The sequence below is a fragment of the Camellia sinensis genome, chromosome 6 (genome assembly GCF_055761805.1).
Source record: "Camellia sinensis isolate YWXY chromosome 6, ASM5576180v1, whole genome shotgun sequence".
In the NCBI taxonomy this organism is placed as follows: Eukaryota; Viridiplantae; Streptophyta; class Magnoliopsida; order Ericales; family Theaceae; genus Camellia; species Camellia sinensis.
Window position 1 is genome coordinate 43,296,611 of NC_138966.1, and position 72,089 is coordinate 43,368,699.

The 72,089-nt window shown below is 38.4% G+C and overlaps 2 protein-coding genes and 1 long non-coding RNA gene across 8 annotated transcripts; 2 read left to right on the plus strand and 1 right to left on the minus strand.

The window, feature by feature from the left end:
• The first annotated feature begins 9,890 nt into the window (after window positions 1-9,890).
• LOC145792268 (uncharacterized) lies at window positions 9,891-12,233 on the plus strand. Its single transcript, XR_014331654.1, has 2 exons — window positions 9,891-10,029; window positions 11,859-12,233. It is a non-coding gene; the product is annotated as an uncharacterized LOC145792268 (long non-coding RNA).
• A 45,047-nt stretch (window positions 12,234-57,280) lies between these two features.
• Window positions 57,281-59,900, plus strand: LOC114263244 (uncharacterized). Its single transcript, XM_082876069.1, has 2 exons — window positions 57,281-57,642; window positions 59,525-59,900. Exons 1-2 carry the CDS (start codon window positions 57,281-57,283, stop codon window positions 59,898-59,900), a joined length of 738 nt encoding a protein of 245 aa, XP_082732195.1.
• A 2,011-nt stretch (window positions 59,901-61,911) lies between these two features.
• LOC114263229 (uncharacterized) lies at window positions 61,912-70,310 on the minus strand. 6 transcript variants are annotated; one of them, XM_028203734.2, is made up of 7 exons: window positions 70,031-70,297; window positions 65,691-66,424; window positions 64,694-65,585; window positions 64,532-64,610; window positions 63,001-63,425; window positions 62,495-62,593; window positions 61,912-62,352 (listed from the first exon to the last, which is right to left on the minus strand). In XM_028203734.2, exons 2-7 carry the CDS (start codon window positions 66,311-66,313, stop codon window positions 62,206-62,208), a joined length of 2,265 nt encoding a protein of 754 aa, XP_028059535.2. In that variant the 5' UTR covers window positions 66,314-66,424; window positions 70,031-70,297; the 3' UTR covers window positions 61,912-62,205. The 6 variants fall into 6 exon arrangements, 5 of the variants coding, with proteins under 5 accessions (XP_028059535.2, XP_028059532.2, XP_028059534.2 ...); XR_014332312.1 differs by having other exon boundaries at window positions 62,495-62,605; window positions 64,694-66,424; XM_028203731.2 differs by having other exon boundaries at window positions 64,694-66,424; window positions 70,031-70,310.
• Between the last annotated feature and the right edge of the window lie 1,779 nt (window positions 70,311-72,089).

The window sequence follows — 72,089 nt, forward strand, 5'->3', positions numbered from 1 at the left end:
TAAGAAATATGGTTAGGATTGCCTGTTGGTTACAACATTTCCTCCTTTCGCATGAGACGCGTTTAGATCTCAAGTGTGCCCGATTTAACCTTCCCTCTCTCTGTAAGAAATACGGTTAGGACTTCCTATTGGTTACAACATTTCCTCATTTTGCGTAAGACACATTTGGATCTCAAGAGTACGCAATTTAACCTTCCACCTCTCCGTAAAAAATACGGTTAGGACTGTCTGTTGGTTAGGACCTTTCCTCCATTCACATGAGACATGTTTAGATCTCAAGTGTATCAGGTTAAAACCTTTCCCCTCTCCGTAAGAAATACAATTAGAATTGCCTATTGGTTACAACCTTTCCTCCTTTAGTGTGAGACTCGTTTGGATCTTAAGTATACCTACTAAAACCTTCCCCCTCTCCGTAAGAAATATGGTTAGGACTGCCTGCTGGTTACAACCGTTCCTCCTTTTGCATGAGACTTGTTTGGATCTCAAGTGTACTTGGTTTAACCTTCTCCCTCTCGATAAAAAATACGGTTAAGACAACCTGTTTGTTACAACCTTTCCTTTTTTCGTGTGAGACGCGTTTGGATCTCAAGTGTACCTGGTTAAAACCTTTCCTCTATCTATAAGAAATATGATTAGGACTTCATGTTGGTTACAACCTCTCCTCCTTGCACATGAGACGCGTTTGGATCTTGGGTTCTTGATTACAACCTTTTCTCCACTCATACAATGTATGTTTGGATTGTTGTTCCTCCTTGCATGTTCATTCGCAAAACATGTTTGGAATTGTTCACTTCATTGATGTGTGAAAACATGAAAATGTTGCATTCATCATGTATGCATCTGTTAGCACGCTTTATATCATTTGTATGAGGCTTGCCTCGCACATTACCATCTTCACATCTTTGTCATCATTGCATTCCATTACATTGCATAATCATCGACTTTGAAAATCTGGTAGTGTGGTACATGTAAGCCTAAGTTTCAAACAACTAGTTTCATGAAGCATGTAAGTCTAACTTTTTAATTGTATTTCGAGCACGTCATTTGCATCTTGTCCCTGAACTATGCTGGTTTGATTTCTTGAAAAAGGATGTATAGGCAACCTTCTGATTCAACCAACTGCACTTGTGTTTTCTTTGTTTGCCCAAGACTTACAGCCTCATCAAAAGGGTCGTCTTTCTGGCTTTGACATTCACTCACATCATGAAATGACTCATCAACCTCTATCAAAGAGGGACAACTGTAGACACCAAATCTTGACCAGCCTTAAGACTTGAGCGCTTTATTCCAAACACACAATGAAGAAAGTCGCAATATCCAATCTTTTGAATTCATCAGCAGGAAAGCCAAATTCAATACTTAATCCTAACTATCCCAACCTAATACACGTTTTGGCCAAAATACTTTTGACCAATTAAAACCCTCTTTCAAAATATTTTGGTTGCGTAGTTCCAAACATTTCCACAATGTTCCGAGGTTGGTGTTTTTGAACTCCAAATATTGTCTTTTCCAGTAAACCGAACGAAGGACAGACTAGGAGTAGATGGAAGGGATGAAATTATCTGAAAATACATGTTTTTCCTTTCAAGTTATACTAACCTTACAATATTGATCTAATAGTACATTTTCTCTTTGGTCGTATAACAACTTATGGCTGGATGAAAAATGTGGCCCGCCGAATTAATAATGGTACAGCCGGCTAAATTGTTCAGGTACAGAGCGTTTTCGGGAAATTCAGCTTCCTCTGCAAGTTTTACACAAATATCTTAGATATTTTTGTCTACAATTCTATATATACATGTCTCAGACTTCATATTCAAGGGTTACAAAATATTTTCAAGAGCTAAAGACTTGTAAGAATCATAGAGTACTCTCATACCTCCTCATTCATCTTCAACCTTTAACTCTCTTACCTATATCATCTAAACATCATTAAAGTTTAGATTTGGAGATTCTTTGCTGATTATTTAAGCCATATCCAAGGACCTTGAGGGTGTTTGGAAGCAAGTTTGGTAATCAAAAACTCTTCCTTGTTTTGAAATGTAAGAATTTGAACTTTCTCATCTCTTTCTCTTCTTTTTCTATAATTTTCTTTGTTGTTCTAAGCATGTGATCCTCTTTAGGTTGTGGATGGCTCAGCCATCCCCATAGAGTTGTAGTATAATCTCTCTTTATTTCAATGTAATCTTTTTAGCTTTGGGATGTGGATGACTCAGCCGTCACCTAATAGAATTGTTAGATAATGTAATCTCTTTTCTTTCATGCATTCTCTTACTCTTTTTCATCATCCAGGTGTTTTGGTCCATGTGATTCAAGCCATACTCAATCTTCAAGAGTACTTGTAGTTGCTTCATAGGATCCATTAAATGATCCTTTGTTATCTCTCTCTTTCGCCCTTCTTTTCTTTGACTTATAGCTTTCTTATCAGAAGTGTTGAAGACTCTCTTCTCAAATAACTTTGAACATGGGAATGGATTTTGCATCCATATTCCATGACCAAAGAAGATGAGTGTAGACACCCCATTTTTGACCGTCCTCAAGACTTGGACGTCACCGCTTGGAACACTCGGTGATTATCCATATTTGTGTTCGTTTGGAGTTCCCGGAGGTCTCGACTCGCGCGCCTTGCCTCAGGATCTCCGAACTCGACTGTTTAGTGTCTGGTTTTGCACCAAACACTTGTGTTTTGCCTTGGAGGAGCAGGGAATGCCTTGTGAGGCATCCCCCCACACCACCGGCAGTGGCTAAAGGTCACCGGCTGGTTTTTGATGCCATCAGCACTTTTTATTGCCGGTCGGCACTGTTTGTTGCCGGTCGGCACTGTTTATTGTAGGTCGGCACTAAATTTTGTCAAAATGACATTTTTGGGTAGCCGACCACTGTTCATCTACTTTATGGAGATATTTTGTGCCAGCTGTGATAGCTGGCACCAACTCTGCCTCCCTCCATACACGTGTATGGAGGGATCTCCCTCTAAGCAAGCTTGTTGTATAAGCTTTGCAAGAGGGAGTTCTATAAGAGGAAGGCTCTCCTCTTGGCTCTAGGTTAGAGACTTGGAAGCAAAAACCAGAGGTTCTACATATAGATACATCCTATCTCTATATCTCCCTCTCTCTCCTCCTTTGTGTGTGTTACTTAGCCCAAAAGTGTGATTTTACCTTACTTTTGCACCATTACACACACTATTACACCTTGCTCCGAGTTTGAGGGACTTGGGGGGTTGATTCTTGTGTTTTGGGACTGATTTTGATCAAAAGAAGAGGGCTGGACCATTTGTTCTTCAAAGGATCTTCAAGGGTGAGCACTTTACTTTAGATTCCCCAAACTCGCAATAGTTTTTTACCTATCTTGCTTGCTGATTTAGCTTTTGTGTATAACATAAAAAAGGCTTACATTTTCATGCTTTAGAACTTTCATTAAGGTTGTTTTGTGGTTTGAGTGCAAACTCACCTTATTAGGCCTTGTTTGGCCCCTTTTTGTACCATCTTTGTTAAGCTTTGGTCACTCTTGTGTCTTGGCCTTCTCACCACTGAAATCCAGTGGATTTTCAGTGGTAATGAAGGTATTTTGAAGTCTTGCATAGGGGAGGGACACCCCTCTCCCTTGGTCCCTCTTTTGTCCTCATTTTTGGCTTAATATGGTAGCATGTATGCTCAGTTGTTTATTATAGCGACCCCGGTCTTTTCCCATTTAATTATTGTATCCGGACTGTTCCGTAGATTCTGTCAGTGTATAATGGTTGTTGTTGTTATTCCTTATTTTCTCTTTTGGAATTATAGGATGTGTTGGGCAGGTTTGTTTCAGGTTGGTTGGGTTTAGAAACCAAGTGTTGCTGTCCAGGTTTTTGGTTCTTCGCTCGAGCGAGGAGTTGTTCGCTCGAGCGAGAGGTAGTGTTTGATTTGGACCTGTAGCTGTGCATTCTTGGCTCGAGCGAGATTTTCTTCGCTCGAGCGAGTTAGTTCATCCTTCGCTCGAGCTATAGTTCCTTCGCTCGAGCGTGTGTCTGGGTTCAGACCTGAGGGTTTGAGTTCTTCGCTCGACCGAGCTTTCTTTCGCTCGACCGAGCATTTGAGTTGTTGGCTCGAGCAAGGCTTCCTTGGCTCGAGCGTAGTTTCTCTGTGTCTGGTCGCTCGAGCGACCAAGTCTTCGCTCGAGCGAGCCTGTCCAGTTTATATACACAGCAGCGGGATTTTATCAGTCTTTTTCATATTCTTTTGATTCAAAACCCCAGGTTCGACTTCTCTCTCTCCCTACTCACCTTCTTTCTTAGATTTGATCCACTTAGGGTGTGTTTCTACCCTAGATCCTTCATTAAAAAGATAGAGTGAGGCAAGGGCTACCATTTAATCTGAGCATTTGACGATTTGGAGCACTTTGGTTTTTGGGCACTCATCTCTTTCTTCACCTTTTTGGGTTGTTTTCTTTGAGGTAGGGATTTCCTACTCCATTTTATAGGTTATGTTCTAAGTTTTGGTATTTTAATATGTTGGGAATACTTTGGTAAATTTTGGGAAAAACCTTAGTTAAATTATTGAATTGATTTGTATAAGTAATTCATGAAATTGGGAAAAGATGGTTAAATTCATGGAATTGGGGAATTCATTGATTAAATGGCATAATTGGATAATTTGAATCATTTGTCTATTGAATTGTGGACATAGTTATTTTCAGTTTAGAAATAACTGTTTTGGGCTATCGATGGAGGATAGTCATGATTGTTGTAGACATTGCATGTGGATTAGGAATAACTGGAACTAATCACATTGGATAAATCATTAATTTATACGTGTGGCATTGATACAGAAAATACGTGTATTGATTGAGCATTGCATTTGCATACATTGTTTGTGTGTGGGAGGAGATAGGGGATGTACTCCACGGTTTAGGGGAAGATAGGGGATGGACCTCTAAACCGGATTTTGTTTGGGAGGAGATAGGGGATGGACTCCATTAGCATCACTTTTATGTGTGCTTATTTATATAGAAGTGTTTTATTGATACAGCACTAAAATGTGTATCAATCTGGAAGTATGAAGTGTTTGATTTGAGCTTGAGTCTCATTTGTTAGTTGATATTGGAAGGATGTGAATATGATATATGTGATTCACAGTTGTAAGTTTGGCCAGGTTCTGGGCCAAGTTGATAAAATTGGAAAGTAAAATGTATCTTAGACAATAGTGTCATGAAACTGTAAAATAAAGTAATTGATTATCTTGGTTAACCATCTGTTGAATGCTATTGCTTTATTCATTGCTTATATGTGGTTTAGTATATTTCTACTGGGCTGTGGCTCACCCTTTATGGGAACATCATTTTCAGGTTCAGGTGATAAACTACCTCCAAGGAATTAGCTTGGGAGGGTTTGGCTTCTGGATTGAAGAAGACAACTTTTACTTATCTGTCTTAAATTATTAATACATGTAAACATTCAAGCCTAGGGCTTTTCTTGTATTGAGTTAGAACTCATATTTTTGTATCCAAGTGTTGGCTTGGAAAGATGTAAGTCTGTAGGGCATTTTATTCGATGATACATGTAATGCTTTATTTTGTAATACTCTGATGAATGAATTAATAGATTATCTTCTTTAAATAATGAATGTCAATGATATATATAATGGGTTAATTTTGAGGGCGTTACATTTATGACTGCTTTTCAGAGGTTTTTTGGGTATTTTGGATCATATTATACCTCTATCCTATGTTGGGTTTATTGGCCTTTTACATGAATAACATACTTGCTTTGAAATCCCATCATTTGGCTTAAAGAGTGCCATGTTGTAACACATCATTTGAGCATGATTTTGGTTCGGCACTAAGAAGTTTTTAGCATTGTTTTTCCATGGTTAAAGTCTGTTGGTTATCAATTTGGTCATGTTTGACATGTTTGTTATGGTTGCTATGCATTTTGGCTTGCAAGCTTTGAGTATGTTGACCTCTAGCATGCATAGTTTTGACCATCCTCATGATTTGGCATCATTTAGGACCACATTTCAGTCCAAGAATCATGTTTGTATGTGTGCATACATGACCTCTTTCATGCCTTAAAGGTGCGCCTTTTTATGCCTACACATGAGCCTTGTTGCATACACCCCTTTGGAGCCACCTTAGCTGCCATATTAGGAGGATTTGGAGTCTTATTTTGCCTGTAAAAATTCTATTCCTTACTTGTCTAAATCATGCTATGATTGGTCTTGTTTTTGGAAGTGAAGTGGCCCTTTTTGTGCCTTAGCCTTAGGGCCTTTGGTTTGCTTGTTGGCATGAGCATTGGTCCACCTTTTGGACACTTTTTGGCCACTGTTTTGGGGTGGATCAAGGTCTGCCCCTTTATGGTTCAAAGCCTTCTTGCATGCTTGTCTTGTGTCCATTGCTTGATTGCTTCATTAAGCCTTGTAATGTGTTGATCCCATTGCTTGAACGGTCCATGTTTGCATTATGTTTATGTCTTGCATACCTAGCATTGCATACTTGCCATACGAGTTGCATAACATTTGGCATGCCTTGCATTTCCATGTCATTGTTACATTTTGAACCATGTTTGCATAACATGCATTGCATTACTTGGTTTGGGGTGTCAAACCAAGTGTGAGGGTCAAGGAACATTCATACTTCAAGTGATGTAATGTCCCTTGATTCTCGGTCACCGGGGCTTTTGACTTCGACATGATAAGGCCTTGGTCTTCATTTGTGTGATTGCATGCATTTTTACATCAAGTGGCAAACTTGATCCCTTGGGCTATCATGCACCATTGATGGCTCGAGGATCGAGGGCCATGCTTCCCTGAGTTTAAAGCATGATAGGAAGCATGACCATGCTTACATATGCCTGAAATCCCATGCCATACTGTCTGTCCTCTGTTTGCTGTCAAAACTGTCTTCTGCAGGAAGTTTCTGCCGACCGGTAGAATTCAGTGCCGACCGGCAATCTTTGAACAGCCGATTAATCCAAAGGCAGCCGATGGAAATCCTGGACTGCCGGTGGGGATTTCCCCCAGCCGGTGGTACTCTGTGGCATGCAAGGAACCTGTCCTAGGGCTTTGGCAATTTTCAGAGAGACAGGGCAGTATAAACAGAGGCAGCAATGGTAGGGTACGGGTTTTTCAGGCGAGCCGGGTTCCGAGCACGCATCATTCGCGCATCCCGAGGCAGAGGCTGCGGCCACCCCCTTCTTTCTTTTGCATTCTTTCTATTAATTAATTAGAAATTCTGTAATAATTTATTTGCTTATCATTTGGACTCTAATATTTATTTGGCCCCTCCGAGCGAGGGCAATGATGTAATAAGTGTGCGTGAGTGTGTGTATGTCTTCTAACCTCACGTCTTTCTTCCCTTTTATTTACCTGCTTATGATGGTAGACTAGGGCTTTTTTTTTTAAATTAGCATACCTTATGCTATGCATGCGTGCATTCATGCATTTGTATTGCATGCATCAGGCTCGGTACATCACGCTAACTACATTTGTACTTCAAATTCAAAACTGAATATGTGATAGTTGATCGCATTTCACATGCCATGTTTAGGTTAGCCGAGCTTGTCTAGATTGCATTTTTGCATGCGATGCATTATCCATTCTTAACATGAACTAGGACATGCATATTTGCTAACTAGTTTACTGTTTTGGCACGGAGTACAATGTAAGTAGTTATGCTTTAGCATCCCGCATGCGTGTGAGTGTTGCCATGACAGTATGCTTACCATGCGACTAAATGCTTATGTGATAAATTGTTTGAATGCCTATGGGTGAAGGGTAGATTGTTTGAATTGGAAAAACTCATTAAAATCCGTGTTTTAGCCTACTTGCGAGTAGCAAATTCCAAAACGCTTTTCAAAATAAACGGATATGCAATGCTTATTTCCAAATTAGGCAATCTAGTCTATACTTGTTTGTTGTGCACATGACATAGTAATTCTAGGCTAATAACCGGAATAAGAATATATAAAGTTTTCAAAAACGGATATCATGATTAGTAGAGGCCGGTCTTCGGACCGGGCGAGAGGGGGTGCTCATAGCTGACCTTCCCCAATCGTACCCTAGCTCCTGAGCCGAGACAACTCTGGTGATGACGGACATGTGGCCTTCGGCACCGAGTCAGGGTTTCCTAAATTTCCCCATTTTAAAATATTTAGGTGGCGACTCTGTATCTGGAAAAGTAGTCCATGTTTGGCACTTCTTTTCAAAAAATCTGTTTCTCAAAACGATTTTTCAGATTTGGACTCTTTGGTTCAGACTCAGAACCGTGACACAAATCGAGTCCGAACTGTAGCGAAGACCCCTCACGCGGGCGCGTCTACAATGAGTCTACAACTGTTTTTGATGAGTTATATATTTTTTCTTGTACTTCTTCCTTATTTTCATTGAAGCCCCATAGATCTTTCCTTAGCTTCATGAGGCTTTCCCTTAGAAATGGTGGCAATCTGCTCTCTCCAATTAATGGCATGGATTTAGGTATTAATTTACCCTTACTCACAAAGAGATGAATGCAGGTTTCCATTTATTTCTCCGGGTTGATTTTCTTTTAGCTTCAATTTGTGCACATATTAGTTTTTGTTCATTTAATAGTTTTTGTACGTATATTATAGCATCTTTTGTTGTGATATAGTGGATGAAGCCTATCTATACCTTTTCTTGATCATCCTCATGATAGAAAGGATGAGCATCCTTTGGAACTGTTTTGTTTGCTCTATTTTGGCTTTACTGCACAAAAATAGGGTTTTTTTAGAAATTTTATCTGGCCAGCCAGATAAAGGGTCTTTCATCCGACCATACCATTTATTTGTCCAGCTAGATGACTTTTTCAAGCAAAACAGAGTAGAACGAGGCAATTTTCGACGGATGATTTCCTGGGCACTCGTGGCTTCTGTTACACTCCTCTCCTTATCTTTCATGATTTGTTAGATTCACCTTATATTTAATTAAATTCAATTAATTTTTGTAATAATTGCCAACCCTACTTCTTTCTATTCAATTCATTGTTGTAATAATTTTCAACCTCAATTTCTGTAATAACCCCATCGTGTAATACTTTATATTTAATTAATGATGGAGATTTTAATTTTAATTGCTTACTATTTTGATTTAATTTGGGAATTATAAAAATTATGGAGACTGGGTCCTATACAATTCTATTGAAGATTTATTTGGAATTAGAAACTGAAAGCCTAATTGGCTTAAGAAAGAATAATTAGTGAGTTGAATTATTTTAATTTCGAGTATTGGACCATATGGAGGTTTAATTAAATATTCGATTCAGATTTGTAAAATTGAGATTTGATTAATTTGGTCTGAATTGGAGTTAATTATGTTATGAGGAGTGCGAATTAAGATTATTGCAACTTTAATTTATTTATGAGGTATTCAATTTGAGTATGTAATTTGTTAATGGAGACCTTGAGTTTGATGAGGGCCTTACTTATATGAGAAATCACAATTGATGATGAAAATAATTTTAATTTGATCTTTGGAGCCTTTTGAGAGTTTGATTAAAAATTCTGATTCAGACTGATAATTTAAATATAATTAATTGGGTTCTAATGGAAGTCAAATTAGGTTAATTAAATTATGTGGGACTTGTGATTAGTCATGATTAGTGTAATTATGTTGCATGTCCAAGGATGTGAATTATAAGGATTTGAAGTTGTATTTATCCATTATAAGAAAATCTGTTGAAATTGTGACCTTTGGATTGAAAATTGAAAGCTTTAAAGGCGCGATAAACCGAAACCGACCACATATTTATGACCAGCATGATTTTTAGAGCCTAGTATGAGGTTTTGTAAAAATCGGATTTAGAATGATTTAAATTGATTTTATTCAATATTATATCTTATATCTATGTATGCATATATATGTATTTGGGCCTTAGTTGAGATAGACTCAACAACAAAGAAGATATTTTGAGAGAGAGGGAGAGTTCTGGAGAAGCCAAGAACCGAAGGAGAGAAAGAAAGAGAAGAAGAAAAGAAGAGAAAAAGAGAGGAAAAGGAAAATACTCCAAGAACTTCAACAAATCCAAGTTAGAAAGCAATCCAAGGTAAGATTTCATCCCAAATTCCTAAAGTTAACACTCCTAACATCTAAGAATAGGAAGAAGTTAGGATTAATTTGGTGTAAAAATGAAGAAATTAAGAAGGAAGTAAGAAAAGTTAAGCTAGGTTAGAGAATTAGCTAAAGAGTTCAAGAATTCATCCTTTTGATTGAAGTTTTAATATTCTTGATATATTAGAATCCTTATCTCCACATATACTTATGATTTCCAAGAATTTTACTTACTTGAATTCATGTTTTAGATGAAAGAAAATAAGAGGTTTAGAAAAGAAATCAATTCATGAAAACTTTAGCAAAGCCTGAGATTCTTGAAAACAAACCAAGTCTTGATGCTTTTGATTTGGAAAACAACCTTATTCCCATGTTTATCAATGAATTTATAAGGTTTATGTTGAGTTTCACTAAGCCCTAGCTCAACAACATGCAAAGAAACCATTTTAGAACATACTGAAATTTCGAACCTGCTGCTGGAAGCCCAAAATCGTACGTGCGGTTTGGAATTCCGCACATGCGGATTACCCTATTTCAACCAACTTTAAATAGGCATATCTCCCTCATCCGGACTCTGTTTTAAGTGATTCTTGAGCCTAAATTCAAGCCCCGGAAGTCTAGTTTCCAATAGTGGTGGTCTTACATCCAAATTATGAGCACACAAATAGATATGTTCAAATTAGTAAAGGCTATTCACTTTCTTTCTAACCGTTTCATGCTATTTCCTCTCCTAACCCAGTTTCCTTTCGTTTCTTCCTATTTTGGTAGACACAGATTATGACCCATTGAAGACTAATGAGTTTAGAACCAACATAAATAATTGGTTAAGGCAAAGTAAGGGATCAGGTTATTTGATTAAGAAAATATTAAGAGAAATAAATTTGATCAAGAGAGTAATTCCATGTTTCAATATGTTGTGTTATGTAATTGTGTTTGTAGGTCAAGACGAGGACATCACCCAACTGTTACCAGAAGCCCATCACTATGAGTAATAGTATAGTAAAGATATGTTTTTCATTATCTATTTTGATTTATGTATGACATAATTCTCTAAATATCGTATTTTGTCAAAATGCACAAGTTTCCAAGAAATGCGAAATGAGTTATGAACAAGAAATGTGAATTGTTTGTAATATGATATGGTGGGCCCAAGTCCGTTCCATTTATCCGTTCCGTTTATGCTATGACATGATATGAATTGTTTGGTCTTTAAGACCTATTGATTTCTAGTATGTTACAAAGTGTTGTACGAAACTAAGTGCTACAGTGGGAGTCACCTCTAGAGTTCGTACGAGTCACCTCTTAGGTTCATACGTAAATGAATTGGGCCCCGGGAGAGGTGGAGACGTGTCAATGTTCCATCTACTCCATGATAAGATACAGTGATACGATATGATACGTTTGAGCCTAAGGCTGTTTTGATATATGTTTGGGCCCGAGGCTGCTTTGTTATATATGGACCTAAGGTGGTTCAGAAAATATGATATGAATACAAATGTTTTTACATCACTATATGATTCATGGTTACGAAATGTTATTTTATATGAATGAATAAATGTCCTATTTTGAAATGCGATTCTGACCATTTGTATAAGTGGGCGTACCACGTACCACGTAAAATGTTTTGTAATGGTTTCAGATATGTATTCCATTTTCAAAAGCATGGATTTTGATACGATAAATGTTTGTTTTAAAATGAATTAAGATACGTTTCAAAATGTGAAATATGTTTTCCTAATGTTGAGGACATCATTCATTAACCTCTTTACTTTATTATTACTCACTAGGCGTTAGCTCACCCTTTTACTTTATATATATATGTAGGTGAGCCATCGAAGGATCAACATTAGAGTTTGTACCGAAGTCCGCCTCTCTGGCAAGCCTCCCAGGAAGTGCCTCCATATAGAGGCGTAATGTTATTTCACCAAACCTAGTTTTGTTTGAAGTTTTTCATATAGTGTGTGAGATCTGTATAAGCTCTGTTATTGTATATGTAAATATGGAAAGTGTAGTTAAATAGTTTAATTATTTTAGGTCATCATGTATACACAGCTCAATGGACATTTATTATTTTTGTTTTGCTTCCACTTTAGGCCCCGATATAATTTGAATATTTTGAAATTTTATCTCTGAGGCCTGAGTACAGGTCGATCATGACCTAAACTTCTAGGGGGGGTTTGGGTCGTGACAATTTCTTTCTATCCTTTTGCTATGTATATTTGTTATCTCATATTCTCTTTTTTCTCATATTCATGCCTTACATCCATATTTCAAGCATCCGGATTCAGCTTTGCATTTATGGGCTTATCATTTCCTATGTGATTTTGTGCACTACCTTATGCCTTGAGATGACTCACATGTCATATACTTAGTAGCCAAGTCCTTAGTTACATTCTTGTGTATGTATTGCATTAGTATTTTGCATATAGGATCGTGCACATTTTACTAACTTTTTGATTCATTCTTTTGTGGGACGCCAGAGCATGATTTTCTTATTATGTCTAGCATCTTACCATGCGGCTACTCGCTTAATTGATCCATCTCTATGATTCCCAGTGGATAGAGGTTGTGTTTCTTGAGTTGGAATGACGTTGATTCTTATGCTTATGAGCTCATTTTCCCTTAAGTACATATTTCAAAACTCTTTTAAAATGCATGAAATCAAAACATTCCAAAACGAATGACATAGTCTATACTTTATTACTTCACATAGTAAATCTTAGCATTAATAATAATTAGAACATGAGCATAAGTTGTCTATAAAACTCATCTCATGGTTTAGTAGAGATCAATCTTTTGATCGGGTGAGCGAGGGTGCTCAATTCATGACCTTCCCTCCCATACCTCTGAACCGAGGCATCTTTGGTTATGACGAACAATGGCCTTTGGCACGAGTCATGGGTTTCTTAGTCTTTCTAAAGATTAGGTGGCGACTTTGAGATCTGGTGATATAGTCCATTTTTGGCAAATTTTGAAATAAATGGATTTTATATAAAGTTGCCAGATTTGGACTCTCATTTATGTTTCACATTGCACTCGTGAGACTAGAACAAAGATCGAGAGTCCGAACTGTTTGGTGAGCTCAGGTACCCCCCGGACTTCCTATAGGCAATTATGATCATCCCTTCATGAAAAACCATTTTCATGTACATGTGAGATACCACCGTCTTGTTGAAGGCTTGAGATTGACATTTTGGAGCAGGAAGGCTCTTTATTTTGTTGTTGATGTGTATAGCTTTTGAGCTTACTTGTATAGGTAGAAACCTTTTCTTTTTCTTTTTCTTTTTCATATATATATATATATATATATATATTTGTGTAACAAGGTTCAATTCCTTTAAAGATGTAAGCCCTTAGAGCAATTTATTGAAATATGAACTCTTTTGTAATTATATTGCATGCTATAGATTTAGATTTAGGGGTTATGAATATGTAATGTATGTGATAAATATCTTGTATATCTCGCTTTATGAAATAATGAATATGAGGAGGGGGTTTACTTTCATTTTGAATATCAGAGGATTATGAGTATTACGTTGACTTCCGTATTATGAATCGAATACCTCATTAAGAAATGAAAATGGATTTAATTAATGTTAATCAAATTTATAGAAATCGAGGCGTTACTGTGACAACCCCGACTTGCATATTTGCGTATTTATGTGATTAATTGTGCTTAGATCTGTTTTTTTTTTTTTTTTTTTTGGAATATCTGTTTGAATGCCCATTTCGAATCAACAATTGAAAGCCTTAGCGAATTCAGAAACCGAAATTGACTAGTCCAATAGGCTCGTTAGAATATTTAGAACCATATGGAAAGTTTATTTAAAATTTGATTCAAACTAAGTTAATTATAATTAATCAATTAAATTGATTAGAATCAATTAGGACTAAGCTAGATTAATTAGCCCTAAGCTTGATTAATTAGTCTAACTTAATCCAACCTATATATGTATATGTTATAAGCTTAAGCATTGAGTTCATTTAATCATATTTTGGCTGATATTAGAGAGAGAGAGAGAGAGAGAGAGAGAGAGAGAGAGAGGGAAGAACTTCAATTTTGAGAGAAAGAACTTGGAGAATTGTGTAGAAAGGAGAATTGAAGGGAATTGAGTTAGAATGCATCAGATCCAAGCTCTAGGTATGTACATCACCTCTAATTCTTGAATTTAATCCAATTAGGAAGTGTAATCAAGATGAGAATTAAGAATTTGTAAGAGTAATTGGAGAAATTAACTTGATTATGGTGAGAATTGGTTAAATATGGACATACATGCACTAATTCATCATTGTTGAGTTTTGTTTTCAAAATTCTTTCATGCACGAAATTCACACTTGTTGATTTTGAGAATTCTTCATGATTTTACACTCACTATTTCAAATTATGGTAATTTAAAAAAAAATAAGAATTGGAATCTTTATATGCATGGCAAAACTATGAAGTTTTGGGTTTTGTTTTGATAATTGAATAAGGTTTTGGGTCTATGGTTTGAAGATGATCAAGTATTCAACATTTGGAAAGTGTTTTTACATGTTATACCAGCCATGCAAGCTTTTGGGCTTAAAACTTATGTTTTTGAACTTGAATTCTGTTTTGGAAATTCTACAGTTTGACCACTTCGCTCGAGCGATGAAGTCATCGCTTAAGCTCACTTTGCATGCATCTAGTATTTTTGCAGACACATTGCACATAACTCAAGCGACCAAATTACTACTCGACCGAACTCACCTTCCATACCACTTGGCTCGAGCAACCGTCGAGCCTACATTTAGACCATCTAATACTTTTGCAGACCATGGGGTCCACTCGAGTGACCAATAGAGCACTCAAACGAACTGCCCTGTTTTAGCAACTTTTGAAAAATATACTCTCATCTTCATGCACCTTTAGGCATTCTTGAGCATTGCTTTAGCATCATTAATGAGAAACTAAGCTAGAAACACATTTAAGGAAATTGAATTGAGATAGAACATTTGATTAAGACACTGTGTTTCAATGTGTGCCTTTGTTATATGTTTTGTGTAAGTGGTCACCCAAAGCACAACATTTGTACAAGCCCACTGTTAGTAGTATCTTTGTAAAGATATGTTCAAATGTATTTTGGATTATTTCAAGAATGATATTTGTGAAATGTTATTTTATATGAATGAATGAATGAATGTCCATTTTGTAAAGGTATTCATGGCATCCTTAGTGAGGCCCTCACCTAGGGAAAATAATACCATGACCCTTTGATTATTCGATTACAGAGATCTCTGATGAATGACCCTCGTGGTTGCTTTCTAGACCTTTATGGTCCCTTCGTATAGACCCTTGTGGTCCTTTTGCTAAACCTTATGGTCCCTTTGATTAGGCCTTCGAGCCCATTTGTTCCACTAATGGATGTACCAAGTATGACATTTGCTTACCAATGTTCAATTTGATCTCGTTATTTGATATTTGAAAATGCAAGGCATGATTTATAAAGTATGGGACTTCATTCATCTAACCTCTTTATTCTGATATTACTCACTGGGCTTTACCTCATCTCTCTCCCTTATATATATTTAGGTGAACAAGTGGAACGTCAAGTTTAGAGATGCTTCGGGAGTCCACCATTTTGTGAAGTTGTTTATGGAGTGCCTCTGTGATAGGGCATACTTGGACTCAAGTGGAGCCAAGCTCGTCGACCCTTTTGTTTAATTTTGGTCTTTGTTATTAGGGAACTTTGTCTTGTGTATGGATGTTATGTAAAACAAGTTTAAGTGTGTTGGTCATGTGTATAGAACGAAGTTTAACATATCTATGAAATTTGCCATGTATGCTATAACAATTCCGGTTTAGACCTAACCTATTTATTGTTTTGGATTTGGGATATCTTGTCTTGTGTCACTATTCATGTCCTTATTCATCATGTACTTCATTCAGTTTGGATATTGGAGTATCATTGTCGTGTTTAGAACAGGTTGGTAGCTTGTTTTTCAAAAACAATTCTGCCCAGAATTTTGCTTGTTCGCTCGAACGATGCTTCTTGCGCTCGAGCGATCTTTTACAGTCTGCAGACTATTGAGAGGTTGATATCTACGCTCGAGCGAACTTTTGCAAGTCTAAACAACTGGAGGGGTGCATTGTGCGCTTGAGCGACGGTGTCTTCATTGTGTCTAGTCGCTCAAGTGACCATTCTTGCACTCAAGCGATATGTGCGTCTATCAGTCCGAAAGGGGTCACTTTTGAGTCATTTTTCTCATCTCTCTCTCTCTCTCTCTAAAACACACCAAAACCTAGACCTACTTACTCTTTCTATAGAAACCCTCTCTAAAACTCAAATACATCTTGATCCATTGATTTCTACACCATAGTCCCTTTGATAAAAAGGTAGGGCTCACCTAGAGCTTCATTTTGATTGGAGCAAAGTTCGTTTTCGGCTTCATCAAGTTTTAACTCTTGTTCTTTTTGTCTTCTTCTTTGAGGTACGGATTGCTTTGACCCTTTTTATGATTTTTAATTTAGTTATTTGTTTTTCTAAACGAGATAGTGATTTGGGGATTTTTGGATAAAACCTAGGGTTTGGTTTTGAATTCAAAAGAGGGGTTTCAAAATGGGCTTTTGTATATGATTGGGGCTTTGTAAAAAATAGTTGGGTTGTGATATATGGTGAATTTTATCCATGGAAGTTGAGTTTTAAAGAAAAAGGGATTTTGTCCTAAAATGTGAATGTAGGATTTTGCAAAGAGGAAATGGAATTGGTGTTGGTTTTATGAAATTGGAACAATGATGATGATGATGGTGGAGTTAGATATGAATTATCATTCCTACTTGGAAATATTTGAAAGTATATTTATGTTGAAAATTAATTAATTGTTTAGAGATATCTATTTTGAGCTATTGGTGGAGGATAGTTATGATTGTTGTAGAAATTACATTGAGCATTATAGCGTATTTGATACATTGAAAATGTTGTTTTGAGAAAAATTGGTGAATACCTTGGTGAATCTAGGTAAGAGTATAGTTGTGGTATTATGTTAGACTGTGTGTCCTTGGTGAAAATCCAGAAACCCGTGCTGTTAGGTGTCGAGACTTCCAGCTAATACCGGTAAAAATGACAAATTGGTGGTGCAACACGTCCTAGAGATTCCCAGTATTGTATCCACCTGCCTATTTTCTATTGTAAAACAAATGGATTCTTGAATTGTGATATAACCTGGCATTGCATGGTTTTTGGAAAGAGATATAAAGTGTTTTGACACGGGCATTGCATATGCATTCACCTTATAACTCTGTTAAGATTCATACACAGTGTTAAAGTATCTTTACTGGGCTTTGGCTCACCCTATATAGAAAATCATTTTCAGGTGCTGATGATATGCTTTTGCTAAGGCAATAGCTTTGGAGGACTAGGAGCCAAGAGCTTCTGTTTTTTTTTTTTTTTGTTGTTATATTTATTGTGTATAAGCCTAGGGCTTTATTTGTATTGAGTTTAAACTCAGTTTTGTTGTAACCAAGTACCATCTTGGAAAGTTGTAGCCAATAGGGCATTACTATATCTGTTTATCCCTTATTTCGTATCTTTTGCCATGGCACATGCTATGGATTCAAGGTTAGGACATTTGAATGTATCATTGCATGTGTTACACTTTTGTAAAGAGAATGAGACCTTATGAATGGAAGGAGATTATATTCAATCATCTGTTGTTATTTAATATCGGTTGTGGGATGATCTTATTGTAATATTTTCGGGGCATTACATATGCACTGCTCAATGGACTATTTATATTTTGTTATTGCTTTTGCTAGGCCCCGTTTATTATATTATGATTTGATTTTATCTTTGAGACCGAAGCTAATCTGGGATTACTGGCCGGTCATGACCTAAACCTCTAGGGGCAGGTTTGGGTTAGGGTTATGACAATTACAAAAGACAATAAAGAAGCTAAATTGAGGGTAACGACACTTTTGTGACGAGTTCAAAATTATCTCAAATTTGATAGTCTAATCAGAAACGGTGCTTTAAATCAAAATCATTGCCATCTCGACGATGATGAACATTTTAGCAAAATTTCTTTGTTGAGGCTCTCAAATTAGTGATTTGTCATTTTTTGAAAGTTTCATTTTTGTAATAATTTTTTTTTTTTTTTTGAGAAATTCGTTTTTAGCATCGTCTGTTTTGACGCATTTTTATTGTTTCCTAAAATTTAAATTTGGGCTTAACTAAAATTTTCTATTTTTGGTAATTTTTTGTTTATTTTCATGTCTAACAAGAAATTAGCCTAATTTCGTATTTCCTTATTTAGTTAGGGTTTAGTTCATTTAAATAAAGATGTATGCCTTAGGGAAAATCAACTCTTATTCTGTACAATTCTTTTTCTCTTTTCCTTGTGGATTCAAGGTGTTCTTCGTTTATTAGAACTATATCTAGCCTCGTGTGATATATTTCGTTGTGTTTGCGTTAGGTTTCCCTCCAATCCAATTGGAGGGCTGTCGTGGCCGATGGAGCCCATTACAAATCTATTTCGATGATTCGAACCATTCATCTTTTAAGACCCTTTGTGTATATCGTCCAAAAAAAATTAGATCAATCTAATAATCTTAACTTATTCAATTTATCAAATTTTTTATCAAGAAAACAAATGGTCTACTTTCAAGAATACATTTGTCGTCTATTTTTTAAAAAACAATAGCAACAAATTGAACAAGCTACGATTATCAGATTGATCTAACTGTTTTGGTAGATAATATACATGAAGAGTCTTATAAAATGAACAATTCGAATTATCAAAATATAACCCATAATGAACCCTATAGATTTGAAAAACACCCTTCAATCTTAGATAGAAGAAAAGTCTATCCCCCCCCCACCCAAAAAAAAAAAAAGAGAGAGAAATAACAGAACAATGTAGGGTTGAGAAAAAAAAAATAGATGAATGGTAAAATTTATAAAATTTAATTAGGGAAAATTACAAAAATAAAAATAAAATAAAATCCTAGGGTTTGACCCTTATAACAAATTAAATTCTAAATTTTTTATTTTGTCAAGTTAAACCCTAAACTTTTGATTTGTTTTCAATCTAAACCATTTGCTTATTTTCACTAGGTAAAATGCATGAAAAAAATGATATTTTAATGATTGAATTCAATTGAAAACGATATTTTATATATTTTATATATACTTATATTGAGTTTAATGACTGAAATACTATTTTATTTTTATTTTTTTGTTGCTTTTACTTAACAAAAATAGGGGAATGGTTTGTTTTAAAAATAAATCAAAAGATTGGGTTTTAAATCAATAAAATTAAAAATTTAGGATTTATTTTGTTACAAGACTCAAATTGATGCAGATTGGAATTTAGAAATTATATATTTTTATATTAATATTTTATTAGGATTTTTATTTAATACTAGGATCTTTTATTTTCCTATTTATTTGAGTTTTTTATTTCGTTTATTTTCTTATTTATAATAATAGGATTGTTTGCTTTACAAGAATTCTTTTTATTTCTTAAAATTGTATTTCCTTTTTAAATATTCTTGACTAGCAAGAATATATATTTTCCTTTTTAGATTTTCTTGATTAGTAAGAATTATTTTTAGTAAAAAAAAAAAGATGTAAGCCTTAAGGCGATGGAGTTGAAGTTAATATTTGATTAATAAAAATAAAGAGTTTTCTCAATATACTATTCGTTCATAGAGAAAATATCTCTAGTTCAAATTTGTTTGTGGTTCGATTTCATTGTTTGCTTGTCTTTCTAATACGTTTCCTTACATTAGATGATATTAGAGCACTGTTCGATTCAGACCAAAGAGTAATTCCAAGATTCACAATGGTCCATGGAGGAGTTGCTGCTAGAGGTCATGGAGGCTGACATGCAGCTATTGACAAAGTGTTGCGAGATAAAGCAGCACGAGAAGCTTGGATGGAGGATAGGTTGTTTCAACGTTTGGAGAATCGTTTGGACTCATTCTTGGAATGTTTCGATGCCATGATTGTTGGAAACCGCCCTCAGAATCGTCAACCAAACCAACGTCTTATTGAGGAGGATACTTGTTCGAAAGACGATATCACCAACAACCCATTCACAGAATATCCTAGAAGGGTTAGAGGCCAAGTCATGGTACCTGTCGGCTTTTTTGGCTTTCGAAGGTTACTATTGTAATTTTAAGCGTGCCAGCAAGGATCAATCAGTCCTTACAGAAGATTAATTGCCAACCAATTATTAGACGATTGCGTTTTAGTTCTTTCAGCTTCAATGAAGAGGACTTTTACTGGTGGCTTGTTTTAAGAGAATTTAATAAACAATGATTATATGAAGAACAATTGTAGCATTTCATTAAGTGAAAAATGAAAACTTACAATGATCTGACCCAGCCTTGTAGAGGTTTACAACAACAAGCTATTCGAAACTACTCCGATGAATAAAGTGCAATGCAGGAATTGAAGTGCAGAAATGTAAAGAAATGTAAAAACTAGAAGGAGAATAAAGTAGATAAAAACTGGTTTCTGGATCTAAGTCTCTAGGCTTTTTCTGGGGCCTTCTTTGCTATTTATACTTCTCAATGATAACCGTCAAAATGAGCTTCTAACCGTCGAATCATCCCTCCATGATGCTTGATCATGTTTCCTCACAGTTAGCTCCACTACGCCATGTCTGCAGTTAGGCTTCCCTCCTGATTTTGAATTTAAATATATGCGTAACTATTAAAGCCACGTCATCTTGCATCTCTTTGCTGATCCAGTACTATGCAGATCTACAATAACCAACACTAACTGTCACGTGTACGATTATGATTGAAGATTTGATTTGTCTTCCCGTATTGCCCTCATCCTGCCACGTGTTGAACTGTGATTGGCCTATACAAAATATGTAGCCAACATTACCCCCCCTGGCACCAATATACCCAATACTTGGTGATATTAGTGGATCTAGGCATTTTATCCATGTCTTAGAACGTGCATGGGCTTTGCATCTTTTCAGAAATGCAATCGTCCTTCATCAATGAAACGTTTGCATTAAATTCTCTTCTAATCCTTGAACATTTCCATTATCTAAGTATTCGAAAAGACTGATACAGCTTTCATGGCCAAGCAAACCTTTTCTTACATTGATCAAGCATAAGAAGAGTTATTTGATAATGTTGTTCGTCCTCGAAAGAATCTTCATGCCTTATTTTTCCTACGAAGGAAAATATCATAAATGCGAGCGTGCCAGCAAGGATTGAAAAACCCTTACAGATTAAATTCAAGCCAATTATCAAGCGATTGCGTTGACGATTCTTTTGCCTCAACAAAGAGGACTTCAAAATTGTTAAGTGTAGAAAAAAGAAGAATTAAAAGAAAAATGAGAATTCAAATCAAAGACAATTGATTTCAATATTTCTTGTCATTTTCCTTTACACAAGGATGTGTAGGCCTCTATCTTGTTGCCGAGGGAACTTTTTATTGGTACTTTAAACCTTCGAGCTTATAAGTGCATATCTGAGGTATACTGCCCCTCCCAGTTTGCCAGGCAATTTGGGCTTACCCAAGGAATTCCTATTCCACTCTGCAGTCTCTTGAATACCCATCTTACAGCCAAAGACCTGAGAGTACCCAAACCTAAGCTAGAGGAGGCAACATTTAAACTGTTGAAAGATTTGAGTGAGTTTAAATTTACCCCCTTCTTCCCCTTTGGCTCAGTTTTAAAAAGATTTCAAAATTGGTGGAAAGTCAATATAGAAGTGCGTCTAGTAATACATCCTCATGATTTACTAATAGGGCTAGGTGTGCCTTCTAAGGCTCAACCAAAAGAAACTAGGACCATCCATTCTCCTTCTACAGCTATTCCTACAGTCTCACTCCCTCCTTCCAGAGTTACCAGAGTTGCTTCGAAGAAGGGTATGCACTTTTAGGTGTCCTTCCTTTCAGACTTTTCTTTTTGGTTTTCTTCATATTCATACTATTTGGTGTAGGATCTCCCCAAGAAGAATCTCCCAAGAGAGCTGAAGCTCTGGCTATTCTCAAAGACAAACACCAATAGAGAAAGAAAAGAAAACTATTACTCACTCCTAAAGAGTCTGAGTCTCAGATTGCAGAGGAAGAGACAAAGAAAGAGCAAGAAATACCACTGCAGAGGAAAAAGAGAAAGAAGACAACCGTCTCTCCTTCTGACTTGGCCGAAGATCCCACTCATGAGGCAGCTGTCAAAACAGTGGAGAAAGAACACTCTATAGAAATAATTGTCTTCCAGAGGGCTGAAAAAAGGCGGCAGCAGCAACTACTACGGGATGAAGCTACTGTTGCTAATACAACTCAAAGAGAAACTACAAGAAGGCTGTTGCTAAGCATTATTCCCTTCGTAGTTCTTCCATCATTGCCATCACTTCTAAAACCAGTAATTTCCTTTCGTGTCTCTATTTTCCTTTCTCAAATTCTTGATACTGAGACTTAACATTACTTTGTATTTCTTCTTTTGCAGTAACAACTACTCTGCCTTCTCCTTCATTAAAGACTCCTTCAGTTTCATCTAAAGTTGAAAGACCTCAAAATGTGGAACAATTCAAGCAATACTCCCACTCCCTGGTCCTACATTTTTCACACATTTCTTGAGGCAAAGCATTCCTGCCTCCCTATCTTTCGGCTTAGCTCCATACTTTCCCCTTCTATCCTTCGACTCTATCCAATTTACTCTCCCTTTAAGTCTTGCTGCTCCTTCCCCTCCTGAGGAAATTCCAGATATTGCTTTATCTCCAATGATAGCTAATTCCCATAAAAAAGACACTGGTAGCTCACCAGTTCCTTGTCACTAACCTTATCTAGCTCCAGTCCCTCTTCTCTTGACTTACTGGTAACCAAAATTATGGAGACTGCTAGGGATGCTGCACCTTCTTCTCCTATTCCTATGCAGCCATCTCTTTCTTCTACCAGAGTCCTTTCTGCACCCTCCATGTCAACGGAAGAGGTGGACATCTTCGAGGCTAGGCTAGCTAGTCTTTTTGACATGTTTTCCACCATTTCAACAGCTAGCAACGAAACAGAGCCATTAGTCTTAGCTGATTCTCTCTTAGAAATTTTTGAGAGCTCTTCCTCCACTAGTAGGACTTCTTTGCCTTCATTAGATTTCGATAAATGTTTGGAGTTGCTGACACTCTTCTCGAGGATCCCTTTCGAAGCCTTGCAAAGGCCTATTATCAAGAATGGTTTCCTCTAGTGCCGCAATGTTGTTGAGCAATCCAGCATGACTATCTCAAGTCATTTATCTCAAGCAGCAGCTACCATTGACTTTTATATCAACATTTGCCATGCTGCCAAAGCTGCAGAGGAGAAATTGTTGAGAGACCAGAGATTTGTTTCCCATATACATGTTGAAGTGTCAGAATTGAAAGAACAACATTCCGCTGTCTCCCAATTTCGAGTTCAACTATTGGAGAAGAAAGCTCAGCTAGAAGAGGAGTTATCAGCAGTCAACCTAGCTTTGGATCGAACTGTCACCAAGCTGCAAATTACCAACCAAGGACTGGCTGATCGAAAGTAGGAAATGACTACGGCCATTCAGTTGTTCTCATCTCCTAAGAATAAAGAGTCAATTGTAAAGGAACAACTGAAACATTGTACTGATTTTTGGGCCAATCTATGGCTGCATGTATTCAACTCACTATGAAATAAAAATCTTTATTTATTATTTGAGTGTTTTCATGCTCCTTTTGTTTAGCACTTGTTATACTCTTTGTGTTTCCCACACAGTCGGATAATAAGGCTTCAAATATCTGCCATTAATTTTCTTAAGGTGTACATATCCATTCAAATTTCTCAAATGATATGCTCCCCAAGGAAAAACTCTATAAACTTGATATGGTCCTTCCCAATTAGGTGACTATTTTCCAAATTTATGGCATTTAATACCTATTGGGAGTATTGTCTTCCATACCAAATCACCTTCATCAAAGCTAATGTGCTTCACTTTCTTATTATAGTTTTTGGCTACTTTCTTCTTTTGGAAAAGAATGTTATTTAATGCCAAAATTCTAGCTTCATCCACATTTTCTAATTCCAAGCACATATTCTGATGGTACTGCTCAGGAACTAACTGATCCTGGCCTCTCCCCCTCAAGGACTTGATGTTAATTTCTACAAACAACACTACATCATGCCCATATACTAAGGAATAAGGAGTAACTCGTGTACTTGATCTTGGAGAAGTCCTGTAAGCCCATAATACATCCAACAGTAAGTTATGTCAATCCCTGGGATTGTCTTCTATAACTCTTTGTATTTCTTTTTTTAAGGATTTATTGGATGATTCTACCTGACCATTTGCTTGTGCATAATAGGGGGTAGAATTAACAAGACTAATTCCAAATTTTGCCACAAAAGACTTTACCATCTTCCCATCAAATATAGTCCCATTATTAACAATTATAGTCTGAGGGATGCCAAATCTGTGGATCAGATCTTTAATGAATCCAATAACTTCAGTCTGGTCTACAGCCTTATATGGTTTAGCTTCGACCCACTTAGTGAAGTAATCTGTGACTACTAAAATGAAACAATAATGCTTCGAAGAGGGTGGATGTATTTTTCCCATCATATCCATAGCCCATCCTCTAAACGGCCAAGGCTTCACAACTGCATGCAAATCAGTCATTGGTACATGCCTTATTGTGCCATGCTTTTGGCATGCCTGGCAACCTCTAGCATACTCTATACAATCTTTAAGGATGGTTGGCCAATAGTAGGAATGCCTTCAAAGCAGTCATCTCATCTTCACACCAGGCTGATGAGCACCACAGATGCCTTCATAAACTTCAACCATGGCTGTCAATGCATCCTTTAGCCCTAAACATTCCAATAATAACCCATCTGCTCCTCTTTTGTAAAGAGCATTATCATACACTATGTATTGCATAGATTGTAATTTGATTTTTCTACTGGCTTTCAAAGATGGGCCACTTAGGTATTGCATTATTGGATACCTCCAATCTTGTTCTTGTAATCCATTATGATTGACTTCTAGCACCACATTCCTTTTAGTTAATGGTGGTATTACTTTTTGAAATGTTGCTTGACTTATGTTCATTTGAGTGTTATCCTGTAGACAACCCATTTTTGACCGTCCTCAAGACTTGGACGTCACCGTTTGAACACTCGGTGATCATCCATGTTTGTGTTCGTTTGGAGTTCCCGGAGGTCTCGGCCACGCGCCTTGTCTCAGGATCTCCGAACTTGACTGTTTAGTGTCTGGTTTCACACCAAACACTTGTGTTTTGCCTTGGAGAGGCAGGGTAGGGCTTGTAGACCATCCCCACCCACCACCGGCAGTGGCTAGAGGCCACCGGCTGGTTTTTGCCTCCACCGGCACTGTAGTTTGCCGGTCGGCATAGTTTTTTGCTGGTCGGCACTTTTTAGTGCCGGTCGGCACTCTTTTTGGCCAAGATGGCATTTTTGGCCGGCCGATTACTGTGCATCTGCTTTTGCAGATATTTTAAGACAGCTGTCTTGCTTTTGCTCCCCTCCATACACGTGTATGGAGGGATCTCCCTCTTATGAAGCTTGTCTTGTAAGCTTTACAAGACAAGAAGTTCCATATAGAGAGAGGAGGGCTCTCTTGGCAAAAGGAGGAGAGACTTAAGATATTTTGGGAGCTAGACAGCCATTGTTAAGCTCTGGTTTTAGGGTTTGAGTTAGATACACATCCTATATCTCTTTCCCTCTCTTTTGTGCTCTAGGTGTTTTGTGTCTTACTATTGCGCACAAACACCTAGTGTTTCACCTTCCTCTTGGAACTGAGGTTCTAAGGGACTGATTTTGAAGTTTTGGTGTTGGATTCAAGCTAAAGGAGGCCATTGGAGCACCATTTGTGAAGGGGTCTTCAAGGGTGAGAACCTAGTCTCCTTTTTTCCCATTTTTGCATTGATTTTCTACCTATCTTAGAGCTATTTTCGTGCTTATTGTATAACACAAAAAAGTTCTGTTTTTTAGTCCTCTTGATTGTTTGTTAAGAGTGTTTTGTGGTTTGGGTAAGTTTGAACACCCTTAGGCCTTAAAAGGCCTCATTTTGTACCCATTTGTGCTAGCTCCGGGATTTTGGTGTTGGGGTCTCTTCACCACTGAAATCTTGAGAGATTTCAGTGGTGAAGATGATGCCTTGAAGTCCCAAGAAGGAGAGGGTCACCCCCTCTCCTTGTTGTCCTTGAAAAGGGCATGTTTTGGCCTCTTGAGAGAGAATTATGTTTGAGGGTGTATTGACCATGACTTGGCTGCTTTTTATGCTTAATATGTCATGTTATGCCTCTGTTTTTACTTGGTTTTGGTACCCCATGCATGCTTAGCATAGTTGCCATGTAATGCCATGTTATCGCCTCAATGTGCCTTAGGTTGTTAGCCTTTGTTGGAGCATGTTTTAGGCTTAGTCTTGTGAAGATTTTGTGCATGTTTTGCCATGTTCTAGGTCTGTCCTAGGTTGTTTGGGTCGAATTTGGCATGCATCATATAGCCCCTTTGCATTCCGGCTTGTTGGCCTTAAGTATGTGAATGTATAGCATGCTATCCTTGCATTGTTTTGGTGATTTGGGATCATCCACCATGCCATTTCAGACCTTATTGTATGCTTGAGAGCTCGCATTTGATGTCCCTTTAATGCCTTGTAAGGTTGTCATCACATGCTCCATGTTTTGGTGTTTATGCATGCCTTTGTTTTTGAATCATTTAGATGCCATCTAAGTGGTCCTTAGGCCTTGTATTAATGTCCCAAAACTCTGTTTTTGGCCAATGATTTCATGCCATGTTTGGTCTTGCTAAGTGTAGTCCAATGCTCCATTGGTTTGTTTTAAGCACTTAGGCCATTTGATGCATGCTTGGCTTGATTTATTGCTTGGTTTGGCACCATGTCTTAGCATGATTTCAATGCTTATGTTGCATGCTAATTAGTCCATGATTCCCCCTTTCAAATGTGTTTGAGGGTTGTCCAATTTGTGCTTAAGTGTTGGCCTTTCAACATGTGTATGTGTGCATGTGTATTTGGTCCTTCACTATAGCATTTTGGCTACTGTTTTAGGCCTATTTAGAGTTGCCTAATTCATGTTTAAGTCCATCTCTCCATCTATTTGCATTGCCATATGTATGCTTGTATGCTTGCATAAGTTAGTTGCCATGCCATGTTGCATCCTTAGCTTGCATGCTTAGGTTGCATTGCATCTTGCATGCATGCCTTGTTCCTTGACTTGATGATAGGAATTGGGCCTTGTTTGGTTTGATTTGGTTTGCATGCATTCGAAATCAAAGTTGCATACTTGGTTCTTTGGGCCATCATGCATGGAAATGCGTGATTGGTGGTCCGAGAATCGAGGCACATGCCCCTTTGAGTCATTATCATGATAAGGGACATGGTTGGTGCATATATGCCTTGAATTGTGCTGCCATGCTTTGCCTTGCCCTCTGTTGCTGTCATTTGCAGATTCTGCAGGAACACTCTGCCGACCGGCAGTGTAAGGTGCCGACCGGCAACAATTCCTCTGCCGATAGCTTCATTTGTGCCGATGGCCACACACCACTGCCGGTGGTAATTCCACTCAGCCGGTGACACTCCCCAGTGTCCAGGGATGCAGTCCTGAGGTTTTGACAGCCTCCAGAGGAGTGAAGGAAGGAAAACAGAGGCAGCCTATGCATGGTGGCGCGTTTCCCGAGGCGTCTTTCTTGTTTTCTTAAGTTTTAGTTAATTTGCTTAGTTGATTAGGCAATTTGTAATATTAATTAGCTTGCGTAGTTAATTAATTTGTAATATTTATTTGGTCCCTCCGAGTGAGGGTAAATATGTAATAAGTGTGCGTGAGTGTGTGTATGTCTTCCAACCCCACTTCTTTCTTCCCTTTTATTTACCTGCTTATGATGGTAGATTAGGGCACATTTATTTTAGCATACCTTATGCTATGCATGTGTGCATCCATGCATTCGTATTGCATGCATTAGGCTCGGTACATCACGCTAACTGCATTTGTACTTCAATTCAAAAATTGAATATGTGATAGTTGATCGCATTTCATATGCCATGTTTAAGGTTAGCCGAGCCTATCTAATTGCATCCTGTATGTGTTGCATTAGGCAATTTAACATGAACTAGGACACGCATGTTTGCTAACTAGTTTACTGTTTTGGCACGGAGTACGATGTAAGTATTTATGCTTTAGCATCTCGCATGTGTGTGAATGTTAGCATGACAGTATGCTTGCCATGCGGCTAAATGCTTATGTGTTAAACTGTTTGAATGCCTGTGGGTGAAGGTTGGATTGTTTGAGTTGGAAAAACTCATTGAAATCCGTGTTTTAGCCTACTTGCTAGTAGCAAATTCCAAAGCATTTTTAAAACAAACGGATATGCAATGTTTCTTTCCAAATTAGGCAATCTAGTCTATACTTGTTTGCTGGGCGCATAACACAGTAATTCTAAGCTAATAAATGGATTAAGAACACATAACGTTTTCAAAATCGGATATCATGGTTAGTAGAGGCCGGTCTTCGGACCGGGCGAAAGGGGGTGCTCATAGCTGACCTTCCCCGATCGTACCCAAGCTCCCGAGCCGAGACAACTCCGGTGATGACGGACATGTGGCCTTCGGCACCGAATCAGGATTTCCTAAATTTCCCCATTTTAAAAATATTTAGGTGGCGACTCTGTATCTAGCAAAGCAGTCCATGTTTGGCACTACTTTTCAAAAATCTGTTTCTCAAAACGATTTGCCAGATTTGGACTCTTTGGTTCAGATTAAGAACCGCGACAACAAAAATCGCGAGTCCGAACTGTAGCAGCGAAGGTCCCCCCTCCGCGGGCGCGTCTACAGTTTCTGGCGACTCTGCTGGGCACTTTAGAGAGCTTAACTCGAACTCATGATATCCTGTTTTGATTTCGCTTATGTGTTTCTTTGCATTGCATGTGCATTGGTGCGCCTAGGAACACAGTGTTTGCCATCTGCCATTCCTGAACGGTTTGTCGGAGGCTTGTCTTGTCAAGACATGTCCATAAGGCTGACCGGCTATGGGCTCTGACAGCATGGGAACACAAACCCGGTTTACCGGGGCACCCTCTCTGACCATTGGACCTAGTACATGTTCGGATCCATAGTGACCATTCCAAGAATAGGACAGGTTGCTTACCCGATGTTAGGTTGTTTGAAAACCGCTGTGTGCGTAGTGAAACCCTAGTTCCTGACGAAATAGGATAGGGAAACCCTACCCCAACATAGGGGTGTTTTGGCTCTCACTTACTTGCTATGTGCTTTTAGAGTGTATCTCTACAGGAACGCATATACCAGTTTGCGAGTTTGAGTATCGGGCCCGAGGGCACCAGAATCAGTATTGTTGAGAATCAGTTATCAGGAATCAATTATCCGCGGGTATCAGATTCAGTATTTTGGGAACAGAAATCTGGGAACAGTGATCAGCAGTAGGGTACAGTTGTTTGGCTACGCCCGTGTTTGATCAGTTTGGACTGAAATGCTGCCTGTTTTTCCTTTCAGTTCAGAGAGTGGCAGAGTTGATACAGAATAGCCAGTGTCTCCCCTTGCTGAGGCAGGATTTATGGCGGCACAAAATTCAGAAGAAATTGTGGTTATGACGGCAGCATTGGAACAGGGGGCCGCTCCGCAGAGTGAGGCCAGCATCAATATGTCACACCCACCCAGGTCGCCCGTTGTGCACCCAATCTGGGCTCCCCAGTTATACCAGGCTCGTGAGCCCACCACCTTTGAATTGATGGGAATGATAGGTGACCTCCAGAGGTCCGTGGCCGATCTGGCCTATGGAATATCGGCTTCACCGCCAGCGGCGCCATATGCCGGGAATTTCATACCACAGGAGCCCCCGCTACTGGGGCGGATTGTGATAGAGCTCAGCCAACCAGAGACGGCTTCCAGCTACAGCCACGGCATGCCAGCACCGACCCAGACCCTTGATCAGGCTGAGGCCAGAAGAAAAGACAAGGCAAAGGTAGACGCCGACCCTATTGAACAACTGCTGTGGGCAGTCGAGGCTCTGAAAGTTAGAGGGATGAACAAGCAACAAACATCCGCGATCGTGATCAAAGCTGTGGATGATGCTTTCCCCGCTCCAATCAAAGGCAGTTCAAGCCAGGTAGAAAATCGGGATGGGCCCCGTCATGCCCAGACAATTCCTGTAGTTCCCAACCCTGCACCGGGAAAGGGTCAAAAAGCCAAGGCAGCGCCAGCCGACCCTTTCGCTAGCGCATCTGGCAAGAATCCTCAAACTTCAAAGTACCTGCCCCGAGGGCGCAGGGTCTTTCACGACCTCCACATGCCTTTGTCTAGGGCATTGCTAATATTAGTGAAGAATGGGCATCTTAAGCCTTTGGAGCCTCGGCCACTCCCGAAGAATCTCCCTCCCACGCATGATGCTACCTTGTACTGCGCGTACCACCAACAGTCCGGTCACAGTACCGATGAATGTTCCCACCTTCGTCATGAAGTGCAGGATTTGATCGATAACAAGGTTATCCTCCCACCCACCTCAGCCAAGTCCGTTACCACCCAGTTGTTGGATTTCGAGGGCTCAGATACTGCGAGTATGTGAAGTGAACCGCCTGCGGGCGACATTTGGTATATTTTGGATGTAGCGTCTGGCACGCATTTTTGAGCATCGGTGAAACCGAGTTTTGTAAATCCTGGCTTGGATATCGAGTCAGTCTTTTGTTTGAGTCTGTCTCTTTGTCTTGAGTCAGTCTTTTTGCTTAAGGGTCTGTCTTGTTGTGTCGAGTCAGTCCCCTTTGTATATAATACCAGGTGATTCTGGGGTTGTTGTCCCGAACACCGTTTTGTCTTGTAATTATCTGTTTTTGTTTTGAATCTGTTTCTGCCGAGGAGCCAGTTGCACCAACAAATCCGAGTGAAACAGCTGTTGCTATCTCAACTTCATGCTTGCTTTCAGCATAAGTGCCAGAGAATTTGATTGGGCTGACAGTACATCTCGCCTACTCTCCTGCGCGCCAAACTCATTGCATTAACCTAAGTTTTTCAAAAAACAAACCTTTTGAACACTGCGGTGATAAAAACGAAGAGGAAGGGATTCCTCGGGTTTTGTAAATTTTGATCATTTTGAGAGAAAGAGAAGCGTGTTAAGCCTTTTTATGAATGAAATCATGCTTGGCGGCGTGAATACTGAGGAGGATCCTGGCTTGATCCAGATTGGTTCCACACTATCTTCGGCGCGAGCGATTTGTCGCTTTCTTAAAAACTTTCAAAAGCAAATGTTTTACGCGGCCCTGTGAAGACTTGTGTGGAATCCCTCTTGAGGTCGCGCAGCCTAGGATCGCTCTCAGCCTCAAGATTCAACCCGTTTGTTTTCCGACTTTGAACCCGTTCAGAACGTTCAGAAAGTTCAACGGACAAACGCCATGAAAAGCCCGTGTGGCCAGTTTCGAAGTAGCCTTCGATCAAAAAGCATCAAAGCCGAATCAGAAGGAGTAGATCTCGCCGGAAGAAGCTCGTGGAGTAACCGGGATAGATTCTCCTATAAATCATTGCAACAGTCGTTCTCTTAGATACAGAGGGGCTTCAATTCAAAAAACCATTTGGCATGGACTTGCTACACTTTTACCCTTTGAGAGTTTCACTGGGCCGAAAACCCGGAAGGGCGACTCAGGCAAAAGTTAGAGCAAGAGAAAAATACAGAAAAGCAAAAAATACAAAAAAGAAGAAAAGAAAAGAAAAAGAGAAAAGATGCAAAAAGAAATGAAAAAAAAAAAGAAATGAAAAAAAAGAAATAGAAAATGAAAAGAAGCTCGCAAGGTCGAAAACCCGCATTGGGCGCCTTGGCAAAAGTGAGAGCCAAAAAAAGTGAAGGTTAAAATACCCGAGTGTACCTTAACCGGAACTACGTGAGGCTTGATTCCCATGTTTGGGATACGTAGGCAACTTCATCATGAAGTCCAGCCCCCAACGCTTTCATAGCGTCTCAGTCCATGCAATGGTTTCGATTTCATCCCAAAGTCTAGTCGCCAACGCTTCCAAAAGCGATTGTGTCCATATATTTGTTGTGACCGTCTTCGTCATCGCTGTGTCCAAGAGTTCGACCACCGCCAATGAAGACTATCTGCGGATTGCTGCGGCACCACCCAAACAAGGGGCAACTTTCCGTTGCCACGAGCCGCCGTGAGCCGCCATTCAAACCAGGGGCAACTTTCCGTTGCCTCCCATCCCCCTTCAAACCAGGGGCAATTTTCCATTGCCTCCGATCCGAGGTTGCGCATCTCAAAGAGTAAGTTCCATGCTCGTTGAGCATCAGCTGTTTGAAAAATAGTTTTTGAAGATTTTTACTGAGGTTGACTATTTTCTCGAAAACTATTTCATTTTCCAAAACTGGACCATTGTCTTGGACCCAAAAAAGGAAAATTTTCAGTGCTTGCTGCCTGACTTGCATGCTTTTCAAATCAAAAATCGAACAAGTACGTTAATTCGACTCTCATTTTGATCAAAATTGTTTTAGTTAAAATGATGAACTAAGGGCACAGTTGAGCCAGGCGTTCTGTCTTTCCCCCGTCATCGACGTACTTGCCAGAAGAGCACTCTGCCCACCAGAAGAAATGGCCGTGAGCTAACGGTATTGAGCATGAACCCACACCTTTCTATTTATCCATCAATCACCCCGGGGAGGGATGAAAAATGAGAGAATGAAGAATAGAGAGGTGTAAGTTGAGAGAAAAGTGAGGAAAAGGGTTTTTGAGAGAAAATCCGAGCTCGAGAGCCGAGTGATGTGAGAATCACAAATCAGAAAGGGTGGGAGACAATGCCTAGAGAAACTGGCTCCTCGTGATTTGAGGTCCCCCGTCTTCGTCAGCGCGTCTGTATGTCGTGTCTTTGGTTTTGTTTACCTCAACCTTTGTTTTAGGTCTTTTCCGAGCGTGTCTCGTTGTGTTAGGTCGTGTACCTTTTTATTTGAGTCCTCTCCGCTGTGTTCAGTTGTAGGCTTGATATCCCGGTTTGAAAAACCCTCATTCGATTTCAAAAATCATTTACACTCAGAATGCTGTGCCATTCTCTACATTTGAACGTGTTTCGACTCCAACCAGTTCCATCTTTAAGGTCCGTCCTGTTAGATTGGGCCGTTTGTTCAGAAGTTTGTCGTGTGCAGAATGAAACGAATGCTGTGTTATGGGCTGTATGCAGATTAATCCCCAACAGAGTAAGGGCTGTGTATCCGGAATCAGGCAGTGGGTTGCTTGGGTTATTTTGCTGTTGGCTGTTTAATTATCTGATTATTACAATTTCCAGTGTTCAATTTTCAGATAACCAATCAATTTCATTTACATTGAGGTGTAACATGATGGAATGCGATGCAATGCATGAGATATGTAAATGTAACACTTTTTAAGCAAAAATCTGTTCATTTCATAATCTTTTTCAAGTACAAAATTTTGAAGAAAACAAAATCTTCCTGCGGCAGTACAAGGTAATCTAACTACCAACAAAAGAAAAGTACAAAGAAGAAAAGGTGACAAAAATCCGCATCTGTGTCGAGCACTCCAAGGGCCATCAGTCTATCCTGGTCCTCTTCCTGGACGAGGGTCCAGGAGCATCATCAGCATCGTCGTCAGAGCCCGAGCTAGAACCGCCTCCGGTCTCCTCCTCTGATGACTCTGACTCTGCCTCCGCCTCCGCCTCTGACTCCTCGTCATCATCATCGTCCGGGACTGGAGCTCGCGAGCTACTCCCGACATGAGTACGCCCTCCCCTGGTACGAGGAAATATCCGGCCCTCCTCATCTCTCCCCCGGGCAGGGACAGAAGGCCCAGCTGGAGCACCTCCTGCCATGGGAATCTGGAAAGGAGACTGAAAAAGTACACAAAAGGGAAATGCATCAGTATACTGTAGACAGTTTATCAGTGCAGAATACAGTGTATGAGTACAGTGTGAGAATGCCGTGAGCAGTTTATCAGTGCAGAATGCAATGTCGAGTACAGTGTATGAATGCCGTGAGCAGTCTATCAGTGCAGAATGTAGTGTGTGAGTACAGTGTATGAATGCCGTGGGCAGTTTAACAGTGCAGAATGCAGTGTATGCAGTGTTCAGATACTGTGAGATCAGTGTATCAGGTGTTGCGCCGTGCGTCAGATTATGTAAAGCAGTGTATGAATGGTTTGAGGCCAGTGTCAGAAGGACATACCGATATGCTGTAGAGGGCTAGGAGATCAAATGTCCGCTGGAGCATCCCCATCATCGAGGCATTCATCGCCAACGACTGACGGGTGTACCCAGAAGAAGCCTGCAAAAGTATCAGATGCATCAATATTCTGTGGAATATCAAATAAACTGAAAATGAATGACTATACAAAGTGCAGTAATACGTACCGGTGGTAAGTCGGGGACGTCGATGAAATCGTGACCAGCCAGTGGAGGGGTGAAGGGGATCTGATAGGTCGACCCACCCTGCCCCTGGAAAGTCAGTACAGCGGGCAGGGCAGGCCAGCCAGCTCCCCGTCCTCCCTGCACTCCGCCCCTACCACGAACCCGGGCCCTCCTCGCAGCCCCTACTCCTCCCTGCACTCCGGCCCCAACCGCCGATGCTACAGGCCTGGCCCCCTCTACTCGACGGCCGCTCAAAGGTCGCATCAGGTACGTCCGCACGTACTCCTGATAGTCTCCGGTACCTCTGAAGCCGTCCTCCTCCCAGCCAATGGTGTAGTCATCCATCTGCTCGCTGGTGAGCCTCTTGGTCTCCCTCATATCCGCAGGAGGGTGAACCGGGACTATCTGCTCAGGTAACCCCAGGGTCTGGCATAGGAAACGCTCCCCCAGGTACCAAGCCCGACAGACCGGGCCCTCAAGCAAGATCCGGAAACGCGAGGTCTCCTCCGCACCAGCGAACCGATCCCGCATTGCTGCCGGCAAGGGAGCCCACGACCGCCATGTGATCTAAAAGTGACAGACGGTTTGTTATCTACTGTTTTGGAAATATACAGTGGAAAAGCGAAGCTTAAATGAACTGTAAATAAAACATACCTCGGCAGGGGTAATGGTGTCAAAGTACCGGCGGAAGAAGCCGAAAGTCTACCGTGATCGCCGGGTGCATCTCCCGTCGAAGCGACTCGAAAACGGGACGGCCAGAGGAGTCTCCGCAACTGGCACAGGAGCGAGCCTAGGGAAGTAGGCGTAAACCCACAACTGCAAGATAAATACCAGTGCATTTATCAGTTGAAGCAGAATGCAGAATAAAGCAGAAATGGCAGAGCCGTGTGTTGTGCAGTGTATTGTGTGCAGTGTACAGTGTGAGCAGTGTACAGTCAGTGTAAAGCAGAATGTATGTGTGTGCCGTGTGTACAGTATACAGCAAGTGTAAAGCAGACTACAGTGTGTGCAGTGTACAGACTACAGAAAGTACGAGACAGAAATGAAAAAGCGGAGAAGAAGTGTACCTCCCAAGCCCGCCAGTAGCCTCCGAGTAGCGGGCCGCTGCCGCCCGAAGCCGAGCTCATGTACCCTAGAGAGTGGACAGAGCGGCGCCACCCCAATCATAGTGCAGGATGTCCCGGACGTCCACCAGTGCGCTGAGAAGACAGAGAGGCACGGTGTTCGCCCGGTCGGCGAAGATGGTCGTCCCGAACAGGAACATGAGGAAGCCGCGAGCATACCTCTCCACGTCCTCCTGGGTCATCTCCACCTCCTCCTCCAACACGGGCTGGACTCGAAACTGGACCTCGAACCAGGGGTATCGGACGAAACCTGGGCGAGCTAGGGGTGGCGCCTCCCCCAGTAGATAGACCTGAGCGGCGGTCCACTCATCCATGTCGATGTCAAATGGGATCGGATCCCCCCCTACCCCGATGCCAGTGAGCATCGAGAAATCGTAAGGGGTCATCGTCATGTCCCCTGCAGTGGAAAAATGAAAAGAATCCGTGGTGTCCCACCACCTCTCCGCCAGAGCGGCGAGGAGAGGTCTGCATGTGGTGAGCCTGGAGAGTCCTCGGTAGAAGGCGCCGAAACCCGCTCGATCCACGATGCGCCGGACTGCATCAGGGAGCTCACCGTACCACTCCCGAGCGCCAGTATTCCCATACCCGCGGATGGTATGGGAACCCTCTTGTAAACAAAAAATAACAATTGCAAGACAACATTCAAAATGCAGTTTTGAAAAAGCAGATGAAGCATGTGTGCAAGTTTGACAGATTCAGGCAAATACCGGGTGCCGGTGTGCTTACAGTGAAATATGTGTGATGTGTCAGCGTGTTTGGGTGTTTCAGAACAGCTATAGCATTGTGTGCAAATTTAACAGATTCAGACAAATACTGGGTGCCAGTGTGTATGCAGTCGAAATACAGTGAGTGCAGTGTGTTTGAGTGATTTAGGGCTAGTGCAGTGTGTGTGCATGTGTCAGTCTCAAGAAGATATCAGTTGTATGTATGTTTACAGTCAACTACAGTCTACAGCATGTCAGATTCAAGCAATTAAAGAGTACAACTAACTATTACAGTTTTTGTATCCTACATTGCGGAAAGTAAAGCAAAAGAAAAAAAGTTACCTCGGAAGTGCCGAATGAAAGGTGGGAGGTAGGCTCACGCAGTAGTAGCTCAGGCGCCACGTGCCTCTCGATGCTCCGGAACTGACGCAGGCCGTCGGGGGGCAAAACATGGATCGCCGGTCGATAGGTCGCCGGGTCGAACGGCCGCTCGCTCAGTGGTAGGAGCTCGACCCTGGGATCCATCTCGTGGTCCGGGGGAGTCCCGCCACGTGGAATATCGTCCGCCATATCAAAAATGATGAGAAAATGGCCGGAGGAAGGAAAATCGGACCGGAATGCGAAGAGTCAACCGAAAAGTCGACTCCTGAGAGGGTCGGAAATAGCTGGAAAAGCCGAAATGTGAAAAGGCACAGGAATGAAGGGGAAAACAAGGGGAACAAACCCCGAAAAGGCAGGAACGCCAAACGAGGCACCGAAACAAAAATGTGATCGGTTGAAAATGTCCGAAACGCGAAGAAAATCGCGAATCTGACGACAAAACGGGCGTAGAACGCGAAGAAACGGAGAAACGGGGAGACAAAAATGCTCTAGAGAGAGAGGGCAAGAGTTTTCGGTGGTAGGGAAGTGAGGAAATAGGGTTTGAAACCCTATTTTAAAACACCCGAAGTGAAAAGTCGAAACTGCCCCGATTCAGCAACTGTTTGCCGGTCGGCAATGTTTTGTGCCGGCCGGCACTTTTTTGTGCCGATGGAATTATTCCTCAGCCGGTGGCCTCCCCTTCCGGCCGGTGGTGTTCCCACAGCCTTGCTTAGGCCATGTGAGAAGTTTTTGGTCTTCATAGCTCAAGAAAGTGCAAGAAAAAGCATCTCCGTTGCTCAACCGGCCTCCGTTTTGACTTCGGACTGCATCTGCTGTGCGTAGCACTTCAACCTATGCAAGGTGTATCCTTTTCGTATCCTTTTGACTTTTACAAGGTCCAAAAGTTGCCCCATGTATATCGCATATCAGTCGCACTGTTTTGTGCATTTCAAACCGTCGCACTGTTTTGTGCATTTCAAACCGTCGCACTGTTTTGTGCATTTCAAACCGTCGCACTGTTTTGTGCATTTCAAATCGTCGCACTGTTTTGTGCATTTCAAACCGTCGCACAGTTTTGTGCATTTCAAATCGTCGCACTGTTTTGTGCATTTCAAATCGTTGCACTGTTTTGTGCATTTCAAACCGTCGCACTGTTTTGTGCATTTCAAACCGTCGCACTGTTTTGTGCATTTCAAACCATCGCACTGTTCTGTGCATTTCAAACCGTCGCACTGTTTTGTGCATTTCAATCGCGCTGTTTTGCGCATCGCACTGTTTTGTGCATTTCAATCGCGTTGTTTTGCGCATCGCACTGTTTTGTGCATTGTATTTCAATCGCGCTGTTTTGCGCATCGCACTATCTTGCGCACCTCGCTTGTACTTGTAGGTACATTGCATTATTTTGAACACAAACCGGCTTCGCGTAGCGTATAAGTCCAATTGTCAAAATCTTTTTCGCATCTTATGAGGCATACGTGTCTCATTTGTATCATCTTACATTCCGTATGGCACGCGTGTCGCACTTGCATCATGTGCATCTCAAAAAAAATAGAAAACAAAAAAAAACAATCATAGTGCATTGTCATGCATTTCCATTGTAGCTTGCATGCATCCATTGCATTTTTCCCAGTAGTCGCATCGCACTGCATTGTCATGCATTTTGGTAAACATCCATCCCATTGCATATTTGTAGATATTGCATTGTAGATTGCATGCATTCATTGCATCGCCTTCCGCCTATGGCTTGCGCCTTTCCAGGTTAAGCTTGGTTCGGTATGTGCCCTTACTTTTCATGTTAAAACACAGTTCTGCATGTGTATCGCGCCGATTCCACACTGATATGTTGGTTGAGGGTTGCGGCACCTTTTTTATGTTACACATGGCTCGTATGTGTACATGCCTTTCCTAGGCAAGATTTGGTTTGGTTTGCGTGCCATATCCATTGTATCCATATCCACTCCATTGCATATTTGTAGATATCGCATTGTAGATTGCATGCATTCATTGCATCGCCTTCCGTCTATGGCTTGCGCCTTTCCAGGTTGAGCTTGGTCCGGTATGTGCCCTTACTTTTCATGTTAAAACACAGTTCTGCATGTGTATCGCGCCGATTCCACGCTGATATGTTGGTTGAGGGTTGCGGCACCTTTTCTGTGTTACACATGGCCTGTATGCGTACATACCTTTCCTAGGCAAGATTTAGTTTGGCCTGCGTGCCATATCCATTGCCATCTTCCTAGCATATCCATACATATTACATTGTAGTGTAATTTTTGCATCCGGCATTAGGATCGTAGTCCTTTCTCCAGCAGGTCGTTTCCCCACTTATGTCAATTCCACCCAATACTTGTTCTTGCGTCTGTCTACAATGCTCACAATTCAGTTGACCGTTCTGTGGTAGACAGACTTGTTACCTCCATCAATCTATTTGACATAGGTATGGTTTCGAACCGCTCGTGATTGGATCATGATTCAATTGCTTTGCATGTAGTCTGCATTGTTTCAATTACATTGCATCTTCATTTGCATTTTTTATACATTATTTTGTATATATTGCATATCGTTTTGCATCCGTTTTGCATCCATCTTGCATTGTCATGCATGTTGCTAACAATATTGTACCTGTTAAGTTTGTTTTCTTTTCAGGCACAATATTATATGTATGGTTCATTTGAGGCTGGTGCAACCAGACGAGCCGCACAGGTATTGTATCTCCCGAGTGAGACGTATTGAGAATTGCATAATTCTCTTACATCATTTCTGCATTATAGTGTAGTTTGGTGTATGCTAGCTTAAAACTGTCGCATGTATGCTTCGTTACAGCTTTCTTTGCATGATCATAAGTTATGCTCGGCTTCGTGCATTGTCTTGCATTTTGCCCCTGCCTTCGGGCGCATATCTTGATTGTCTTGCATGTTTGTCTAAGTCTTCGGCCTTGTCAAAAATGGGTCGTCTCTGGGCTTTAACATTCACTCCCGTCATTGTTATGACTTCCGAGTTCTGTCAAAGAGGGGCAACTGTAGACACCCCATTTTTGACCGTCCTCAAGACTTGGACGTCACCGTTTGAACACACGGTGATCATCCATGTTTGTGTTCGTTTGGAGTTCCCGGAGGTCTCGGCCACGCGCCTTGTCTCAGGATCTCCGAACTTGACTGTTTAGTGTCTGGTTTCACACCAAACACTTGTGTTTTGCCTTGGAGAGGCAGGGTAGGGCTGGTAGACCATCCCCACCCACCACTGGCAGTGGCTAGAGGCCACCGGCTGGTTTTTGCCTCCACCGGCACTGTAGTTTGCCGGTCGGCATAGTTTTTTGCTGGTCGGCACTTTTTAGTGCCGGTCGGCACTCTTTTTGGCCAAGATGGCATTTTTGGCCGGCCGATTACTGTGCATCTGCTTTTGTAGATATTTTAAGACAGCTGTCTTGCTTTTGCTCCCCTCCATACACGTGTATGGAGGGATCTCCCTCTTATGAAGCTTGTCTTGTAAGCTTTACAAGACAAGAAGTTCCATATAGAGAGAGAAGGGCTCTCTTGGCAAAAGGAGGAGAGACTTAAGATATTTTGGGAGCTAGACAGCCATTGTTAAGCTCTGGTTTTAGGGTTTGAGTTAGATACACATCCTATATCTCTTTCCCTCTCTTTTGTGCTCTAGGTGTTTTGTGTCTTACTATTGCGCACAAACACCTAGTGTTTCACCTTCCTCTTGGAACTGAGGTTCTAAGGGACTGATTTTGAAGTTTTGGTGTTGGATTCAAGCTAAAGGAGGCCATTGGAGCACCATTTGTGAAGGGGTCTTCAAGGGTGAGAACCTAGTCTCCTTTTTTCCCATTTTTGCATTGATTTTCTACCTATCTTAGAGCTATTTTCGTGCTTATTGTATAACACAAAAAAGTTCTGTTTTTTAGTCCTCTTGATTGTTTGTTAAGAGTGTTTTGTGGTTTGGGTAAGTTTGAACACCCTTAGGCCTTAAAAGGCCTCATTTTGTACCCATTTGTGCTAGCTCCGGGATTTTGGTGTTGGGGTCTCTTCACCACTGAAATCTTGAGGGATTTCAGTGGTGAAGATGATGCCTTGAAGTCCCAAGAAGGAGAGGGCCACCCCCTCTCCTTGTTGTCCTTGAAAAGGGCATGTTTTGGCCTCTTGAGAGAGAATTATGTTTGAGGGTGTATTGACCATGACTTGGCTGCTTTTTATGCTTAATATGTCATGTTATGCCTCTGTTTTTACTTGGTTTTGGTACCCCATGCATGCTTAGCATAGTTGCCATGTAATGCCATGTTATCGCCTCAATGTGCCTTAGGTTGTTAGCCTTTGTTGGAGCATGTTTTAGGCTTAGTCTTGTGAAGATTTTGTGCATGTTTTGCCATGTTCTAGGTCTGTCCTAGGTTGTTTGGGTCGAATTTGGCATGCATCATATAGCCCCTTTGCATTCCGGCTTGTTGGCCTTAAGTATGTGAATGTATAGCATGCTATCCTTGCATTGTTTTGGTGATTTGGGATCATCCACCATGCCATTTCAGACCTTATTGTATGCTTGAGAGCTCGCATTTGATGTCCCTTTAATGCCTTGTAAGGTTGTCATCACATGCTCCATGTTTTGGTGTTTATGCATGCCTTTGTTTTTGAATCATTTAGATGCCATCTAAGTGGTCCTTAGGCCTTGTATTAATGTCCCAAAACTCTGTTTTTGGCCAATGATTTCATGCCATGTTTGGTCTTGCTAAGTGTAGTCCAATGCTCCATTGGTTTGTTTTAAGCACTTAGGCCATTTGATGCATGCTTGGCTTGATTTATTGCTTGGTTTGGCACCATGTCTTAGCATGATTTCAATGCTTATGTTGCATGCTAATTAGTCCATGATTCCCCCTTTCAAATGTGTTTGAGGGTTGTCCAATTTGTGCTTAAGTGTTGGCCTTTCAACATGTGTATGTGTGCATGTGTATTTGGTCCTTCACTATAGCATTTTGGCTACTGTTTTAGGCCTATTTAGAGTTGCCTAATTCATGTTTAAGTCCATCTCTCCATCTATTTGCATTGCCATATGTATGCTTGTATGCTTGCATAAGTTAGTTGCCATGCCATGTTGCATCCTTAGCTTGCATGCTTAGGTTGCATTGCATCTTGCATGCATGCCTTGTTCCTTGACTTGATGATAGGAATTGGGCCTTGTTTGGTTTGATTTGGTTTGCATGCATTCGAAATCAAAGTTGCATACTTGGTTCTTTGGGCCATCATGCATGGAAATGCGTGATTGGTGGTCCGAGAATCGAGGCACATGCCCCTTTGAGTCATTATCATGATAAGGGACATGGTTGGTGCATATATGCCTTGAATTGTGCTGCCATGCTTTGCCTTGCCCTCTGTTGCTGTCATTTGCAGATTCTGCAGGAACACTCTGCCGACCGGCAGTGTAAGGTGCCGACCGGCAACAATTCCTCTGCCGATAGCTTCATTTGTGCCGATGGCCACACACCACTGCCGGTGGTAATTCCACTCAGCCGGTGACACTCCCCAGTGTCCAGGGATGCAGTCCTGAGGTTTTGACAGCCTCCAGAGGAGTGAAGGAAGGAAAACAGAGGCAGCCTATGCATGGTGGCGCGTTTCCCGAGGCGTCTTTCTTGTTTTCTTAAGTTTTAGTTAATTTGCTTAGTTGATTAGGCAATTTGTAATATTAATTAGCTTGCGTAGTTAATTAATTTGTAATATTTATTTGGTCCCTCCGAGTGAGGGTAAATATGTAATAAGTGTGCGTGAGTGTGTGTATGTCTTCCAACCCCACTTCTTTCTTCCCTTTTATTTACCTGCTTATGATGGTAGATTAGGGCACATTTATTTTAGCATACCTTATGCTATGCATGTGTGCATCCATGCATTCGTATTGCATGCATTAGGCTCGGTACATCACGCTAACTGCATTTGTACTTCAATTCAAAAATTGAATATGTGATAGTTGATCGCATTTCATATGCCATGTTTAAGGTTAGCCGAGCCTATCTAATAGCATCCTGTATGTGTTGCATTAGGCAATTTAACATGAACTAGGACACGCATGTTTGCTAACTAGTTTACTGTTTTGGCACGGAGTACGATGTAAGTATTTATGCTTTAGCATCTCGCATGTGTGTGAATGTTAGCATGACAGTATGTTTGCCATGCGGCTAAATGCTTATGTGTTAAACTGTTTGAATGCCTGTGGGTGAAGGTTGGATTGTTTGAGTTGGAAAAACTCATTGAAATCCGTGTTTTAGCCTACTTGCGAGTAGCAAATTCCAAAGCATTTTTAAAACAAACGGATATGCAATGTTTCTTTCCAAATTAGGCAATCTAGTCTATACTTGTTTGCTGCGCGCATAACACAGTAATTCTAAGCTAATAAATGGATTAAGAACACATAACGTTTTCAAAATCGGATATCATGGTTAGTAGAGGCCGGTCTTCGGACCGGGCGAAAGGGGGTGCTCATAGCTGACCTTCCCCGATCGTACCCAAGCTCCCGAGCCGAGACAACTCCGGTGATGACGGACATGTGGCCTTCGGCACCGAGTCAGGGTTTTCTAAATTTCCCCATTTTAAAAATATTTAGGTGGCGACTCTGTATCTGGCAAAGCAGTCCATGTTTGGCACTACTTTTCAAAAATTTGTTTCTCAAAACGATTTGCCAGATTTGGACTCTTTGGTTCAGATTAAGAACCGCGACAACAAAAATCGCGAGTCCGAACTGTAGCAGCGAAGGTCCCCCCTCCGCGGGCGCGTCTACATATCCCTTCTCTTGAAATTCGAAGCTTTCTAAGCCACATCATTGCCTTTGTTATTCATAAATCTGGAAACATAAGTCACATTTGCTATCTAGAATTGAGAAAGCAAATGTAATGCAACAACATAGTATGGCAACATACTTGCACTTTGACATTTGAAAATTCCTTTCACCTAGTTAACCACCAATTGAGAATCCCCAAATACATCAACTGCATTAGCTTGTAATCCAATAAGTATTTCCAGTCCCATTATTAAAGCTTCATATTCAGCTTGATTATTGGAACAAGTAATTTCATCCACTCTGAAACCATGTATGGTTTCTACCCCCTGTGTGGTTTCTACCCCCTGTGGTGACTTAATCACCACACCAATTCCAGTTAGACCGCTGGCTTTTGATCCATCGAACCACATTTGCCATGGTTCGATACTAACCACACCAAGATCCATTATCTCTTGGCTTTCTGTCCGACATAGATGATCTGCCAAGAAATTAGCTAAAACTTGTCCCTTTACTACCTTTTGGGGAACATATTCTAGATAAAATTTTGATAAAGCTAGTATCCATTTGCCAATTCTTCCTCTCAACATGGGTCTAGATAACATATATTTAACCAAATATGTGGCTGTAATTACCAAGACAGTTGTAGGCAAAAGATAGTATTTTAGCTTCATTGCGGCAAAATACAACGCAAGACACAGCTTTTCTATAGCTGAATATTTACATTCATAAGAATTTAAGAACCTACTAAGGTAATAAACTGCTTGCTCTTTGCCTTCTTCATTATCCTGGGCTAAGAAAACTCCCACTGAATCTTCTACTGTAGCAATATACAACTTCAAGGGCTTATCACCCTTTGGTGGCATCAGCACTGAAGGCTAGGCCAAGTAGGCTTTGATTCCTTCGAAAGCAGTTTGATGCTCTGCTGTCCACACAAACTCATCTTCATCTTTTAACCTTAATAAGGAAGAAAATACTTTAGTTTTCCCTGTAGTATTAGCAATAAATCTTCGAAGAAAATTAACCTGTCCAAGGAATTTTTGTACTTCTTTCTTACTTGATAGAGGTCTGGCCTCAATGATAGCTTTGGCTTTGTTTTGATCAATCTGTATTCCCTTCTTGTGTACGACATAGCCCAAGAAGTTTTCAGCTGATACGCCAATAGCACATTTGAGAGGATTAAGCTTCAACTTGAACTTTCTCATTCTTTCAAAAGCTGCTTCCAAGTGAAACAAGTGTTCCTCAATAGATTAGGACTTCACTACAATGTCATCAATGTAATACTCTAAATATCCCCCAATGAGATCATGAAAGATAGTGTTCATAGCCCTTTGATATGTAGCCCCAGTATTCTTCAGACCAAACGGCACTTTAACCCATTCGAAGGTGCCAATGTTCCCAGGACATCTGAATGTTGTGTTATGGATATCCTCTTCTGCAAGGTAGATTTGGTTATAACCAGAGTGCTCATCCATCATTGATAAAATCTTGTGCCCTGCGGCACTATCCACCAATAAATCTACTATGTGCATGGGGTACTCATCTTTTGGAGTTGCTAAATTCAGGTTTCTAAAATCAATGCACACCCTCATTTTACCATTCGTCTTAACTATAGGCACAATATTGGATAGCCATTCAACATACCTGGTTGTCCTAATAAAGCCTGTCTTAAGGAACCTAAGAATTTCCTCCTTGACCTTCTGAATCACTTCAGGACTCACCCTTCTTGGTTTTTGCTTGCATGGCTTGAAATTAGGCTTCATGGGGAGCCTATATTCTACTAATGACCTGTCCAACCCTGACAGTTCATTATAAGACCATGTAAAACAATCTTTATATTTCTTTAAGACCACCAACAACTGGTCCCCGTCAAGAGCACTTAACCAAGCACTAATGTAAGTGGGTTTCTCTGTAGAACCTTCCCCGAAGTTAACTTCTTCCAAAGGGTCTTGTATCTAAGAACTCACTAATGCTTCTTTTTTTTATTCTTCTGTCTTTGAAGCAATCTCTTTGTTCTGTTCTACTCCCAGTTTCTTTGATTCAACATCTTTGCCCTCCTCCTCATAGACAAAGTCTGTCCATAAGGCTTCTTCTTCCTGTATCTCCTGGACTTTTGTTTCAATGTCCAATGCACAGTATTTATCAAAGGCCAAAAACCTGACCTGTTGTTGCTCCTGCTTACAGCCAACTACCATGGCTTCTTTCTCTTGCTCTTGAACCTTTTGGAATATTGATTTTATGTCCAATACTGAGAACTTAACTAAAGCCAAAGATCTGGCCTCCTGGGTTTCATATTTTTGCCTACAACCAGGCATCATTGTCATCCTTGGCAACAAATTCTTCATCAGCACTTTCCTAGACTAAGTGCTTCTGGTGTGCTAATTCCTCATTAGCCGTCACTTCGGTTGATCCATCCGGTTTTCTCAGTATACTGAGTGGTGTCACTCCTTCAGTATACAATTTGGCCTCTGCAAAGTCAGCACAAGCTATGAAAAGTTGAGGGTCTGCATTGATCTCCTATGTCTCTCCATTGCACAAGGCCATCATTATCTTCTGATGTAGAGAGGAAGGCACACATTTGTTAGTGTGAATCCAGTCCCTACCAAGTAGAGCATTATACTTAGCATTGCTGTCAATGACAAAAAATGCTGTCATGCAATCTCTGGTTCCCACACTCAAGTTGATGGGCAAGATACCTTGAGCCATCTATTTATCTCCAGCAAAACCAACAATGGCTGTGCTGGTTGGAATTAATCCAGGGTTCCTTTTCCATAATTTCTTCAAAGAAGATTTCGGAAGCCAGTTCACCGCTGCTTCATTATCCACCAACACCCTATTCATCTATACCGTATCGAAAAAAGCCTTAATATACAAAGGCTTGACATGTTGTGTCATGGATGTTATAGGATACTTAAAGGGATATGAGAGGTTAATTCTCACATTTCCCTCACTCTCGTCCTCAGTTTCCATTGGTGTGGCTACTTCGGATTCATCTTGAACCATACTAACCTGCAAATCCTCACTAGAAACTAGAATCGGGTCAATCTCCAGACCTTCTTGGTTTCCATTTTCAGCCTGGAACTCCTATGGCAGTATGTGCACCATGTTCCCTGACACTAGAGGAAATGATCCAAACTGAACCTGTGGCTTCACTTGTTGCTTCTCCAAACTAACTTGTTCAGTTACTTCGAAAACGTCTTCCATGCTACATTCTGGCACTTTAGTACCAATGACTTCCTTCAAATGGTCCATTCCTACTGGTTTTCTAACCAGAAACGTCTATTCAGCCATAAAGGCTTCAAACATCTCCTTCTCAACCATCTCTTTCCTTTGGCCTGGGCCAACTTCTCCCTCTGTCTCACTATCACTTTCCATCAAAGCCCTCTCCAATCCTGCTAAATTGCATCTTTCTTTGGCTTTTAGTTCAGAATGAACTTTAGCCAACTGCTCCCTACTGAAACTCCTTATGTCCTGAGGAGTCGATTTTGGACTATGATCCAACTTTGAGCTTCCTCTTTCCTCTGTCTGGCTTTTTGGTTGGGCCAATAAAGAACTCTCCCTACTTTCTTTCAGATCCTTTAGGTACTGAGTGTACCTTCGCTGGATCTTCCTCCTTTCAGATCTAAAAATTACTGGAACCATATTTGGTTCCTTTGTTTTTGGATGCTTCAGTAACACTCAATTATTTGGAGCCACCAAGGGAGGTTTAACCATCCTACCCTGGTCTCCAACAACACCTCTCTGGGTAAGGATTTCCCTAGGCTTGTTCTGCATGACAAACCAATTTAGAACCCTAGGTACCCATGAACTCACTAGCTCAGTTGTCGAACTATCTTTTTCTGCCTTCGAAGCCATCTTTGAAGCTGCCCGAAGAGGCCACTACTTGGCGCTGACTCCCTATTTTGGGCCTAATTCAGGCCTTCCATGAAAGTGGCTACTTTCCATCTTGTGTGAGGCTGCTCTAGAGGGCCAATCTCTGGCTTTGATCCCATAACTTGAGCCCACTTCAAGTCTCCTCTCAGGATGATTGCTCTCCATTCTGTAATAGTTGGGTGGTCTGAACTCATATAGAGGTCTCTTGCCCTTTGAGTGCAGTCTAGTGGTTGTTGGCCCAGCCAGGAATGGTTGCTTCCTAGGACCAGTTGGATATGGCCTTTTGTTATAGGCACTGGTTGGTTTAGGACGCCTCTGCACATCCTTATAATATTGTTTCCCATCAATCGGGAGCCCTTTCAACCCCTTGTAGCTTAACCTGCATCTGGGACACATTCTTTGCATGACAGCTGCCTCTAAAGAGTCATCCTCCAGTGCCTCCTCATCAGAGTCTTCCCTTTGATCTACAAAGCCCTGTCCATCAACTGGTGAACTTTTAGCATCTTTCTTGATAGTAGTCTGGCTGGCAGCATGCATCTGCACATTAACTTCTTCCAATTCCTTTAGTGATAAGTTCTGGAATTCTGGCATAACAACACTGACTGCAACTTCGCCAATATCTGGGAATGGGTTGGTGTCAATCCCCATAGCCTTTTCTGCTTTGGTTGGGAACTTCAAACTCCCATTTCGAATCTGCTTTTGGATCCTATCCCAAAAAACAATACAGGTTTTAGTTGAATGGGACTAAGAATTATGCCATTTACAATACATCTTTCCTTTAAGTTCTTGTGGGGAAGGAATTTTGACCCTCTTTGGTAGCTTTAGGAAATTTGCAGCAAGTAAATGATTAAAAATGTCATCTGCCTTTGTTAAATCGAAAGAATATTTCCTATGAAGGTCTTTCTTTTTAAACTGCTGGTCTATTGTAGTGTCCTTATGAATTAATGCCTCACAGATCACAGGCTCTTTCCTTACGATCTCTGCTGCATCAATTTCATAGTTAGGATCTCTATAATACGTCTTGTATGATGCATTACTTCAATCTTGTTCTTCATCTAGTAATGATTCATACCTAGACACCTTATAGGTTAATTTCACTAAGTCTCTAAACTCAGTTGAGTCAAACTTCTTTCGAAGCCTAAACTCTAAGCCATTTTGAGCCAATCTCACAAATTCAGGCTCTGGAAGAATGACTCTACACTTGTTTCGTGCTCTTTTGAATCTGGCAATAAATTGAACAGCCTTCTCATCAGGCCTTTGACTCAACCTTGCCAAGTCTGCCATGGAAACTTCTGGCTCCATTTCGAAGACGTAGGTATGAAATGCCTCCTCCATTTGTTGCCAAGTTTGGATAGAGCCAGGTGTAAGGTTAATATACCATACAAAAGCTGCCCCAGATAGAGAATTTGGGAACAGTCTTAACTTCATGTAATTATCATTGGTAAATTCACCACATTGGGCAGCAAACCTGGCAATATGTTCTACCGTTGACTGGTTTCCATTCCCATAAAAAAGAGCAAAGTCTGGTATTCTAAACCCTCTTGGGTATTCATGTACCCTATCTACCCATTCTGGATATTATTTCCTATATACAGGAGTTTGAACCCCCTAAGCCATAAATCCACACATTCCTCTCACAATATCAGCAATTTGGTCCCTAGGGACCATATTTTGTGCTTGTTAAACCACCACTGTAGGAACAAACACAGGATTTGGTGGAAAACCTTGTGCTTGAGGTCCTCTTGGTCCATAGAGAGGTATATTTGAGACTGGTTGTCCCTGTGGTGCTGGCTGCTGCTGAGGGTATGGGTGACCCCTCTGAGTCTGTCCTGCGAAAAGACCCGCAAAAGGTGCTGGAATAGCTCGTACCAGGTATGGCTTCAAACATGGGATTTGGAAACATCCTTATGCCATTTTCTTGTGTTGGCCCAGATCCACCAATTTGCATGGCTTCACTGTTAAGTAATGAGGCATTTTGATTTGTCACAAGCCTCGAAAGAGGCTCATAGCAAGACTGAGGTGATGGTCTTTCATAGTTTTGATTACTAGTTTGACCATTAGTATGTCCATTATTTTACATAGGCTATTTATCTCTAGCCAATCTTTGCTGAGGGACATTTGAAATTTCCTCTATATGCTTTGTGTTAGTTAGTTGATGGGTATTCATTCGATCCATAAAAGATATTGCCCATCTTTCCATTGTGTTCATTAACTACTGTCCCATGGCATCTACTAGGCTTCCCCATGGATTTATTGGCTGAGTAGATGGAATAGTGGATGGTCCAACTCCATGGCCTCGTCCAATATTTTGAACATGTGGTACTTGCTCCGAAGTGCTGGTCTGTTCAACTATAGGTTCTGATAAGACATGCACTTTCATAGGATGTGTTACTTCATTATCCTCTGGATTAGGTATTTCTACCTCTCATTCCATACCTTTTTCCAAGCGTTCATTTTCTCCTTGTCTCCTACGTCTAGCCATTTCAATTAGTCCCACTAGGCGTGCCAAAAATATATGTTGGCTTTTTTGGCTTTCGAAGGTTAGTATTGTAATTTTAAGCATGCCAGCTAGGATCAATCAGTCTTTACAGAAGATTAATTGCCAACCAATTATCAGACGATTGCGTTTTAGTTCTTTCAGCCTCAATGAAGAGGACTTTTACTGGTGGCTTGTTTTAGGAGAATTTAATAAACAACGATTATATGAAGAACAATTGTAACATTTCATTAAGTGAAAAATGAAAACTTACAATGATCTGACCCAACCTCGTAGAGGTTTACAGTAACAAGCTATTCGAAACTACTCCTATGAATAAAGTGCAATGCAAGAATTGAAGTGCAGAAATGTAAAGAAATGTAAAAACTGGAAGGAGAATAAAGTAAATAAAAACTAGTTTCTGGATCTGAGTCTCTGGGCTCTTTCTGGGGCCTTCTTTGCTATTTATACTTCTCAATGATAACCGTCGAATCATCCCTCTATGACAGCTGATCATGTTTCCTCATAGTTAGCTCCACTATGCCATGTCTGTAGTTAGGCTTCCCTCCTGATTTTGAATTTAAATATATGAGTAACTGTTAAAGCCACGTCATCTTGCATCTCTTTGCTGATCCAGTGCTATGCAGATCCACAATATCACGTGTATGATTATGATTGAAGATTTGATTTGTCTTCCCGTATTGCCCTCATCCTGCCACGTATTGAACTGTGATTTGCCTATACAAAATATGTAGCCAACAGCACCCAACCATGATTCTCGTCACTGGGAGTCCGGGCTTAAGATCGACATTCCTGAGTTTCAGGGAGGTCTGGCACCAGTGGAATTCCTAGACTGAGTGGCTGCTATTGATTAAGTCTTGGAGTTTAAGAAGGTTCCTGACTCTAAACGAGTCCTTTTAGTGGCTACTAGGTTTCAGGGCAGGGCCAAACAAGGTAAGGGAAAGATCATGACATGGAAAAAATTAAAGGCCAAGATATTGTTTTACTTTTTGCCTTATAATTATATTCACATCATGAATCAAAAAAAGAAAAAAAAAATTAAATTAAGTTTTCACAATCTCTTCAAGATACGGGCTTCTTTTCAACTTTGAGGGAAAGAAAATATGTATCGACTAATTTTTTTTGTCAACTTCCGAAGTTAGAACAAGTATTCATTGGAATCATGATAATGATCAAAAGAATGAAGAAGCCATAGAAGAAATTTTAGTTGTGGGAGACATAGGAGATTTTATCAATGATATTGAAGATGAAATTGAAATTGATCTAGAAGGAATTGTGATCCATAAAATATTTAGCCTGACTGATGAAGAGTTCGATGAGATATTATTGAACATAAGTACTCTGTTTTTGGAATCAAAAATTAAATGGGATTCGCCTCCAAAGTTTGTCAAGTATCCAAAAGATGTAATGATTTTCTATTTATTAGAGAGGATAGTAATGATAAAGACCTGGTTCAAATTGTTGAAAACGAAAAAGTTGAAATTCAAAACATAGAAGATTTCATTGGTCTGAATTTGGAGCCTCAAATTGATACCAATGTTACCAAGGCTACATATGACTTTGAATTCATTTTACTCATGTACCACAGTCATAATGTTTCTTTCAACAAACAATTTGTTAACATTTTATTTAACTCTCCGTTTGTCAACAGTGGATTTGTCTTGGACCCATGTTGGTGATGGTGATATTGTTTATTTGAAGATTATTTTTTGAAAGTCATGTTTAAGAAAGTCAATTTGAAGTACAAGATTGATGAGTACAAGTTTGGATGTACAAAATTGCTTGATGCAATAGAAACTCGAGAATACATTTTTTCAAAAGGAAGAGAATGATGCAGATTGGAATTTAGAAATTATATATTTTTATATTTTTATTTTAATATTTGATAATTAATCAATAAGTCTCATATTTTGGACTTGTGATTCATATAATCTTTTTTTTTTTTTCTTGTGATCTATTTAGTCATTTAGATGTGTAATGACTCATTTGCCTGCCATAATGGAGTGTCACATTTAGAAAAATTATACTAAGGAATTTTTTAGTGTCACATCATATTCGTCATGTTGGAGTATCACATTTGAGAAAAGTATACTAAAGAGCTTTTTATTTTTTTTGGAATGTCATGTCATACCCGTCACAGTGAAGTGTCACATGTTATATTTGAAAAAAGTACACTAAAGAGTTTTTAATTTTTTTTAAATGTCACATCATACCTGACATGTTGTCACATTTGGAAAAAACACAAAGGAGTTTTTAGTTTTTTGGATTGTCACATCATAATTTTTAGTTTTTTTTGAAGTGTCACATGATATTCAGCACATTGGAGTATCACATGTTATATTTGGGAAAAGTATACTAAAGTATTTTTAGTTTTTCTGGAGTGTCACACATACCCGCCATGTCGTCACATGTGGAAAAAGTATACTAATGAGTTTTTAGTTTTTAGTTTTTTTAGAGTGTCATATCATACCCGCCACGTTTAAGTGTCATATGTTACATTTGGAAAAAGTATACTAAGGAATTTTTAATTTTTTTGGAGCGTCACATTTTACCTATCATGTCAGAGTGTCACATTAATACGTATCACATTTGAGCGTCACATCATACATGTCACATTAATAAAAGGGTATAACCGTCCACCAAAACACTGCCAAAATTGAAAATAGAACCACACAGAAAGAAACTCTCCACTAATAAGACTTAACAAATCAATAGAAAAAACTTGAGACTAATTAAATTACTTGTTTATGAGATGAGATTTATTGGTAAATGTCCCTTTTATTTCATACTATGATCGTTTATTTTCCTATTTATTTAAGTTTCTTATTTCGTTTATTTTCTTATTTAAAATAATAGGATTGTTTGCTTGACAAGAATTATTTTTATTTTTTAATATAGTATTTCCTTTTTAAATACTCTTGGTTAACAAGAATACATATTTTCATTTTTTGATTTTTTTGATTAGTAAGAATTATTTTTAGTATAAATAAAGATGTAAGTCTTAGGGCTATGGAGTTGAAATTAATATTTGATTAATAAAAATAGAGAGGTTTGTCAATATTATTTGTTTGTAAAGAAAGTATCTCTAGTTCGAATCTGTTCGTGATTTGATTTCATTGTTTGCTCATCTTTTTGATACGTTTCCCTACATCACAATTAAGTTTTTTTTTTTTTTTTGGTAATTGTCCCTTTTAATTATTAAAGTCATAAACTTTTTTGTGTAAGAAATTATTTTTGAAAAGTTAATCTCATTTATAATTTTTCAAAACAAAAAAAAGCCAGCAGTGCTACATCCATCGAATTTGGACGCACCCGAATCATCTAAATTTGGGCATGCCAGTCATCCGACTAGTCATCTGGCTAGTTATCCGGTAGGATGCGGTCATTCGAACGGATGCTAATTGATATACCGATAGATAAAGATGACAATTGCAATTAACAAATGTGACAACCACGGTTGACAGGAGTGACACAAATCGTCCGACCGGACAGGGGCGGCTCCAAGGCTTGGTCAGGGGTATCACCCGAACCCCCTGGCTGAATTTTTTTATTTATTTATTATATAAATATTAGATTTTAGGAAAAAAATTAGTAATTGAACCCACTAAAATACAATTTTGAACCCATAGTTTTAAGTCATACTCTTTTGAACCCACCAATTTTGAACTCATATTAGATATTAGCATGTCTTTTTGCTTAAACAATAGTATCAATATATTGAAATATTTTTGTTTATAATTTTAGAATTTAAATTAATTTGTTGATTTTTTTCTCCATAGGTGATATAAAGATTAATGTGAATTTTCTGTAAGATATATGATATTTAAATTTTTTATTGACACTACTGACAAAAATTTCTAGAGTCGCTACTGCGACCGGATGTTCGATTTATGTAATTCAGACAATTTAAATAAGGTCATATTTAGTAAATCAATCATTAAAAAAAAAAAAAAAAAAAACGCATGAACAAAGGAAGGAATTTTTTTTATTTATATTTGAGACAAGTAGGAACGGGTGGGGAGAGATGAGGCCAAAGGTGCTGGGTCAGAAAGTCGAAACCTAGCCGCGAAACTGTTGTCGTTTTGCACACGTGTTAAGTTTGGTTGGACCTTTATCTACCTGTCAATATCCATAGGTTGAAATTGTCGTTTTCATTCCAATGAAATTGATAAGTTAAAAAATAAATAAAAAGAATACGAAAACTAATATTGTAATAATCAGGAGTCTGACTAATGATTATTATATGTTTTTTGATTTGTCTGTCGTTGTTCGGGCTTTTGCTATGAATCCATCAATGTACCGCTGGATACACCTCAATTCTTTTTTCTTTTTCTTTTTTTGGACACATACACCTCAATTCTTGACTCTTCCCTCCGCAGCAATACTTTTATATACAACAAACAAACGGAAAAAAAAGAGTTCACGCATAATTTTTTTTTTTTTTTAAAAATATACAAATCACAGTCTACTTTCTATGTTATAGCATGGATTTTTTTTTTTTTTTTTTATCAGCAAATATTAGTTGCTAGTTGTTAGATTTGCACCTATAGAAGAAAATCTCCTTACCCTTGGCAAAGCACTTAAGTATTTATACTCCCTTAATTCAACCCCCTAAGGGAAATTGAACCCATGACCTCCTTAGGACTAAGCCCTAAGGAAGGCATGGTGGCCAACTAGGCTAGGCCTAGTTGGTTTATGTTATAGCATGGATGTGCATAACTAGCGCATATATATATATATATATTTATGTGAACAATTACACATCGATAATTATAAAAATCTCATATATGTGTTTAAATTTGGTAATTAGAAGGATTGAAATTTAGACCTCGTTTGAGAACAGGCTAATTTAGTAACTTTTTGGCTATTTGGCTAAAATGTGATGTAAAAAAAACTAGTATGTTTGGGATGACTTTTTGGCTTTTTACGAAAAGATGTGCAAAAAGTAGAGAGAAAATGGAATCTTTGACTTTTTTGTATGAGTTGTTGGCTTTTTGACTTTTTTAGTAACTTTTTGACTTTTTGGCTAAAATAGCCTCTTGCCAAATGAGGCCTTAAATTGAGGATTTGATATCAAGTTGTAATCAAGAAGGAGATACAATCAATAATCAACGAAATAATAGGAATAATCAAGTTTATACTATTAGTTTTCTGTTGAATACAATACATAAGAGCCCCTTATATAGATTAAAATAAATAAATAAAAATAAAAAAAGAGTTTTAAGACAAATATGCTACAGTACATGAATATGATTGCTACAGTGTCACAGTACTGATATCACATGAGTTAGTTTAAAATAATTGAATAAGTTCACATAGTTACTCTAACATACATTACAATGAAACAAACATTCTGTCATTCGTAATTTAGAGAGGGGGGCGGTGGGGGAGGAGTTGTGACAATAAGGGTTCATATTAAGAACCTAGTATGCTTTATATATGTTGGAAATTAGGTCAGATTTGACCCGACTCATAACCCGTGCAGCATCCACATGGTTGTGGATCATTCACATGATTTAATAAATAAGATAATTAAGAGATTATCTTTTAGGAGGTGTTTGAGTTGTTGTGGGAAATTACAACTCCACCTCTGCCTCTATCAGGAGAGAATCCCTACATATTTGATATAGAGAAAACAATAATATGTATTATTATTGGTTTGTGAGTTTATCCGAAATCTCATGCATTTGTTCCTCTCTCCTAGGTCACCATAGTTAAACTTAGGAATTTGGAATGTGTATATAATATTGAAAAATTCCGGTAGCTTCTCAATTGGCGGAGGATTCTTCCAGACAAGGCTCATAATTCAAGCATCACAATCCAAACCGTTTCAACATCAGGTAATATGATTACTCACATCTTTTTCTTCTATATATATAAGGAAAAAGATTAAAGTTTTTTTTTTTCTTTCAAATTTACTCAATTTAGATTTGTCATAAACTTAACAATGTAAGGTCCAACTACTTTGTCATGTTATTATAGGGTAATTCTTAAGTGTGCAAGTGCAAATCATATGCACTTACGTAAGTTCTCATAAATATACGTAAGTTACCTTACATTGCATAAATTTTCACAAATATACGTAAGTTAATCCATAAAAATTTGAGAAATTACAATTTACGTATATTTGTAAGAATTTACACAATTTTTTGAGATAACTTATGTATATTTGTGAGAACTTATGCAAGTGCATATGGTGTATGGTATGCCCCTTACACACCCAAACACTTCTTGTCATTACAAGTGAATTGTGAATTCTAAGATCTTCTCTAATAGTGTGTTATATGACATGCTATTGTTGTATTTTGTTTTGAAATTTTTAAATTTTCACTCTAATGGTAAGGCATATATCTTGTTACATATTACCTATAGGTAAACATTATGTCAAAGATAGCACAAGATTTACCTATAGTTAAATCATTTGTGTCTATATCTTTTCTCTAGGGACCACATATTGCATTGTGATTTTGACATTTTGAAGAGAGAGAGAGAGAGAGAGAGAGAGAATTTTACATTGTATTATTAGAGTAATATTGTTATAATCGCTAATTAGTGTACCAACATATGTTATAATATTATTATTGACCCCACTCATTATACAAATTATAAATACCAAAAAACTCTTAAATTATGTCACATTATCAATTGGTACACTAGTTTGTACACTAATTGGTGCATATAGCACTATTCTTGTTACAATGAAGTATGTAACATTATTTATTGCTAAATTATAACAATATTTATCTCTTTACCCATCTAACTATCATTGTGAGTTTTTAGCATTCCTCATCTATCTATACTATTATTAAAAGTAAACAAGCCACTTGGCGTTCATGAATTTTCTTCTTGCTTTTTGTCAAGTGGCATTTTTTCATCACAAGTATTAATTTCTTCATCTAAAAGTCAAAAAATAATAGTTACAAGAAGAGCATAGTAGTTGAACCTATAACCATTCACTTAATAAAGAATACTTTCACCTTTCACCACTTAAATAACATAAAAATATATTTTTAATTCAAGATTAAAATTTATATTTTAAGCACACCCATCAAGTGGGATCACACCCTTAGTATAGATATATACTATCTATTTTAGCAACACTTTTATTGGTGTCTTGAAACCTTCATTCTTTATGCTAAGTACATTTTGTATTACCATATTATCCTCTCTTTTTTTAATTTCTTAAAATTCCGCCCATAATTTCATAACCACTTGAAGTTAATCAATAACAGTAACTGTCAATAACTACTAATATTTTGATTTTGAATTTCAAATTTCGATAACTTTTTATTTATTTTTTTTTTCTCTTTATGTTCAACTGATTGATTTTCTTAATACACGAATCTGGTGTGCACACCATCCCATATACATATAATATACACACAGGGTGCAAGCTTGAGACCTTTTCCATTACAGTAAGCAGAGAAGAATTTGTGTACCTTTCAGATGTGAACTCATACTATATCATAAACATGTACTAAAAGCCAGTTATTTAGCATACTTGGTCCTATCACACAAACCCAGCCGGCCTCTATACCTCAATAATATATGTGTCCATGTCTACACATAATTATATATACAAAGTTATACATGGCTTAGAGTTCCACAGAATCCACCATTTTATTCACAGAGATGGCTAAACGTTTCAAACTTCGATTCAGCTTTCCTTCATTTCAATTCTGTCGTTTGAATTTGAAGCAACTTTCTTCTTTTCCAAAATCTCCATCTCCTGCAACATATCACCAGTTCTCTCCCTTCAACCCCAAAGCATTCAACATCGGTTATCCCAACATCCCGGAGCCACCACCTTCGACACCTAACCACCCATTTTTATTCAAACGCCATGTCTTATCTTCACCCAAGACCGTCCCAGTTGATTGTGGATGCAACTCAAAATCACCAAGAGAGAAACAACCCAAAACTCGCCGTAAATTATACACATCTTCAGTTTCTAATCTCTCTGACAGCAATACCTTGCCGGTCAGGCTTCCAATGTAAGAAATTATTTTTATTTGAGCTCCCATAGAGATTTTTTTTTTTTCTTTGTTTGTAAAAGAGAAAATAATATTTTTACTAAAATAATATGTACTAAATCTGTCACCAGAATGATGTAGTAATACTATTTAGGTAATTAACAGTCAATATAACGAGTTTTTTATTTTTTATTTTAAAGTGTTACTCCCTCTATGTTGCTACATCATTTATCTTTCTTTGTCTCCCCTTTTTAAAGCATAACTCTGGTGAAAAATTAGTTGAAAGCAATTTACAGAAATTAACTAGTATCAGTCCAAATTGATTTTGAGTTGTACAAAGTTTTGCATTATAATCCATCTTAGGTATATGATATGCAAGTGTGAGGCATATTCTGAGTTATTTGGTTTTCGTCCAAAATTCTTTTATTTAAGTCGGTCCCATTCCTTTTCTTAGAGTTGAGCAAAAATTCATAAATCGGTATAATTCAAACTAAATCGTATGATTTGATTTGATTTTTTTAATACTTAATTTATAAAGAAAAATAATATACAATGCTCTAATAGCAATACTCTTTTTAAAATAGACGAATCATATTTTATGGTTTGATTCATGGTTTATAGTTATGGTTACAATTTAGAACTGAACTGAACCATTTAAATATATACATATATAATTTGTCATTCATAATAGTCACTTAAGTATACTATTAATATCTCATATATATTCATAAGTTTTCAGCCAATTACTTTTGCAAATATGCTCTTATATAATTACTCCCTATGTCCCATGTTATTGGTTCATCTTTTCTTTTTTAAATGCCCCAAAATATTTATCCATTTTAAAAAGTCAAAACATAAAAGTATTTCAAACTACCCTTAAAAGAAATAAATATATTTAATAATGGGAATAAAATGGACAATATGATAAATCAATATAGTTTTATTTGATTTTTAAAGTAATAATTACATGTTTCCTTAAAATGTTAAAATTCTCAAAGAGGATGGGACAGAAGGAATACAAAACTAGTTCTAAATAATTATTTAAAAAATTCTTATTTGTAGAATGGTGGCATATATTTGATGTTTGAGTATGTTGTGGTCACATTTTGAACGATGACAAAATTTATAAAATTATGGTTCCAAATAGAATTCAATCACATTTTCATGATTTAGTTGATTTGATTTCATGATTTTCATGGTTCAACTTGACTTTAAATTTTTTAAAATCATAAATAGTGATTACTTTTGGTTTACTTCAAAACCGAACCATACCCATAGGTACCTATTCTATTCTATTAAAATTTGTATTTATGTATATATATAGGAAAAATAACAAATACACCCTTAGAATTTGCTTAAAATACTAATTACTCATTTAATTTTAAAAATTACATTTCACTCCTTAAAATTTATAATCGCATAATAAATAATCTTTCATTAATCAACCATTAAGTCAATTAATTTTTTTTAACTATGTCAATTAAAACCATTAAGAACACAAATTAAATTCAAAACATAAATGGTACCCCACATTGTAATCCTCTTTTTTAAGAAAATAAAATTATTAATAACAATTATGATAGTTAGAAATTTTATTTTACATGTCAATTCTATTAAATGATAAATTTTGATAAAAAAGTGTTTGTAATTTCTAAAATCATAAGTAAAAATATGTATTTTAAATAAATAATAAGAGATGTGTTTGTAATTTATAAAGGGTTTTCAATCGAGCAATCTAATCTAGAATACAGAAGAATGAAGGGAAGTGCCAAGATTTTTCAACTTGCGAATACCATCTTCTTTCATAAAAACAAAACACAAAACAATGACAAGATTAAACCGTATGTATATAAATTTATACTTTTAAATTGGTAATCATATTTATGGTGTTTTGATGTTTAAGTAAGAAGAAGAAAGAAAGAAACAAGAAGATGAAGAACAAGAAAGCAAAAGCAAGTGTTTGTATAAGCGCTTCCTCAGCAAATAGCGGCTGGTTCAGCACCGACTGTAGCGAATACAATGAAGAGACTGAAAGCTTAGTTTCATCTTCCAGAAGTTCCTATTCCTCTTCCGACTTTGGTTGTCCATTACAGAATATCAATGAGGGACCCATTAACGAATATAGAAGGAAGAACATGAACAAGAAGAAGAAGAATTTAAAGGTTCGGAGAGACCATCTTTCCTTTGTTTTTGTTTTCATTTTTGATTTAGTTGGTCCCTCACTAACTACCGGTAATGTGTTTGCAAATGATTGGGCTAATTTTTCGGTGTCAATTTAATTGGGATCGATTAGTTTAACTGTAATCCTCTTAGCACTCGTCTTTTTTTATTAATATATTTCTTACTTTATACGCTGGTTTTCATCAAAAAAATGTTCTCTCTTTTTTGGCTGATTAAAAAAAAAAGGTTCGGAGACTGAAACCTTACAATTCGGAGAGTTGGAGAGGAGGTGAGAAGACGAAGAAAACGATGACGCCGGAAAGTGGGTCTCCGGCAATGGCGTCAGTTTTCAGGCGGTTGAAGGAGAGCTTTACGGTGGTGAAGAGGTCGGAGAACCCACATGAGGATTTCAAAGGGTCGATGTTGGAGATGATATTGGAGAAACATATGTTTGATGCCAAGGATTTGGAACAGTTGTTGATGTGTTTTCTGTCTCTTAATTCACCACACCATCACGCCACCATTGTTGAGGCCTTTGTGGAGGTTTGGGAAGTTTTGTTCTGTAAAACTCCTCCCAAGTCTCAACGTGTTTCTATGGGTCATTGAGGTTGAAGAAGATGATGGAATAGAATTTTTTATTCCTTCTAAATGAATGGTATATTGTATATTGTTTTATTATTTCTGTGCTGGTTTTTGAGCTTCTGAGAAAGTTCTCAGTTTTTTATCTCTCAATAATTCAAATTTGTTCTTCATGTATTATACATATGCGACTAGTAAGAAAATGTTTTGGCTTGCTTTTCTTTAGTTATTTGGATCACATTTTACACCTGATATGTAAGTGGGTGTAATTGTTATTTTTTTTTATTTTTTTTAAGAATGGTTAGTGCTTGTTTAGCATTACCTAAAAAAGATAAAAAGTCAAAAAGTCACTAAAAAAAACAAAAACAAATTATATTGTTCACAATGTTTGGGCGGGAATATGGGGCTAAATACTCAGAGGGCAAAAAGATATTTTTGCCCTTTACTGACATGCACAACTCACGGGCGTTTAAGAAAAAAAAATGAAACAAAACAAAACAAAACAAAAAGTCAGACACAAAACCAGTGCAGCTCAGTACACTGTCTCGAGAAGTGACAACTACACTGACATGCACGGAAAGCATGTCAATACTCAGAAGGATATGAAGGTAATTTTGATATTTCATAAAATATTTTAATATATATTTTTTTGTAAAAAGTCAAAAAATTATCCCAAATAATCATTTTATTTCCTTTATTTTTTTAGTCAAAAAGTGCACCTATATAGTTCATCACATACTTAGCATATAGAAACAGGAAAGTTCAAAAATTTAATGGATAATGATGTAAGATTTCTTCTTGCAGCTACCACAACATTTTGTCAATATATATATATATATATATATGAATACCATCACTTTTGTTTTTAATGACATCGTGATATTTGATTATATTGAGACGGATTTTTGATGTCCTATCTCAACATGTTTCTTGAGAGTTGTGAGGATAATCCAACACATGAAAGACAATGATTAATGAGTGATAAAAATTAAAAGTACTAAAGACACGAGAGAGAATGAAAAATGGAGCAAAATCAGAATAAAAATGCGACAAATTGTCATCCATAGTTGTGGACTCTCCATATTTAACTTCCAACAAATTTGGCTAACACATGAAGAGCCAACTTCAATCTTATAGCTCCTATTACAACTTCATTAAACTTCTCATGAACATCAGAAGGGCCACAATATAACTTTAACTTGTTAAATTGTTAATGCCCACAGTGACTGTAACAGCTCTGATAACGGTGATGATCAAAACTGCTTTGAGCATCCAAATGAGCCCCAACATTATTGTACACTCTTCAAAACACAACCTGTGTTTGAATCTTAAATTTGTACACTATTTTGAGCAGGAAAATCTTGTGTCCCTGTAGTAATGGTGTATGCAGAATACCAGAGCTGTAAATGCATTGTAACTATTTTAATGAGTCAATAGAAAGCAAAATGCTTAAATAATGCCCAAGTGCATAATGAAGATGTAAGGGTGTCAGGAAATTTCAAGATTTGTGGCAAACCAAGTGGGTAGTAGAAGGAAAATGATCGTCCAGAATTTTACAAAAGAAACCTTTCATTTAATGATCTAATTTCTCATGCATACAACACAGCACCAAGCCGAATCAATTGAGACACACTAACAAGAAAAAAGATTGACTCAGACAAAGATGGTTAATTTAATGTACCCAAATTACATCATAGCTACCAGAAGTCTTTATGTGAAGCGAGACCTCTGCAAGCATCGAAGGTTTTTCTAGTTGAATGTTTGAGCATCAAAACAGCTTTTAATAACTAAGGATGTTAATGTACACGGAGTAACTGCCTCAGGTTTTAGGCTTTATTTCCTATTTTAACTTTTAGAATCTGGAGAAGCCACACTATCCTCAAAAAATTTGACGTGACAGAGCACCCCACCTGCTTCGTCAGCAAAAGTGATTTTCCTTCTCTCCTTGTGGATTCCATTCCCCGGAGCAATATCATCCTTCTCATTCAATCTCTGCAGGAGACAGATCAGAACGTGACCAAAGTCATAACAATGCTAACAACACTGCCTCAAGTAAATTAATCCTTTTATCAAAATCAAAACTCAATTTCTTTATTTATACTTTGAAGAGTAAGGTAGGACATGAGAAACAAACCACGAGTTTACAAAAACGGTTGCAGTCCCTCGCCATCATGGATAGCCACTTCTTTGTTGTTTCTTCAACTTTTGTTGCACTCTTGATGGCCGTTTTCACCTGTCAAAAAAACTATCAAACATAACTGCATATTTCTATGCTAGGATGAATGCAATCACGCACATTGTACACAAATGATGTAAGGGAGAAATTATAAACCATTTAGAAAAACAAAAGTATATTAACAACAGGCATTGAGGAATTTCTGATACTCAACTGAACAGTTGGTGACAAAAGTAATTACATAATTTGTTAGGACCTGATGAATCTCATGAACAGGAGTTTAAAACACCTAGAAGCATGCTACAAAAATCAGTTAACCAATTATTACTGGGTAACAGAAATTTAGAGGGGAAAAGATGCTAAAAGTTTTAATTCAATCAAACCAGATATATAATATAAAAATGAGACTTTTACTCATTACTTAATTAAAACCAGTGAGATGCCTGCTGTGTATATTCACATACCTGATCCACATCATATTTCAACAATGTAGTAGGAGACGCTTCAGAGTGCAGATTTCCTTCTACAATGTCCTTCATGGAATTCAACTCCTGCATTAGCTTCATTGCGAGACGTTCAATACCATGCATCTGCCGTTCTGAGAATGCAATGGCACTCTCAGAACAATTTTGGATTGATGTTGCCCTAGTGCTAACATGAGGTGGGGAACGAGAAAGATGGGGACCCTTCCGAATGCCATTAGGTGGAGAACCTTTTCTATCATTCTTCAGTTTCTTAGTGATCTTCTGGGGGCTTGTAGTGCCCTTGGCTCTACTGACATCCCCCAGCCCTTCAAGATTCACATTTACTTTGGCACCCTCAGCATATAGTCCTACTGGTGAAGCATTATTTTCAGCTTCTTTACCAAGCTGGAGTTTCTCCTTGCACTCTGATAATTACAACATACAAGAAACAATTAGAGAGAATGTTGGAGCATGCAAAATTAAAACAGCAAAAATTGGTAGCAGCCAAGATTTAGAGCCAAAAGGTAAAAAGATGGTGATAACAAAGGTTGTTAAAATCGAGATCCTAAGTGGGATCGTTGGAAGGAACTCATGGATCAGATCGTAAAATCGGATCGAGAATTGTAAGATTCTATTTTCAATGCAAAATAAAATGAAAAATTATCGATAATGATAATATATGTTAATTTTAAAAATATTAAAGAAAAACAACAAATTTGATATAATGCATCTTTTATGTTAATATCAATTAGAAGAGACATTTGAAAAGTGTTTATAGTCAATTTTTTTATATAGATATACACATATACATACATATATATAAGAAATAAATAACAAAAAAAAAAATTGTTAGGATCGCGATCGTAGTAGATTCTACATGATTTTATGAATAGTATTGTAGTAACTTTAAGATCCTATTAAATTTAAGATCCTAGTGTGATCCGGATCGTTTGGCACAACTAAAATCGTAGAACTGCAAGATCCTACGATCCAGATCGAGATTCTGATAACTATGGTGATGACACAAAATTACCAAAATCACAAGAACCATAAAGCTGAAAATTTTCCATCCATCCTAAAATTTTAGATTTTTATTGAGCTTTTAATAAGACAAATAGGCAAAATATAAAGGAAATGAAAGGCAAAATATACTTTTTTCAGCTGTGTTACAGGCAGAAAGTATTCATTTCACACTATATAATTGTTGCTGCCTATAGAGGCGCACCCCAAATCAATTGATAAAGCTCAAAACCAATATGTCATATCAAACATAGATAATTCTAGCAAGGGTGCACCTCAAACCCATGAATACAAAAAGCAGTCCATCTGCTACCAATCCTAATAATTGATTTCTCCCTTGCACAAGTAAAGGTTTAGAACAGAAATCATAATCTCTTAAATCTTGCTTTGACTCTGGTTGTCATCTAACTAACATGGTCTCAGGTGTAATGCATGTAAGTGACACAACAATGTTGCCAACCAAACCATTTTACAACATGAGGAACCCATAAATATAACTCCACTGACTTACTGTAATGATCCAAATCTTCATGTAACTCCACACCTTTCATAGCCTGACATAGCTTTTCCTGAGAAGTTGGTGAAATGGCCTGAAAAGGGAAAGCACTTACTGAAAAAAACTTCTCAGAACAAAACATAAAACCAAATCAACATCAAATACCAAACTTCTTACCTTTCTAGTTGAGAGGAGCCTCTCAGGAGGATGCATCTTCTCCAAATGATGATAGTTCTTCATCTCTGGCACCGAGAGCTCATGGGCACCATCAAAATGATGGTTTCTATTGGTTGAATTGCTTTCTGCATCGTCTGGGGCAGATCTTGGAGGCTGCTTCTCCTCAATTATAGTTGAACCACCCTCAAAAGCAACTGGAATTTCATCAGGATTCAGACAGCTTCTCACTGCATCAGTACTGACAGAAGTTACAGGTGGCTTCTCAGTTGCAGGTAGATCATCCTCCACAGAAACCAAAACAATTTCAGGACTTAAACAAGGATTCGAATTCCAAGATGAGCTACAATTACTCAAGGGGCTACTTTGAGAATCATTTACGAGATTTAGAGGAAAATTTTCATTAATGTCATTCTCAAACTTGCATGGATCACCTGCACTATATAGTTCCATGCGAAATAGGCTGTTATCCATTGCCATTTCAGGCACTTGAACTCCAGAGATACCACTTGTCTGCCTTGATATCTCATGCACAGAGGAACAATTTGGGGAGTTATTACTCATATCTGAACTTTGATCCATGACAGGAAAGATTGTTTCTGGAGAACTTTCTTCAAGATGTGGATGCTCAATATATCCTTCCTTATCTTCTGATGTGGGCAAAACTGGAGACAGTTGAAAGGACTTTTCGAGGTTATCCACCTCCATGGTCTCTCCACCAATTGAAGGAAGAACAAAGGTAGGTTCAATAGGATCCAAAAAATCACAGGAAACTTCATTAACAACACAACTTTGGCACTCTTCTGCTAAGGATATTTGTTTCCCAGACTCAGACACAATTCTAACAGCATCGCTAATTTCACCAGATACCTTTCCAGATAACCCCACCAGCTCACTACAACCAATAGAAAGATCATCAGCAACACAAATTATATTTCTGCATTCTGTGTAATCTGTTTCAGAAACCTCAGCTTTAATGTGAATAGGTGAAGAAGAATACCCACTAGATTGCAGGGAATCTTCAGCACTCAGAAACTGATCAGATTTGACTGAAACCGCAGTTTGAGAAGATGAAGCACATTTTTTGGCACGCTTCCTTTTACCCTTCAAATTATTTGGAAGCTTTGATTTCCAAATACTGATAGGTTCCTCAAGATCACATTCGTCTTCTTCTGGTTGCCAATCAGTATAATATTGGTTCCGAGTCAAACAAGTAGAATGCAAAACTTTCCTTTTCTTAGTTTTGCACTGCTCCTTGAGCTGTTGCAATGTCATTTTCACAAAGAGAAGATCATCTGAAACACTGTCTTCTCCATCATCATCAGAATTGTAATTAAATTCATCAGAGTTAATGTCTCTTTTCTTTGTTTTCCTTTCCACCACAACCAGACATGGGCTTTCGGTTTTGGCTGTGTCACACTCAAACACCATATCTGCAGTATCTTGTGATTGAAGAGTTGAAAAACTGTTGAGTTTTTTGGCATCTCCACTCTCATATATATCCTTCAACGTCTTGAACACAAGAGCTGGCCTTCCATGAGAATTTACATTACAGATACTTTTAACCAAACCAGCCTTTATAGCTTTGATAAAATGCAAATGAGTGCAACTCCTTAGCTTCATCGTTGAAAATAAACTTGCGTTCCCCTGCCTATTTCATGGATATAAAGCAGCACCAAAAAATGCTCACTCTGCAGTAGAAATCAACTTCAATTCTAAACTGTAGCACCAAGTCTGACCAGAAATTAAAATTTAATTAGCATTGATTGGTAAATAGATAGATTCACCAGCTAATATATATATATATAGAGAGAGAGAGAGAGGGACAGCTTTAGCATTTTTTCTGTGGATACAACTGATATAATTGAGCTTGACATCCGTAAAGAAAAAAAAAAACACTACAAAAAAAAAATGTCAAAAACCAACCTAAGTATGTATGCTTACATGTAGGAGTGTGGCTTGAGCCTAACACATACATATCCAAAGCCATCACCGATAGAACAACTTAAGGAACCCTCCATTATGTATTTCGTGAAGTACATTACAAACATGTTAACTTAATAACTCCTATTTGCATGCAACACAGACAGACTTTACATGATAGATTGCCAGAGATAGGGTTGGCTAACTTTGAGAGAAAAGTAGGGAGAACCAGTACAACTAATATGCAGATCTAAAAGCATCCACGAGAGCCTGACTACTTCACCCATTCAGCCATAAAATCTAGCTTCAAAGCTTTGAATGCATCTCCTGCAACCTTGCCTAACCCTCGCCAAAATAGTTTTGTTCTGCAGTACCTCGCCACCACAGACAGGTACTGTTCAGTTGCCTGACAATTTTCATGGCTAGTAGCTCTCCCTTATTTCTCTCCTTGGTGTCAATTTATGTGTTTCATTGAGCTCTCTGCCAAGTGCCCTTCACCAGCAAATATGGAAAATCTCAAATTCTGGAGCAGCCAGCGTTATTAAAGGCGCGCCTAGGTGTTGCGCCTTGTAGTGTTTTAGGCCATGCGACTTCGATAAGGCGCGCCTAGGCATGCGCCTAGGCCGGAACCCTGTCTAGCCCAAAATTTGTACCTTGTAGTGTTCTAAGCCAGGCGACTATGACAAGGCGCCTGACTGACCCAAGGCTTGCGTCCTGAGAGTTTTTTTTATTGTTACTTTAATTAGTTTTGTTTAAAATCTGACCATTGATTTAATATGGTGCAACTACAGAAGATCCCTTCTCCTATTACAGATACCAATACATTGGGCATTCAAACTTCAAATCAATGATAGAAAAAAAATTAACCCTAATTCCTAATATCCAAAAAATACTAAAATGTTTAACATTTCATTTTATTTATGTTAAACTCAAAATTATTTACTTATATTAAGGCCTTGTTTGGCAAGTGATGATTTTAGCCAAAAACCAAAAAATTACTAAAAAAAACCAAAAAACCAACAACCTATACCAAAAAGTCAAAAATTTCTTTCTCTCTACTTTTTGCACATCTTTTCGTAAAAAATAAAAAAGTCATCTCAAATATACTAGTTTTTTTTAACTCATAGTTTAGCCAAAAAGTTACTAAAAAAGTATGTTTCCAAACGAGGCCTAAATTATATATTTTTTTCCGTACAAGGTGCGCCTCACCTTGCGCCTTGAGCCTAGGCCCCAGGAGACCTTGGCGCCTCGGTGCGCCTATCACCTCTAATAACACTGGGAGCAACTTCATCCCTTTCTCAAGCTCTTGCTTATTTTTCTGTCTGCATCGCAAGTCATATTTGTTCTATTTCTTTTATGGCATGATTGGTTGATGAGAGAATGGGGATGAAAGAAAATTTATTGATTGCCGCTGATTTTATTTTATTTTTTTCTTGCAATAAAAAGGAGTAATGCATGTCTATTTATTTTGCACACCATATGTTTGTTATTTTTTCAATTTTGATTGGGTTGATTTTCTCATTCCTAAGATGACTTATTTTGTCTCACACAATCACACTAAAATCTTGAATTATGAATTTAATAAAATTCAAATAGTCTGAAGGTCTCTTAGGCTGGTTTATGTTTATTTTTACTCTGGATTGAGCTTCCATATAAAGGAAACATGTTTATGTAGATGCACAACCAAACCAATTGTCCTAAAGTTGCAGTATTGTAGCAACTCGTAAAAGTGTGTGAATTGCCATTGCTAAGTTGCTATGACCATTCCTTTGGCAACTTTGCACAAGAGACATGACCCCTAGAGATGCTTCTATGGAGTTTTATTACCTTCAAAGGCCAGCAGAGAAAGGGTAAACCTACTAGTTGCTAAATATTTGAATTTTACTATCAGTCAGTTGATAGAAAGTGCTCTGATTATAAAAACTTTTCATGTGGAACAACAATTTGCTAGTGTCCCTTAATTTATCCCTTTTCAAAATCAGCCAAGTTCTAACTGATCTAAACAAACCAAGGAAGCAAAGCAGCAGCAACAACAACTTGCTAGTGGGTGCTACAACAAAGAATGGAATGGAAGCAAATATATTTGTATTTATAAAATAAAGAATGGATGCAAGAATATTGAAAAAGTGGCTCGCTAAAATAGAAAAGTGAAATTTTGGATAGCTATTTTGTCTACCCTTGCAGTGGATGCTCTAAAACATTTCACGTTGGTAACAAATTACAAGAATGATGAGAATGAAAAATACTTCTGCAATCCAGTTTATAAATACACCAAAAACAATGAATACCTTTTAAAAAGTGTGTATATATATATATATATGTAACCAAACACAGAAGAAAATAAATAAATAAATAAACCCTCACAATGACAGTGAATGAATGAAATGTGTTTTTACAAAGAATCTAAGAACAGATATTCAATCACAGATTGCATATAAAAGCCCTTCTAACAAACTATAACTATAACCAAAACCAAGTTAATTAAACAATACAAAGCATTGGGAATATTTCCCTTTTTATGTTCTCTTTTGTGTGTGCATCTCTTTTGATGGGTTTTAATTTCATTCATTAAACGAGCAAACAAGAATGATTGAGAAATAAAAGTAAAGAAAAAGAGTTTCCAGTGCTATAGAATAAGGATGGAAAATGCAATAAATGTTCACTTCCAGTTCCAGAATCCTTCAAAAGGAAAAAATTACAATGGGCATAACATCTTCGCGGCTGAAAAAATAAAATAAAATAACTAGGCCTTAACTAGTCATTAAGCATCTCCCATCCTTCACTTTTTCTTTCATCAAATTTAAATTTGATGAAAAAGTGCTCCAAAATCATCTCCAATCCTTTCATCAAATGATCATCAAATCAAGGAAAAGTCACTTTTCTCATCAAATTGCGAATTCATCAAATTTGAATTTGATGAAAAAAGATGAAGCATTGGGGGGATATTTTTTTAGGGAAATTTGGGATAAGAGGATGATTTTAAAAAGACTTTGATGAAAAGATTGGAGTAGTTCATATCAAATCAAGCTTTTTACTCAAATTTGAAATCAAATTAGATGAAAAAATGGGTAAAGGTTTGGAGATTCTCTAAAACAAGGCCTTAATTCAAATCGATGGAAATTACTAACCAAATATCCAAGTCCAACCCACCCAAAAAATCCAAGTCCACGACCTGATTCATAATTGGAAATAAACTCAACAAAAAACCAAATAAAACCCTGATGCAGTAAAACCCTTGTCTCATATAATAGCCAAAAAGAAAACCCAAACAGCGATCTGAGAAATCGATAGAAGAACTGCAAATAAAACCCTAATTAAGAAGATCTTCACTCAAATGGGATGAAAAATAAAGAAAATAAAGTAACAAAATTAATCAGTGATGTGCAGATGTAACTAAAAAACTCGTATTGGGCTCACCTCAGATTGAATCCTCTGTTCCACCACGAACGAGCAAGCGAGCGAAGGAGGAGTGGGTAGTGAGAGATGGTGAGATGTAGATTAGTAGAGGGGCTTGAGAGAGAGAGAGAGAGAGAGAGAGAGAGAGAGAGGAATAGGTTAGAGATCTGGCGCCAAATGCTTTGGCGGGAATTAGGGTTTTGTATTCTAAATGGGAGGGAGTATAAACTTGGGTGTGCTCGTCTTATGATTTCGCACACGCAGCACCATCACAAAGCTCTAACTCTATGTTTGGGAGGGCCTCATTGACATTTTTGAAATCATTATTTTGTATTCCAAAAAATAATCTGCTAAGGGTTATTTAGAATAATCTAAATAAATATATTTTTAAATTTTTATGAAAATATGTGTAGAAATGCGTTTATCTAAATAATGTACTTATTTAGTTTATACCAAATAGTATTTAAAATAAGGCCATGGCTTCTGTCCAGTCCGATATTGGACCGTGCTGTTGGGCCCATGGGGGCCCACCACGGGTCTCGTTTTGATAATTTGAACCGTTCAATGTGTAGAACTCGTCGAATACTATATGCAAGTAAAAAATCACGTTGATCGGATATCGATAGCTATATGAACAAAACAGTTTTTTATCAACCGTTAATTTTTTCACCGTCTATTTTTTTTATACAAAACTGATTTGATCACATAGCTATCGATATCCAATCAACGTGATTTTTTGCAAACATGTAGTACTCGACGAGTTCTACACATTGAACGGTTTAGATTTTCAAAACGGGACCCGTGGTAGGCCCCCACGGGCCCAACAACACGGCCCAATCCGATCCCGGATTGGACAGAAGCCGGACCCTAAAATAAAGGCTATGCACCAAATAAAAACGCAATAAATTCAATTTTAAAAATTTTATGTTAAATCTATTATTATTGTTTTTTTTTTTTAAGTTAGTATTGATACTAAAATTCAGGAATCTTCCATCGACAGAGCATAACGATGACGTGGCAAGCATGATGTGACAAGATTAGCTAAAATAGCCGACGTGGCATAAAGCTGGGTTGAAGAACGAAGGATACGAAAGATGATAGTCGAGAATTAAGGAAGAAATCAAAAACAGTTCCTAAATGTGGGAATAAACATTAAGAGAGGCAAAGAATGATCAGAACCAAGAGTTAAGCCAGGAGTCAAGTATAAAAGAGAACTGGAATGCAGAAGAAAGATCATCAACAACCATTAATCATACTCGTGAAGAATTATTTAAGAGTAGTTCTAAATTAGTCATTTTAGGAGTAGATTAGAAATAACTTTTTCCCCATTTCTCTTCTTTCCGTCAGTTGATGTATTTTTCAGTTCTTTGTTCTTGTTTGAGTTCTTGTAACTGATAGCAAGTAACAATCTAATTGAATAAATATATATTCTTTTCTGTTCAAATCCTTATTTACTTAATTACCTCCAGGGAAGTCCTTAATCTGTTTATGACATAGAACTCAAGCACAAAGCATGATTTTTATTTGTGTTTACTTGAAATTTATTTAAATTTGTCGATCAATCACTATCAATTGGGCTTGAACTAAATTTTTGCTAACTTAAATTGGCACGCCCAGTTGGACCACTCCAACTTGGAGTAATGGTAAAGAAGAAGACTGAAAAAACTAAGACTGCTAACGCCAACAAGAAAGTTGCTAACGAATCAGGCCTTCATGGAGATCTAATTAAGAGGCCTGCTAAAGATACCGATGTCCCTACTGGCTTTCCTGAGTTCAGGGAAGACATGGAGGTCATTGCAGATAGCTAATCAGTAGCAGCCAAGTATGGGGCAGGATTAAAGGATGGTTAGGACCCAACCAATGGAGGCCAATATCATAGCCTAGCAGTTGAACAGATAGAGGAGATGATTGCCTATCTTGGCCACACCTTCGAAATGAGACCAGCACACCTCACAGAAAGTATAAAGGCCAAGCTCAAGATGCTTAGAGGATTCAACCCTACTGTAGCTCGGCTTTTTCGCGCCCCCTCTCGAAAGGTTTAAAAGAAAGCCCTACAGTTCAGACTCCTGTGATTCTGAAT

Excerpts from the sequence above, each read along its gene's own strand:
- LOC114263244 (XM_082876069.1), top strand. The coding sequence starts at position 57,281 with ATGGCTAAACGTTTCAAACTTCGATTCAGCTTTCCTTCATTTCAATTC. Across the intron at positions 57,643-59,524 it reads TTGCCGGTCAGGCTTCCAAT|TAAGAAGAAGAAAGAAAGAA; the intron begins GTAAGAAATTAT and ends TTGATGTTTAAG.
- LOC114263229 (XM_028203731.2), bottom strand. The coding sequence starts at position 66,313 with ATGAAGCTAAGGAGTTGCACTCATTTGCATTTTATCAAAGCTATAAAG. Across the intron at positions 64,611-64,693 it reads GGCTCCTCTCAACTAGAAAG|GCCATTTCACCAACTTCTCA; the intron begins GTAAGAAGTTTG and ends TTCCCTTTTCAG. Across the intron at positions 63,426-64,531 it reads TGAAGATTTGGATCATTACA|AGTGCAAGGAGAAACTCCAG; the intron begins GTAAGTCAGTGG and ends TGTAATTATCAG.